General features: G+C 34.2%; 5 protein-coding genes and 1 non-coding gene across 9 annotated transcripts; 2 read left to right on the top strand and 4 right to left on the bottom strand.

The window, feature by feature from the left end:
- Nucleotides 1-9493: 9493 nt before the first annotated feature.
- LOC146932562 (branched-chain-amino-acid aminotransferase 6-like) lies at nt 9494-13179 on the bottom strand. 3 transcript variants are annotated; one of them, XM_085704262.1, is made up of 10 exons: nt 12839-13179; nt 12385-12453; nt 12084-12261; nt 11411-11587; nt 10983-11114; nt 10759-10857; nt 10416-10532; nt 10185-10280; nt 9955-10067; nt 9494-9810 (listed from the first exon to the last, which is right to left on the bottom strand). In XM_085704262.1, exons 1-10 carry the CDS (start codon nt 12952-12954, stop codon nt 9696-9698), a joined length of 1212 nt encoding a protein of 403 aa, XP_085560388.1. In that variant the 5' UTR covers nt 12955-13179; the 3' UTR covers nt 9494-9695. The 3 variants fall into 3 exon arrangements, with proteins under 3 accessions (XP_085560388.1, XP_085560390.1, XP_085560389.1); XM_085704264.1 differs by having other exon boundaries at nt 12385-12450; nt 12839-13151; XM_085704263.1 differs by having other exon boundaries at nt 12817-12887.
- Nucleotides 13180-17029: 3850 nt separating this feature from the next.
- LOC146932560 (uncharacterized) lies at nt 17030-20347 on the top strand. The gene is made up of 2 exons (XM_085707771.1): nt 17030-17651; nt 19983-20347. The coding sequence occupies exons 1-2, from the start codon at nt 17030-17032 to the stop codon at nt 20345-20347; spliced, it is 987 nt and encodes a 328-aa protein (XP_085563897.1).
- Nucleotides 19805-19911, bottom strand: LOC146932561 (small nucleolar RNA R71). The gene has a single exon (XR_015009150.1). It is a non-coding gene; the product is annotated as a small nucleolar RNA R71 (small nucleolar RNA).
- Nucleotides 20348-20446: 99 nt separating the features above from the next.
- LOC146932559 (uncharacterized) lies at nt 20447-20995 on the top strand. Its single transcript, XM_085707770.1, has one exon. It carries the CDS (start codon nt 20447-20449, stop codon nt 20993-20995), a length of 549 nt encoding a protein of 182 aa, XP_085563896.1.
- An 8009-nt stretch (nt 20996-29004) lies between these two features.
- Nucleotides 29005-32358, bottom strand: LOC146932558 (branched-chain-amino-acid aminotransferase 6-like). The gene is made up of 9 exons (XM_085704261.1): nt 32136-32358; nt 31616-31793; nt 30932-31108; nt 30504-30635; nt 30278-30376; nt 29929-30045; nt 29698-29793; nt 29467-29579; nt 29005-29321 (listed from the first exon to the last, which is right to left on the bottom strand). Exons 1-9 carry the CDS (start codon nt 32249-32251, stop codon nt 29207-29209), a joined length of 1143 nt encoding a protein of 380 aa, XP_085560387.1. The 5' UTR covers nt 32252-32358; the 3' UTR covers nt 29005-29206.
- Nucleotides 32359-41583: 9225 nt separating this feature from the next.
- On the bottom strand, nt 41584-53596 carry LOC146932557 (branched-chain-amino-acid aminotransferase 2, chloroplastic-like). 2 transcript variants are annotated; one of them, XM_085704253.1, is made up of 8 exons: nt 53400-53596; nt 53055-53186; nt 52854-52958; nt 52652-52768; nt 52469-52564; nt 52237-52349; nt 51909-52097; nt 41584-41802 (listed from the first exon to the last, which is right to left on the bottom strand). In XM_085704253.1, the coding sequence occupies exons 1-7, from the start codon at nt 53559-53561 to the stop codon at nt 51983-51985; spliced, it is 840 nt and encodes a 279-aa protein (XP_085560379.1). In that variant the 5' UTR covers nt 53562-53596; the 3' UTR covers nt 41584-41802; nt 51909-51982. The 2 variants fall into 2 exon arrangements, with proteins under 2 accessions (XP_085560379.1, XP_085560380.1); XM_085704254.1 differs by having other exon boundaries at nt 52854-52952.
- Between the last annotated feature and the right edge of the window lie 255 nt (nt 53597-53851).

Here is a 53851-nt window from a genome sequence, read left to right as displayed (position 1 = left end):
AACTATCCCATAAAATTATCAGTAACTCGATCTATTCCTAACACTTCAATGGACAAAACATGCACTACTATTTTCCCTTATCATTTCTAAAACTTTAAATTTCTTTTTTATATTTTTTCATTTTCTAATTTTCTTTCTCTTTTTAAGAAAGATAGGATCATAAACCTCCATCAATCAAACCACTATTTTACCATGTTGTGCCTCTGGTTGACCTTATTTGGCTATGTCATCAGACCTCATACGCAAGAGTCTCACATTAGATGCAAGTAAATTTTGAAAAACAAATATGTGAGATGACTAATATACATAATGCTTTAAGGTTTTGGGTGATGATGTGGTGTCATTCTTGTGTGCTTTGTGATGATCTAACTCATTATAGGCTCCCTTGAAACTCTAAATATTTTGATGAATTATTTTGTTAGTTTTTTCAACGTTGTTTGTATAATCTTTATATTAAATTAAAGTTTTTTATGTGTTTCGCTTTATGTAATATTTTATCATCAATCTCTATTATTTCAACTTCCTTCAGTTTTGGTCTTCGTTGGGATTTCACCATAAAAAACGTTGATGTGTTATGTTGAGTTGACAAAATACATGTTTATTGGATATTTTAAAATGTTGTGCCGTTTTTTAATTGAATTTAATTTTTTCGTAAATTAATTACCCAAATATCTCAAACTATTTCAACAAACCGATAACATTACCAGAAATTCACTCTATTCCTTATAACCTCAGAGACAAAACACACAATTCTTAGTTTTTTTACCACTATCATATCTCTTAATCTCAAATTTATTCTTCACGATCTGCTTTCTTTTTATAATTTTTCTATCTCTATTCTCATGAAAGATAAGAATAGAAACCTCAATCCATTAAATTACATCAATCCAACTTTTTGACCATGTTGTGCCTCCGTTTGACCTTATTTAACTATGTAGTATGTCACATAACTACGGACAGAGAGAGAGAGAGAGAGAGAGAGAGAGAGAGAGAGAGAGAGAGAGAGAGAGAGAGAGAGAGAGAGAGAGAGAGAGATGTTAATGTGTTTACTGAGTTAAAATTTTACAATAGATAGAAGAGTAGATGATGAATAACATATAAGTGAAATGACTCATATATATATTTTTTTAAGGAAGACTCATATACACGTATCTAAAGATTTTGGATAAAAATGTGGTGTCAATCTCATTTGTGTGGTTTCTCTTAGTCTAATGTTGAATACAATCCAATGTAAGCTTCATAGAAAGTCCCAACATTACGATGATTTGTTTTTGTTAATTTTTAGGTGGCATTTATGTTAATTTTTTTTTATCTTACATTTTAAATTGTTTATGTCATTCACTTTAATGGAATTATTTTTTTATCAAAGCAATATTTTAAATTCCTTCACTTTTGGTTTTTTGGAGGATTTGAAAAAGGAAAAATGTAGATGTGTTATGTTGAGTTGATAAAATACATGTTTATTAGACATTTTTAATTTATATGACATTTTTTTAATGATTCTAATATCAAGATTTAATTTTCAACACTGTCAATTTAATTTAAAATTATATTGAAAAACCATTCAAATCGTATAATACCTATATTGAAGCCAATATTCCTTGTTATCAGGTCAACTTAATAAAATTTTAGCTATTTTCAATAAAAAATAATTCAATCTTATTAAATATTTTGATTGTGGAGATATTCATTATCATTTCTCTCATGTTCAAATTCTTTTTTCTATCTTTTTTCAAAAAAAAAATTCTTTTTTTTATCTTCTTTCATTTCCTAATTTACTTTCTCTTTTCTCATGAAAGAAATGAACATAAACATTCATCCATTAAATCACACTAAAGAGAGCGATGTTAATCTGCCATATGAGTCGTCGTGAGCTTAGCTCAATTGATAAGGATAATGCATAATATATGCAAGGTTCAGGGTTCGAACCCCAGACACCACAAAAAAAATTGTCATATGAGTTAAAGTTCCATATTGAATGCATCAATAGATAAAGAGAAACATATAAGTGAGATGATCGATGAATCTAATGTTTTAAGGATTTGGATGAAGATGTAGTGTCAATCAGAATAATGTGGTTGTTCTTAACCTAATATGATCATACAATCTAGTTCATGCTAGCTTTTATCTTGGATTCGATTTATGTCGCTAATCTTGGAAGAGTAGATGAATAACATATAAGTGAAATGACTCATATACATGTATCTAAAGATTTTGGATAAAAATGTGGTGTCAATCTCATTTGTGTGATTTTTCTTAGTCTAATGTTGAATACAATCCAATGTAAGCTTCATAAGAAGTCCCAACATTACGATGATTTGTATTTGTTAATTTTTAGGTGTCATTTATGTTAAAAAAAAAATTATCTTACATTTTAAATTGTTTATGTCATTCACTTTAATGGAATTATTTTTTGGTCAAAGCAATATTTTCAATTCCTTCACTTTTGATCTTTGGAGGATTTGAAAAAGAAAAAATTTAGATGTGTTATGCATAGTTGATAAAACACATATTTATTAGACATTTTTAATTTATGTTACATTTTTTTAATGACTCTAATATTTAGATAGAAAAATTACCCAATAATTTTTAACTGCATCAACAAACCCATAAATTGAAAAAATGCATGTTTTTTTTAGAAATTTTAATGATTGCTAAATTAAGGTAATGATATGATGGGTGATGATTGATGAATGAGTTACATAGGTATACATAAAAAAATGGTTTATGGTAGATGATTTATTTTTTATTTTTTTTATTATCTAAATCATCAATTTTATCTAACTTATAGGCAATAAAAAAATAAATCATATGTGAAAGATCAATTTCAATAATGTTAATTAACCTCATATTTAATTATAAATTATCACGATTTAATTTTCGACACTGTCAATTTCAGCAATATCAAAACTTTCTTTGAAAAAATCCAATTTAATTTAAAATTATATTGAAAAACTATTCAAATCGTATAATACCTATACTGAAGTCAATATTCCTTGTTATCAGGTCAACTTAATAAAATTTTAGCTATTTTCAATAAAAATAATTAAATCTTATTAAATATTTTGATTATGGAGATATTCATTATCATTTCTCTCATGTACAAATTCTTTTTTTTATCTTCTTTCAGTTCCTAATTTACTTTCTCTTTTCTCATGAAAGAAATGAATATAAACCTTCTTCCATTAAATCACAACAAAGAGAGTGATGTTAATCTGTCATATGAGTTAAAGTTCCATATTGAATGTATCAATAGATGAAGAGAAGAATATAAGGGAGACGATCCATATATCTAATGTCTCAAGGATTTGGACGAAGATGTAGTGTCAATCAGAATAATGCGTTTGTTCTTAACCTAATATGATCATACAACTTAGTTCATGCTAGCTTTTATCTTGGATTCGATTTATGCCCCTAATTTTTTATCAGATTAGGTTTACGTCTCCTAGTTTTGTTGTTGTTTTTTCTCCATAATTTTTATGTTAAGAAAACTTGTTAGAAAAGATGCTTAAAATATCAATTATTTTCTGTTTTTAATTTAAAAAATGTCTAGAATACTATTTAAAATGAAAGACATAAGATTTTATTGGTCATCATATGTTAAAATTTATATATTTAATGTATTTAATTAAGAAAAAAGATATCCTATTAAACAAAAGTTTTTTTTAATGGCAAAATTTAGTAATTAGTTGTTAGATTAATTTTTCTTTCTTTCTCAGAACAAAATTAATTTTTTTCTTCTTCATCCGAGTTTGTACCAAAAACCTCTAACATTATGGAAAAACACAATCAAAGAAAACCAATAAATACATTGAATTAGACAATTGATATTACATTAATTGCTAACGTGATTTTGCATCTTTTGTAGAAAAATAAAATGAGACTATTCATAGCATTATAATTAAATTAATTATATAATCTGACATAGTTTTAGGATTCGGTTTATTTTATCAAAACAAATTGACCAGAAATAATTTGAATTAATTCTATTTTAGAAGCAATTCAAAGGTCCTTGCAATGACATATATTCATACTCATTATGGTCCTTGCATTTTAGAAGTAATCCAATGGTCCTTGCAATGACATCAATGGTACGTGTCCGATTTGAGAAACGAAAAAAAATGAAAAATAAAGCTCAAGGAAAAATGTCACGTCAACAACTCAACATGCTAGTTGAAAGTTGAGCGGAAAAACATTTAAAATTTTGCTTGTTAAGAAGTTATATTTGTTGTACAAAAAAAATATATATTTGACTTACTTGTCAATAAATAAGTGTATGATTGAAGCCTATGATGTTTTAGTTATTCTAATTGGTAGAAAATTAAGGCAAATAGTACATGACTCCATTTGATTGGTTGAGAAATCAAACAATGATGATAATTTGATGGTTGCCTTTGAAACATGATTAATAAGTGATAAAAAAATTCAATTAATTTTGTCATTATAAGACTTTTACAACTTTCCGCTTATAGATAAGGTAATTAATAAAAAATACTAATGCATGTTTACATAGACACATTTTCTTGTCAAAAAAATCACATGTGTAAACTTTTTATGAGGTGAATTAGACTTTAATGGTCTTTAGAATGTGAAGATGCAGGCTGTACTTTTGATTTTTAGGAACACATTTGTATATAATAAAGATGTCCTTATAGTACAAATAAATTGAGTTTGTACTCGTGATTTGTGGTCCGATAAGATCCAAGATTTGTAGCAACACCAAAGTTACTCATTGAGTAGACCTTTCTCTTCTGCAGGTCCTTCTCAAATTTGTAAATCAAAGTTCTTCTCACAGTGGCGTGAATCTTGTGTCCCTAAAAACGAAATTGTAACAAAGAGAAAAAAATGGAATTATAGAGAAAACTTTCAATAATATGAATTGTAGATCGAAAGTGTTTTGTGAAAAGTGTGAGAACTAAAACCAATATTTATAGTCAAAGACATCAAAAACAAAATAATCATTCCCTTGATTCATCATGATAAAGTGAAAAATAATATTGTACTTTAATGTTCATCAATTCATACATATGAATTAGAAACAAAACCACGAAATTTCTTTGTCAAAAAAAAAAAACACGAAATTTCAAACCCATGATTTTCTCTTTAATATAGTGCATTATCATGTTCACTAATTGCATAATAAATGGAATTAATGTCGCTTTAAAATTTGATTTGCTAAATGCAATATCTCATTTTGTAAAATAAAAAAATATCTCTTTGTTTTGTGGTGAAAGAATATATCTTTTTATTAGTTCATTGTATAAAATACTCATAAGAACATCCTTAAAAAATATCCATCAAACAAATTTTTTTGGCCTAATTTAAAAGTTCGGGTAAAAAGAGACATTCCTTTCTATGTGTGATCCATTAGAATTTTTTGTTAAAGGATGTATATATATTTTTATTGAAACCATCAAATGCAATATCAGAACAATGTCAAGCATGTCAGTGTATTTCATGATTGAATTTTAGATTGCCATAAGACCATTGTGAAAACTGAGAAAATTCAAGCGAAAATTGGTTCTTATTTAGATGCAAGAAAAAAAGAGTTGTATAATTTTTTTTCATTCTCTATTTAGATTATCTTTAATAACAACACAGTTCTTGGACATTAGAATATACACATGCTTCATCATTAAATATAAAAAATTTCTTCATAATATCTTGAATCATCAAACTCCTTGTCTAAATTTACGACCTCTTGAGATATGATCAAGGTAGGATATGTAGACATAGTATAACAACGGAAACAAAACACAAAAGGGAAAACAAAAACATTCTTTCATAATCTTTATACTTGAACTCACAAGAAAAAAAATGTGGATTTGCTGGTAATATTACATTAAGGCTATAAGGGGTAAAAAAAGAACAAAAGAAAACTACAAACAACACTTTAGAAGTTAGAGTGCTAAAAAATATAAAAGCATCGCTTCAAAGAAATTATCTTTCGATCAAAGTCCCAAAGGAGAAACCCAATTTGAAACAAAAAACTAAAATTTCAAGTTTTATGGACAACTATGCTCCAAGATTCCTTCACAACGTTGATCACAGGGATGTTATCAGATCTTGGTGTCATTATAACGTCTTTTTTATGTTGACAGAGAAGAGAAGTAGGCAGATGATTGAACATAAGAAAACATTGGGTATATATAGGCTAATTGCATAAATAGAATGTTATTGGAAGTAATGATAAAATAAAAAGTATGACACAATAAGATCAAATTGTTGTAATATGATTGGTTCAAAAAATGACATTGACACATGTTAATGTATTATTGGACGGATTTTTACAACTGACGTGAATTAAACATATCAATAAATTCTAATTTTTATTTTTATTTTTATTTTTTTCTGTCATTGCATCCCTACTATTCAGTTACGGGGATACCATTTTAGGCTTAGAATATTTTTAGCAGTTAAGGCAAATAAAACGTGAATTAAACATATTAATGAATTCTAATTAATTTTTTTATTTTTCTATCAATGCATCTCTACTCCGAATTTCCGCAAATAAAACTAATTTTATAGGTAAACTTTTGATTGAAATCATGGTGCATTAAATACTCCTATCAAATACCGATAACATTTTAGGTTAATTAACCAAATTATAATTGTTGTTTCTATTATAAACTTTTTCATATTTATTGCGTACATAAAAGAAAACATTGGTGCATTAAATACTCCTCTCAACTTCCGTTTTTTTTTTCTATTATAAACTCTTTCATATCTTGTGTGTACATGAGAGATAGCATTAAATGAGCCTTTCACTAATAGGTTGCCACGTGTACTTTTAAAAAAAAATAGTGCAAATATATATAATAGAGATATGTTTATTAAAATATCATTCGTGTTTTTTTTAACATAACTTATTAAAATGACTATTAGTAAAAACAAAAATTAACATAAATGACCATTCGTAAAAATACATAAATAACCAATTTTTTTACAAAATCCATGAGAAACAATAATTAAATACCAATGATTTTTGTCAAAAAAATAATAATTAAATACCAATGATAAGTGATTATAAAAAAGTGGCAATAGTAGGCGATACGGTCAAATCAATATTTCAAATTTGATATAGCAATAGCGACATTTCCATAAAAATATTTCTATTTTGTATTCGAAATAAAAAAATATTGTTTTTAAGAGACTGTATATTTTAACATAAAAGGAGATGAGAGTGAAATTCAAACATTTATGAGAAAATGAGAGTGTAATTTACTCTTCTTTTAATGAATTGATCGGCATTTCAACCCATCATATTTACTAGCAGTGGATCCTTGCTCTTGATTAAACCAACAAATTAGATAAGTTATTTGTATTTGAGTATTTTTTTAAGAGGAATATTAGCAACACACATTTTAACATGCATTTTTTAACACATTTTCTTGGATTGATTAAAATTCATGAGTCCCACCAAAAGAGTGTACAATTGTAAAATGTATATTATAATATATGTTGCTAGCATTTTTTCCCCGAAGAAAGCATTTTTTTTAATGTTGAATATGTTAGATTGGTAAGGTATGAATCTAATAGTTTTATAGTATTTAATCCACGCTGGTATTTATAAACACTCATCGTATATTTCACATAGAGCAATGATATTTGTACATTCATTTTATGACAACTTTAATGCTAACTTTGTTTTTCTCTCTTCTTATTGGTCAAAAACAATGGAGAGAGAAAAAAAAAAGAGGATAAGAACATACGTGAGTATAAGAGAGAAAATTGTACAAAAGTTGTCACAAAATAATTGTACAAGTATCATTTCTCTTTCACATACGGTGTATAAGCTGGTAGGGTCAAAATAGAGTTATTTGGTAACATTTTTGTCTCATTAGTTTATAATATTTTCTCTCATGAGGTGTTTGGTAATATTTTTCTCTCATGAGTCTATAATATTTTGAGATACTACTTTAAATGGTGTTTAAGCTTGTAATTTACATGTATCATATTTTCTCTCATATATTATAGCAGAGATATGCCACAAGACATGAAAGACAATATCTCAGCCACATTGAACGTGACGGAATGCATCAGGATGGGGAAGCATTTAGGTGTGTCGTCCATGATTGGAAGGAAGAAAAAAGCTCTCTTTGGCTACTTCAAAGATAAAACGTGGAAGAAGATCCAAGGGTGGACCTAGAAAGATTTATCAAAAAGCAGGTAGAGAAATGTTAGTGAAATGAGTAGCTTAAGAAATTTCAACCTACTACATGAGTTCAATAATGCTACCCCAAGTCTTTAGAGCAGGAGTTGGAGAGAATGACTAAATCATTTTGGTGGGGTTCAAATAAAATGATTGGAAAAGGAAAGGTCGGAAAAGCTTACTATGAGAAAGGAGCACAGTGGTATGAGAATTTGCTATTTTTACGGCTTCAATTTGGTAATGTTAGGGAACAAGGGAGGAGTAAAATGCAAAATCATAGATGAATATTGGTGTTTGGTGTCAACCATGGCTTCGTGACAACGCAAATGCGTTTTTGATGTCACCGCCAATCATAGGGTAAAAAAATATGAAGTAACAAATTTAATCGTTCATGATAATAATTGCCAATTTGGAGGCTTAGCAACAATGGTCATTATTCGGCTCGGTCGGTCTATTATCATGCAATATTTATAGCATTTGGTGGACCCAGTTCTGATGTGCACAGAAGGCTTTGCCGAAGCAGTTTTCAATCTTATGGAGCAGTTAAATAAGGCGTGTATGGAAAAGTTTGTCATGGTGTTGTGGATGGTATGGTGGAGAAGAAACAAGAAATGTAGGAATGATGAGTTACCGTTGGCTTTTGGAGTGAATGGGTGCGCGAAAGAGGCGATGGAGGACAGGATTTGGTTTAGAATTCGAACAGAGGTTACAACCTAGATTTTAGATCAGAACCCGGTCCTGAAATGGACCAAACAGCTTGTTTCGTAGAGTACAACATATACCGCATAGGATCTTGTATCCACGATGTAGAAGACAATTTCGTGCAGCATTTACAGCAAATTTCCAAGGTAAACCAGAGATCAAAGAAGCCGAAACTAGATGTCTGAGGGAGACAATTTGGTGGCTACATAATTTATCTCATGATCAAGTAGAGATAGAAATGGACTGTTTCCAAGTATTCCAGGATTTAAAGTCTATAGAATTACGAACAACAGAGTATGGTGAAATTATTGAGGCTTGTAAAGAGCTCCTTTCTCTGAATCAAAACTTTAGGGTAAGTTTTGTTAAGTGTCAAGCCAATAGAGTGGCCCATGAGTTATCTCGGGCATCTCGTTCTTAGCTAGTCACCAAGTTTTTTATTTATCTCCACCCTGTATTGAACCTATTATTATGAATGAAATGCACTAAGTTGGTTTCTGTCACAAAAAAAAAACATAGAAGTAAAGTGTAAATAACTTTTTTTGTTTTCTCATATAATGTTCTTCCAAGCTACTGGCTACAACGGAAAAACTAATCTCTCATAGTTACTTTACTACCACACAAAGCAGATTCACACACAAGTTGTAGAAATAACTTGCTTTAATAAGTTCAGTTTATTATAAATGGAAATTTGGACTTGGCATGTTCAGAGTTTTATTGTGCTAAACATATCTCTAGACTACCTCTACCTGTATGTTTGCAACTGAAATCCAAACATACTATTGATGATTAGGAATAAAAATGACAGACAAGTATTATCATTTAACAAGGTGATGCCAATTTCTCAATCTACTTGGACTGTCCATGACTTTTTGTCCTCAATACGCCCTGTTTGTATTCCAACCAGTATTCCTCGTAGTTTTTCAGACAACATTTCTGCGCCTGTTTTATATTCAGCTCTGCATTGCAAATATTTTCCTTGTGTTTAGCATTATCATTAGGTGCACAAGATATTTCCAACAAAAAAAATTGACTAAAATGAAAGGGAACACAAAACATGTAAGACAAGAGAACGTGATTAATTGAAAGTGCAGTTAAATTACCTTGTTTCCTTATATGTTACAGATGCAACAGAGGTAACAACCACTGCAGTTCCTGTGCAGAACACTTCATCAGCACTCATCATTTCCTCCACTGATATGGAACGTTCTATGACCTGAACATAGTTTTGTTACAAAAAATCTTTTGTAAGTTTAAAACCATAAATCATTAATCATCTATATTGTAAATTTGTAGAAAATAATGGCAAACATTGGGAGGGAAAAATAAATACCTTATAACCCAAATCAATGGCGATGTCTATGATGGATTTTCGTGTGACCCCAGGCAGAATAGATCCATCTATTGCCGGAGTGAAGATATCATTTTCCTTAACAAGATTAATGCAAAACACAAACATTAGACCAATTTTTGTTTCGGATATAGTAAAATATGGTTTGAACTTTGAACATCAAATTTGTTTATAGTAGTATATGTGCATATGAAATCAAGATCGCTGATGCACCTTCACAACAAATATATTGCACGCAGTAGCCTCCTCAATATTGTTTCCAGTTGCTGAATCCAAGAACAAGACATCAGAAAATCCATTGGCTTTTGCTTCAGTTACTGCAGTATATATCTACACAGCCAGAAATATGCATAATGAAGAGCGAAAGCTTATAATATGATTGTGATTTGATATAGCAGCCTAAGTAACAATATGCATCAGTCCTTTGATGTGATTTCTTCTCAAATCTCACAACTTTTCACAAGTCACAACCAAGGAAAATATATAATAATTTGGAGAAAAAAAACCATCAAACGGTGATGTAATAATATATTACTATCACTATTGCCATGCTTACCGGGGCATAATTAGTAACACTCTTGATTCCTCCTGTTCCACCACTGCCAGCTATTGATCGATGAAATTTATCCTCCACTTTTAAGTTTAGTCTTCCTCCCTGTTATTTTTTTTTTTTTTTTTAAAAAAAAAGAAGGAATCATGAATATGAAATTCAACAAGTTGTAAGATGAATCTTTTCCTTATTAACAAAACAATATAAGTAAATCCAAATCCATGGCTGACCTCGTGGTAATTTCCAACAGGGGAGCAATAAATGAGAAATGTGTACTCAGGTGATGGAGCCAAGCCTAATGCAGCTCCTGTTCCTATCAGCAAAGGCCTAAGATAAAGCGTCCCTTTCCCTGGAGGAGGTACCTGTTTCAATTTTGAAAGCTCAATTAGTTTCGTATCTATTGTGTACGCATATCGTCATATATATACCTGAAGTCATGATATTAAATTGCGGTTCAGAACCACTGTTAGGGCCACAACATAAGTTTTTGGCGATCTCCACAAGGTGAAAATCGCAACCGAAATTGAAGCTGCATCTGTCTGCAATTTTCCACGATATGAAATATCGCAATGCACGTGACTACAACCGCAACGTAAAACCATGCATGAAGCTGATTAGACTGAAAAGACCACAAAGAGAGATAAGAGGAAATACATACCCAACGTTTATTGGCAAGAACTGTTTGCTTAACAGCATCAACAAACTGCTCAACTGATGGTGATGGCATACACAACCTATCAGCCCCCATCTTCATGCGTAGAGCATTCTCCTCTGGTCGGAAAAGAAGGATTCGCCCATCTTCGGTTCTATATGCTTTTAGTCCCTCAAAGATTCCCTATAAATAAAGAAACCATTTTAGTGCATTTTTAGACATCTGGCCAGATTTGATATGTGAGCAAACAGAAGAAAGTCACTTGTGTGTGCGCGTGCGTACAAACACACCCTATATCCAGTGGCGGATCTACTTGGGGACCCATGGTATCCCCCAAGTTTACTTTATATATAGTATTATGCATAATTAGACAGCAAGTTCTCAGTTGTTGCAGTGGACAATAACTGATGTAACACAACTAACTTTCATGTTTTAACAGGAAACATATAAGTCTTAAGTGTAAAGTAGTACAAGGCATGATTTTAAATTGCAGTCACCAACCGTAATTGTGACTGTAATATAACGAATTTTGAGGTCTTTGTAACGGTATTACAACCGCAGTTTTGACTGCATCAGTCACATTTTCCAACAATATAAACCAGTGTAACAATAACCGCAACCTCAATTTAAAACCATCATACAAGGGTATTTCAACAAACATATATTGTGCACTTTTAACCTGTCCATAGTTTATGATACCAGCAGCCGGGCTTATCTCAATGTTTCCATAGCGAATGAGGGATCCTGGTGAAAACTTTTCTCCTTTTGTGCATTTCATGACATGCATGTAATCTGTTGGAGTCAGATTAAAACTAAGCCCTTCCCAATTGATGTCAGCATAATTTTCACCCATATCACTGTAATTTTTTCATACAAAAACGGTTGATCAAATAATTTAAAATATATACTCTTTACTAGTAAAAGCAAAAGTACAATATTATACAAGAATTTTGAATGGTAAATTTAATGGAATATTGTACCTTTCAGAACCATCTTCATTGTCCCTTAAAATAGAAGGAGGAGCCATGGTTGAGAGAAATGGGATCCTTCTGCATTGAAAACCCATGTCAGGCATATGGCTTACATAATCATGTATAATATTATAGAATTTTGAGGCATCATTATAGAAATTTGTGATGTGTATAATATTATAAGTAAATACTCAAAAGAATAGTAATGAAAGTCTTTATATTAATTCTTTCAAAAGAATAGTGTAATGAAATTGGTGCTATGTATGTACTTGTTTAATTTGACAGAATCACGATTAACCACTATGAGTTTCTAAAATCTAACGAAACAACGTTCATTTTAAAGTTTTGAACAAAACAAAATCACCACGTCACCATGATTTCGTAAAAAGACATTGACAACAAACATGTTAATACATGTGACAGATTTTAATGAAACATTACATCACTTATCAATGGTTGGTACCTTGTTATCGTGTGAAAGCTGCTACTAAGTTTGAATGGAGGTTGTTGTAGGAAAGAGAAGAGAAATAAAGATCTAGGAAAAGAGAAGGACAATGTGGATCTGAACGGAAAATGCATCTCCACAAGGCCTTTTTATAACGTAGTAAGTGTCAAATTTTGGAACCATTCAACTCAAGCAAGCACGTGACGCTGATTCTGGAGGAATCAACAGTTACAAAATAAAAACATATGCATGGATTCCATCTACTTTTGTTTTGTTGTATAAAGGGCTTATCTTTTCTTTGCCAAGTAAGGATACAAATATTTCTAGATTTGGAATGGTTTAGTGATTTTGCAAAAGTTCATATGGTGATTTCATTAAAAATACTATATATGTTTTTTAATTATAAGTATTATTACTACTTTTTTAGACCGTTTTTATTAAATGGTTTTTTTAAGTGAGTTTATATTTACAAAATTCTTTCTTTTTTTGTAGTGGCCATGGTTCGAATCCGGACCTTTGCATATTTTATGCACTGTCCATGCCAATTGAGCTAAGCTCATGAGAACATTACAAAATTCTTTCTACATAAACACCAACTTTGCTTTTCTCCTTACAAAAAAAAAAAAAAAACTTTACTTTTCAATAGCATTTGCTTCGGATTTTGTTTAGGTAAATTTTTTTTTTGACCAAAATTTTAAGTAAATGTTAATGATTCTTAAAAAAAAAAAAGTAAATGTTAATGATACTCGGACTCGGCACTTTTGACCAAAATTTTAAGAAAATGTTAATGAATGCACTCGACATTTTTGACTAAAATTTTAGGTAAATGTTAATGAATGCATCGGGCATTCTCTCAGGACTTGCATAAGCAAATATTAATTTTCTTTAACATAAGCAAATATTGGACAAATGCTTGTGAACATTTTGTTGCTTATATACAGGGCCGGATTTTGGGGTGTGCAAACCGCTCAATAGAATTGGGTCTCCCTAAGGTATGGACCTCAAAAAAAAAATAGCTCAATAGTACTACTAAGTGTTAGGTGGGTGTCTTTTTGGGAGGGTGGTTTGAGGTTCCTCGTGTATACGGTAGTGATTTTCACCTTTCGATGTACCGCATATATACGACACATTGTATTTATCTTTTAAAAATTTTAAATAGACATTATTCTTTAAAAAAAAAATTTATTTTATTACGAGTCTTTTTTCATTTACAGAACCGAGCCTCCAGATGCGTAGGAACGGCCCTGCTTATATGCATGTGGGGTTGTTGCTGGGATTGATTGAATTATGGGTCATCACAATTTTAACAAAAATTACACATAATATCTTTAATAAAGTCACGGTGCAACTACGATTTCAACAAACTTCACCAATCCAAACATGCATTATATTCAAAATCGGGATAGTATCTTTGTTTATAAAACGGAAAAGAGAATAATAACCAACACATACTTGGTTTTTCTAAAATAAAACATATACTTGTTTGAATGGCAAGGGACTCAAACTTAAATAAATAAGTAATATAGGTTTCGATCCTTAAAAGAATTTTTTTTTTTTTTTGAAGGACCCTTAAAGAGTTATTGATATCTTAAATTTTGAACTAATTGATGAATATTTTGAAAATAATACTATTAAATTAGTTAAATTTTAGTATTTACCAGTATCATGGAACATTAAATTTGAGTCTGTTTTTCTCTTATATTTTTTTTTGGTGAAATGTTTTTCTCGTATATTTTGATCAAAGAGAATACATTTTGTATATATAGCAATTCTAAAGAGAACTATTATTTTGAAGACTAAGTTTAGTTGTTGGATATATTATTTAATCTGAAAATTCTTGGGGAGACTATATTATTAAACGAAGACTATATTTAGTTGTTGGATATATTATTTAGATTATTAAGCAAAGACCACGTACACTACCAAAAAAAGAAACAAAGACCAAGTTCACCAAAAAAAGTAAAGACTACGTTTAGTCGATTGATATATTATTATTTTATCGAACAATTATACTTTAATGATTATAAAAAATTCAGAAAATTAAGACTTAATTCTCCACCCCATCTGTGCTAAAATGGGCATATAGCGGTCGTCGACTCGCCTCCTTAGGAAAGTCCAATGCTTTTCATTGTTTAAGTTATCTTTTTAAAGATTCAACAACCTTTAGGTTGCGCTTAATAATTTGCGTGTATGAGGTTATGTATTGACTATCGACAGTTGAACAAAGTAACTATAAAGAACAGGTATCCACTTCCAAGAATTGATGACTTGATGGATCAGTTAGTGGGTGCACGCGTGTTCAGCAAGATTGAGTTGAGGTCGGGTTATCACCAGATTAAAGTAAGAGATGAAGATATGCAGAAGACGGCTTTTAGGACGCGATATGGACATTATGAATATAAGGTGATACCTTTCGGTGTTAGTAATGCGCTTGGTGTATTTATGGAGTATATGAATCGCATTTTTCATGCATTTTTGGATCGCTTCGTGGTTGTGTTCATTGATGATATTCTGATTTATTCTAAGACGGAGGAAGAACATGCTGAGCATTTGAAGATTGTTTTGCAAGTGCTGAAAGAAAAGAAGTTGTATGCTAAATTGTCTAAGTGCGAGTTCTGGTTGAATGAAGTAAGTTTTCTTGGCCATGTTGTTTCTGGTTGTGGTATTGCAGTTGATCCATCTAAAGTTGAAGCAGTATCACAATGGGAGACTCCGAAGTCAGTTACAGAGATTAGAAGCTTTTTGGGTTTAGCGGGTTACTACCGAAGATTTATTGAAGGATTTTCTAAGTTAGCACTTCCGTTAACGCAATTGACGTGTAAGGGTAAAACCTTTGTGTGGGATATTCATTGCGAGAACAGTTTTAATGAGTTGAAGAAGCGTTTGACGACGGCTCCGATTTTGATCTTGCCGAAACCTGATGAACCTTTTGTAGTGTATTGTGATGCGTCCAAGTTGGGCTTCGGAGGTGTACTTATGCAAGATGGTAAGGTGGTTGCGTATGCATCAAGACAATTGAGAACTCATGAACGAAACTACCCTACTCATGATCTTGAATTAGCTGCAGTAGTATTTGCACTTAAGATTTGGAGACATTACTTGTATGGTTCGAGATTTGAGGTGTTCAGTGATCACAAGAGCTTGAAGTATTTGTTTGATCAGAAGGAGTTGAATATGAGACATCGAAGGTGGCTCGAATTGTTGAAAGATTATGACTTTAGTTTGAATTATCATCCGGGTAAAGCTAATGTTGTTGCAAATGCCTTAAGTAGGAAGACTTTACACTTGTCGGCAATGATGGTTAAGGAGATGGAGTTGCTTGAACAGTTCAGAGACTTGAGTTTGGTTTGCGAAATGTCGCCAAGGAGTGTGAAATTGGGGATGTTGAAGATCAACAATGAATTTCTGGATAGTATCAGAGAGGCGCAGAAAGTAGATGTGAAGTTGGTAGATTTAATGGTTGCAAGCGATCCTGCTGTAGACAGTGACTTTAAGGTTGATGACCAAGGAGTGTTGAGGTTTCGAGGAAGAATTTGTATTCCTGATAATGATGAGATGAAAAAGATGATCCTTGAAGAAGGCCATAGAAGCAGTTTGAGTATTCATCCAAGAGCTGCTAAAATGTATCAAGATTTGAAGAAAATGTTTTGGTGGTCAGGTTTGAAGCGCGACGTGGCACAATTTGTGTATGCATGTTTGACTTGTCAGAAGTCGAAAGTTGAGCATCAGAAACCTGCAGGGTTATTGACACCGCTAGAGATTCTGGAATGGAAATGGGATAGTATATCCATGGATTTTGTGACGAGTTTGCCAAATACCAACAAAGGGAATGATGCAATTTGGGTGATCGTAGATAGATTGACGAAGTCGGCTCATTTCATTCCGATTAATATTACTTTTCCTATGTCCCAGTTAGCAGAGATTTATGTCAGAGATGTTGTGAAGCTACATGGCGTTCCAACGAGTATTGTGTCGGATAGAGATCTGAGGTTTACATCGAGGTTCTGGACGAGTTTGCATGAGGCCTTGGGCACTAATTTGAAGTTAAGTTCAGCGTACCACCCGCAGACGGATGGACAATCGGAAAGGACAATTCAGTCACTGGAGGATTTATTGAGAGCTTGTGTGCTTGAGCAAGGTGGAACTTGGGATAGTTATCTACCTCTGATAGAGTTCACGTACAACAACAGTTACCATGCTAGTATTGGAATGGCACCCTTCGAAGCATTGTATGGTCGGAGATGCAGAACTCCGTTATGTTGGTTTGAATCCGGTGAGAGTGTGGTATTGGGACCAGAGATTGTCCAACAGACTACTGAGAAGGTGAAGTTAATTAGAGAAAAGATGAAAGAATCACAGGATAGACAGAAAAGTTATCATGATAAGCGCAGGAAGGATCTTGAGTTTCAAGAAGGAGACCATGTGTTTTTGAGAGTCACTCCGGTGACGGGTGTTGGACGTGCATTGAAGTCAAAGAAGTTGACTCCGAGGTTTATTGGTCCGTATCAGATTTCAGAAAGGGTCGGAACGGTTGCTTATAGGGTGGGTTTGCCACCACATCTTTCGAACTTGCATGATGTGTTTCATGTATCGCAACTTCGAAAGTATGTGCCGGATCCATCCCATGTGATTCCAAGAGATGATGTGCAGGTAAGGGATAACCTTACAATCGAGACCCTACCAGTGAGAATAGAGGATCGAGAAGTGAAGAGGCTTAGAGGCAAGGAGATACCTCTTGTGAAGGTCGTTTGGGAAGGAGCAGCTGGTGAAAGTTTGACTTGGGAATTGGAGAGTAAGATGCGGGAATCTTACCCAGAGTTGTTTGAACAAGGTACGTTTACGAGGACGTAAATATTCTAAGTGGGGGAGAGTTGTAACACCCACTTTTTCATAATTAATATTTAAGTGATTTATGGCTTTTTATTAGAATATTATGAGAATTATTATTATATATATATATATATATATATATATATATATATATATTGGTAGAGGATATGTTAATAATATAAGTATTTTCTTAAGTGGGGGAGAAATATTGTTATTAGTAGAAATAATTAATTATTAGGGGAAAGAGTAAGTTGTGGTGAGAAGAGTAATTAGGGAAAGAATAAAAGTCTGTAATTGGGAGAGAAAATTAGAACGCGTACAACAGAGAAAAGAAGAGAGAAAGAAGAGAAGTCAGAGAGAACCTGATAAGTAGATTTATTACGTATTTTAATTAAGTTATTTAGTTTAATTCTATTTAGATTTAATTAGATTCTATGTGTTTTTATTTATATTTAAGAGCTTTTTACTTCAAAGAATCCAATATTATATTTCAGGATCAAATATATGATTTGCAAGGCTTGGAGCTAAAGAAAAGGGATTTGGAGCACAAAAAATAGGAGATTTCCAAGATTTGGGACCGAAACATGCACTTGAAGAAATCAGAATTCGCTCCCCCAAGTCAGTGAAGGGCGCACGGCCCACGCCTGCAAGGCGCACGGCCGTGCGCGATTACCAGCATCCCTTTTAGCTGCTTTTTGCTCCGAACAGCGGTTTTCTACGCAGCCTGCTTTGACGATAAAGCCCATGGATCTTCAGAGAATATTCCTTCTGTTATTTCTTAGGGCTTAAGTCATTAGTAGGCTATAAATAGAGAGCTTGTTCTCCTTGTTTTATCATCTTTAATTCTGAATTGGTATTGTGACAGAATACTATTTTCTCAATAAAAGTTATCGTTTATATTCTATGTTCTTCTTCTAGTCTTAGGATTGTTGGGTGAGTCTTATGGCTTGATCCATCAATCCTAATCTCTAATCCTAGTTTATGTAACCCTAATTCTCTTATCTAAATTCACCGTTCTTCATAACGATATTAACAAGTACCAAACTTTGGATGCGAACGCGGAGGGTTAGTACTTGTTAATTCGTTACCCTAGTTATTAAGGTGATGAATCGAACGAAGAAGTCTTAATAACCGAACAAGTGAATTTAGACAAGGATTGCGAAGCATGAGAATAGCCTAGTGAACCTTGGGACTTATAGAATCTCGTACAATCAAGGATCTTAATATAGGAGTTAGCCATGAGAATAGGTCTAACACCTTGAGAGACACACTCCCCGGATATCGAACGAAGAAGGGGATAGGCTTTAGAGAGATTCATCCTTAGAAATTAGGTCTAGCATAAACCAAGGATTAGGATTAGGTTGTAGGGTTAGCCGTTCGACGAACCAACGATCCCAAGGTACGTTTTATATTATTACTATTGTTATTATTATTATTATTATTATCATTGTTATTATAAACCCTCTTTCAAACTCTAATCTTTTCAGCTAATCATTCATAGAAGTTAGTCAGAATTTAACCAACTCCCTGTGGATCGATACTCTTCTTATTACTTCGATAGAATCGTGCACTTGCGATTTAACCTATCAAGTTTTTGGCGCCGTTGCCGGGGAGTTAACCTAATTTTGATTAACTTTTTTTGTATTGATTAGCTTGAAAAAAAAAATATATCTTTATCTTTATTTTCCATAAAAAAAAAAATCTTTCTATTCTTTTCTGCTTCTTTCTAATTTCTTTTCATCTTTTTCGTAAACTTTTGGGTTTAAAGTTGAAAACGCACATAGTAATAACATGGCTAAGGAACGTGCTCTCAAAGAGTATACAATCCAATCTTCGGATGAGTCATACGATGCTATTGTGTACCCGTTAGTTGATGAAAATTTTGAAATAAAACCTGCACTTATCTACTTAGTGCAACAAAATCAATTTTTCGGATCACCCACTGAGGATCCGAATCTTCATGTGTCAAATTTTTTAAGACTCAGTGGAACCTTGAATGCAAACCAAGAGGCCGTAAGGCTGCACCTCTTTCCTTTTTCCTTAGGGGATAGAGCTAGTGCTTGGTTTAATTCATTGGAAGTTGGTTCTATAACATCGTGGAACCAAATGAGGCAAACTTTCCTCTCTCGATTCTTTCCCCATAGTAAAACTGTGCAATTAAGGAATCAAATCATAAGATTCACTCAAAAGGATGGGGAATCCCTTTATCATGCGTGGGAGCATTTCAAAGAAATGCTTAGGCTTTGCCCCCATCATGGTTTAGAGAAATGGTTTATCATCCACGCTTTTTATAATGGTCTCTTGTATTCCACTAGAATTTATGTTGATGCAGCTGCAGGTGGAGCTTTGATGAATAAAACTTTCACAGCCGCATATGCTTTGATCGAGGATATGGTTCAAAACTACTATCAGTGGACGAGTGAGAGAGTTATCTCTGCTGTCGCTCCTTCACCCTCCAAAAAGGGGGCACGTATGTACGAAGTTTCTTCCTCTGATCATCTAACTGCTAAGGTGGACGCACTTTTTCACAAAATAGATAAACTTAATGTAAGTGCTTACACACCCGCTCCTGTTATGCCTCCTTCTGAAATTCGTGGTATAATTGATCATACTGGTGCTGAGTGTCAATTAGGTAGTGCTGAAAGTCTTGAGCAGTTGAATTACGCTCAATATAACCAAGGGATGAGGCCCACTTAAATTTTTTTCAATAAAACTCCTCAAAATCCCTTGGGACAAGAAGCACAACCTGATTACACAAGCAATCAGAGAACTTTTCAGAAGTCTAATTTAGAGCTTATGCTGGAAAATTGCATTCTTACTCAAACCCAGCAAAACATAGATTTTAAAACACAAACTGAAGCTCTAAAAGACTCTCTTGATAAGCTCACTATAAAAGTGAATGGTATTGCTACTAATAACACTATGCTTGAACTTCGGGTAGCCCAGGTAGCCCAACAAATAGCTTCTTTCTCTAAGACCCCTGGAATTTTTCCTAGTCAACCTGAAACCAACCCCAAGACCCATATAAATGCTATTATTCCTAGGGATGGTAACCAGTTAGAGGCCCCCGTTGTGACCACCAAAGTTATTAAGAGCAAGAAGTTAAGTAGCAAACCACAAAGTGAGAATGCCATAGGAGAGAGAGATAAGCCAATTGTTTCATCGCCTCATAAGACAAAACTTCCTTACCCACAAAGGCTTCCTAAGCCTAACCTCATAGGTCCCTGTAGTTTTTCCATCCCTTGTATGATTGGAAATGAACCCATCAAGAAAGACATGTGTGACCTAGGGGATAGTGTTAGTTTGATGCCTTTGTCCCTTTTTGAGAGATTGGGTATAGGATAGAGAACCCACTTTATCGTCAAGCTAATGACACAAAAAGAGCGCTTCGTGGGAGGCAACCCACACATTTTTATCGCTTTGTTTTTGTTTTGTTTTGCTTTAAGTTGTTTTGTAGGTACATGTCCAAAGATGTGAAGAAAATTTCAAAAATTTTGACCCAAGAGAACCAGAAACAGGCGCACTGCCCACACCTCATTGCGCGTGGTCGTGCGCGAATTTTTTGAAAATATTGACCCATAGGACAGAAGTGTCCGCACGGCCCACGCCTGCAAGGCGCACGGCCGTGCGCGACACACATACTTCATATCACAAAAAAAAAAAATTTCTTCTTCTTCCCCATTTTAAACCACACAAACCTCTCTCATCCTACTTCTCTCTCTAAACCTCCATCTTCAACCAATCTCTAAACCTCCATTTTTCTTCAACCTTCAACCTCACATATCTCCATCAAAACTCAACCAATCCACTCCAATCTTTTACCCAAACCATTCCAAATCCAATTTCCAACATAAACATCCAAACAAAACCAAATTTCATCCACTCAATCCAAAACACCCAACTTTCGTATTCCTTCACTTCCCACACAAAACCTTCATCAAAAACCCACTTTTTCCCACAAACCTAAAATCCATAAAAGTCAATTTTTTTTCAAACTAAGTCAAAATGACTGGAAAAAGGAAGGGCAAGGAAATTGACACCACCGGAGGCGCGGGAGGAAGAAAGAAGCCATCAAAATACCACGGCATTAACCTCAAAGTCTCCGACCAAAAAGATAGGTATAATCTTCTCATCTCTAAACCTATTCATAATTGCAAATATGCTAATGATCATACGATGATTAGTTTAGGGATTAGAGAGAATGTGGTTAGGCTTTTTGAAACCATAGGATGGAGTGACTTAATGCGACCCCGATGGGGTTATGAGAATTTTACCTATGAGTTTCTTAGCTCACTTGTCTTTTCCAAAGACAAAACCAAGAAAAACATCCCCAAGCATACCGTAGCCTTTCGGCTTTTAGGACAAGACTATAACATGTCCTTAGAGAAGTTTAATGAAGACATGGGTTTTCCCTCCGAGGGATACATCCATGAGTGCACACAATTGAAACCGGAAGACTACAATGTCCAAACTTTTTGGAAAAATATCTTCGGGCTCGATGTGTGTAACTCACAAGCTAACAAGGCTAGTAGGATACACAACCCAGTGCTTAGGTACATTCAGAGGGTAATGGAGTTTACTATCTTTGGAAGGAGAGAGCCTAGTTCCGCTAGGACCGATGAGTTATTTTTGTTGTGGGCAATGTTGAACAACCGCCCCGTTAACACAGGTTATTACATGCTTGATCACTTGGCCTCTTTAACCACTAAAAGGTCCGGTGAGATCATAGTTGGAGGTATCATTACCTTCATAGCTGAAAAGTTAGGTGTGGGGGAGGATTTAGGGACCAATAGGATTGAGGGGAACCCTTTGTTGAACATTGAAAAACTAGCTTTAATGACCTTCTTTGTTGACCTCAAGAACGGTACCTATCAGTGGAAAATTGATGGAGCCACAACTGGTTTATTTTTGCCTAACCCGGCTAGAACTAACACATGGGAGGCAGAAAATTTGCTTTATGATGATTTGCAGGTACCCGAGGTGCAAGTTAATGATGGTGGTGATGAGGAGGAAGCTCAACATGAGCAAGAGGAACCGGTGCTGCATGCTGGCCCCCAATTTGAATATGACCGGTGGGCTTGGGTGCAAGCCGAATTCCAAAAAGTGCATACAAAGCAAAATCAAATGCACAATGAGATGATTGGAATGCGAGCTGACATCCAACCTGGAAATAGAGTGGCGGAAGAAAGCCAACGCCTTGTCACTCAAATGATGCAAAGGTTTGGCCTTAACAATTAAAAATGTGAGCTTTCCTCTTCCTTTCTCCTCTCTTCTCTTCCTCTCTTCCTTTTAATTTCTTGTTTTCTTTATGCATTGAGGACAATGCTTCTCCCAAGTGTGGGGGGGGGGGGGGGGGGGGGAGCCAATAAAGTGTCTAGGTAGTAAGAGTCGTAGTGTTCCCAAACTCCCTTGAACTTTATTCTTTTGTTTTGTTTTTATAGCAAGAGGCATGACTAAGTAGCTTGTTTTTAATGTAAAAATGGCATGAAATTTTTTTGTTTTGTCTCTTCTTTAGGTTGCTTCTTGTACATGAAAGTAGTTTCTTATGTTTCTTATGTTCTTGCTATACCCATATCTTGTTTTAATGTGAAAATTCTCCAATGAGAAAAGCACCCAGTTGCAATCTTTGAGTAAATGTATGAATAGGTATTTTAAGGAGCACGTTCTAGCTTTAGTGTTAACTTAGACCCTTTAAAGTCTTAAGAGTAAAAGTAGTATAAGTTTGTGTGGGAAAATTAATCAAATTGTTCTTAATTGTTATATTCTTTTTAATTTGTTAATGTTAAATGGGGCGGGAGAATGGCACCAACATGTGGGGGGAAGGACAATCCCTAACTTCCTAATTGTGGTGGTGACTCCTTAATTTGAACTTAAATGAAACTAATTCATCAATGCTAGGGGGAAAGGACAATTACATCCAAAAAGACTTCCTACGCGGAGATGAAACAAATATTAATTTTGCAGCACTGCTTAGGGTGATTTTGAATCTAGGGGGAAAGGACAATTACATCCGAGAAGACTCCCTACGAGGATAGATAGCCCCTAAGCATCTGCAGCCCCTTGTGCTTAATTGTTAAATCTAATTTAATTTTAACTCAAATTCCCATCACTCTTATATGAAATGAAGAAAGGACTTTTTTCGGTTACTTTAGCACTAAGGATAGAACCTATTCCTCATAATATCTGTCTTATACAGGAGCAAGAAAAGGGTTGGACTGCACACACACACTCACTTGAGACTTGAGGTTGGGTAGAATAGGTTCATGAGAAGTATTTGAAATTGTAATTAGTGTACTTGAGGCAAAGCCTTTCATTTGAGACATTTGTTCTTAATATTGCCATAATCAAATCTTTTGTTGCTGCTATGTTTGCTGGCTTTTGCTTGAGGACAAGCAAAGATTCAAGTGTGGGGGAGTTTGATAAGTAGATTTATTACGTATTTTAATTAAGTTATTTAGTTTAATTCTATTTAGATTTAATTAGATTCTATGTGTTTTTATTTATATTTAAGAGCTTTTTACTTCAAAGAATCCAATATTATATTTCAGGATCAAATATATGATTTGCAAGGCTTGGAGCTAAAGAAAAGGGATTTGGAGCACAAAAATAGGAGATTTCCAAGATTTGGGACCGAAACATGCACTTGAAGAAATCAGAATTCGCTCCCCCAAGTCAGTGAAGGGCGCACGGCCCATGCCTGCAAGGCGCACGGCCGTGCGCGATTACCAGCATCCCTTTTAGCTGCTTTTTGCTCCGAACAGCGGTTTTCTACGCAGCCTGCTTTGACGATAAAGCCCATGGATCTTCAGAGAATATTCCTTCTGTTATTTCTTAGGGCTTAAGTCATTAGTAGGCTATAAATAGAGAGCTTGTTCTCCTTGTTTTATCATCTTTAATTCTGAATTGGTATTGTGACAGAATACTATTTTCTCAATAAAAGTTATCGTTTATATTCTATGTTCTTCTTCTAGTCTTAGGATTGTTGGGTGAGTCTTATGGCTTGATCCATCAATCCTAATCTCTAATCCTAGTTTATGTAACCCTAATTCTCTTATCTAAATTCACCGTTCTTCATAACGATATTAACAAGTACCAAACTTTGGATGCGAACGCGGAGGGTTAGTACTTGTTAATTCGTTACCCTAGTTATTAAGGTGATGAATCGAACGAAGAAGTCTTAATAACCGAACAAGTGAATTTAGACAAGGATTGCGAAGCATGAGAATAGCCTAGTGAACCTTGGGACTTATAGAATCTCGTACAATCAAGGATCTTAATATAGGAGTTAGCCATGAGAATAGGTCTAACACCTTGAGAGACACACTCCCCGGATATCGAACGAAGAAGGGGATAGGCTTTAGAGAGATTCATCCTTAGAAATTAGGTCTAGCATAAACCAAGGATTAGGATTAGGTTGTAGGGTTAGCCGTTCGACGAACCAACGATCCCAAGGTACGTTTTATATTATTACTATTGTTACTATTATTATTATTATTATTATCATTGTTATTATAAACCCTCTTTCAAACTCTAATCTTTTCAGCTAATCATTCATAGAAGTTAGTCAGAATTTAACCAACTCCCTGTGGATCGATACTCTTCTTATTACTTCGATAGAATCGTGCACTTGCGATTTAACCTATCAGAACCCTAAAGAACGAAGAACACGGCTGTTGGATTTCAGAAACATAATCTAAGGTAAGGGTGAGACTAACTCTCATTATTAACAAGTTTTGATTCATAAAAGTGATCAATTGTTGTAGGTTTAAGGGATTGGGATTAGGTCAAAAATCATTAAAAGTGAAAGAATTAAGTGAATTTTTATGTAGGTTGATGTAGACAGATGTTAATTAGTCATAGAAAACATTTAGATGTTGATTAGTGATGAATTTGAGGCCTGGGGAGTGAGAATTCGAGTGCTGAGATGAGAGAAAGAGCTGCGACAGAACCCTATTCTGTCATCGCTTGCCATTGCGAGCGATATAGCTCGCCATTGCGAGTAAACCCCAACTCGCAATTGCGAGTAACCTTGCTCGCCGTTGCGAGCTTCCCCGTCTAGCTCGCCGTTGCGAGTTAGTCCTGTTCAGACCTGATGTTGTGCGAAATTGTGTCTTTTCGCCCGTTTCTTTGATGAATTAGTTTCTGATGTTTATATTAATGATGACGCTGCTAATTATGATGTTCCAGTGATGCTGTTTTGATGTAATGAGTTTTTGTGAATTAATTGTTAATTAATTTAACATTAAAAATGAAGATTGTTGCATTTAGAGTCAATTTGTTGCATGGTCGGTGATGGGGGCTTAATGCCTGACATGTTCTTATGACCTTAGCGATGGGGGCTTAATGCCCGACGGTCCAAATACGACCTTAGCGATGGGGGCTTAATGCCCTGGTGGTACCACATGCATGTTGAAGTTGTCTAAGTCGTTGTTGATGTTGTTGTTGCATTGTAGAGTCATCATAACTTAAAATAAATGATGAATGCTGTGATGATGTTGCTGCCTTGTTGATGTTGTTGCTGTCACAATAATTACAATGATGTAAATGAAGTGAATTAAGATGAATATGCTACCTTTGAATAACTATGAAGTTGTTGGTTACTTAACCTTGTCAAATGATGTTAAATGATGATATTAATGTTAGATATATGATGTTGGTTATCTTTATGAATTATTATTTGTTTTTAATGAATGTGAAATCTCACCCCTTCTGTGTATATGTTGCCTCGACCGTGGGTAATGTGCAGGTAATAAAGACTAGCTGTGTTCGTGAGTAGACTCCTCACATCGTGTCGTCTAGGATGCTCTGATACGTAACGGGATGAGGATTGTCTGATGCTTGTTTTCCTTGTTACGTATTTTATTTAATAAATGTTGAACATTTTATGAAGACTATTTGAGATGTTAAGTTGTGGCCTTTTATGCCAAAGATTTTATGTGACGTTGCAAACTAAATTTCCGCTGCTTTTGATTATTGAATTTTATAAAGACAGGTTGATTAAATAAATAGTATTTCCTATTATTATATTTGTTGTTAAATGATGTATTGATGTATCTGATGCTCCGTTATGTTGATAAACTCTGATAATTTTTATGAAATTTTTAAGTCGGGAAAACGGGGCGTTACATGTTCATAAAAGGAATTTGTTTACCGTTCACCGTAGTCATTGATGAAAATGTAAGCTTTCATCTTTCCCAAAATTGCAGCCATTAATCACAAGTAAATCATAAATCGAACCTAAAGATTGTTGGAACTTGTGTTGGGGGTCTGCTGCAATAACTTGACCAAGAAGATGATGAAGATGACTATGATGAAGTGTGCACATAAATTCCAAAGATTGTTTAATATCTAGGTTGTTGGGAAGATGCTGCTGCACTTGAAACCTGAAAAGTTTAATAGTTATGCATGTAAACTCAAAGCGTATGGGGTTGCCATACTAACCTTTAGGTTCGATTCGCCCCCACCAATAACTGTATATTGGATGCAATAAGGAATGACCGGTGAATCCCCTTCAGGATACTATGAGTTCCTTGACGTGTATTGCACAACCACACCAAGCATATCTCCTAACAGTATTTTACAGATTTATGGTTCCAGCAATTCACTCATGCATTAGAGAATTGATGGATGATTTAGAGTAAGAGAATGAGGGAGAATTATGTTGTTAATGCAACAAAATTCTGTCCAAAATTGTGTGTTGTTGTTCTTTGTGTGTGTCCAACTAATGCCCAAATGCCAAGCATTTATAGTGCATTATATGACTCTTCACATGAGAGAAGACACCCTTTTGACTTGAATCAATGCTATGATTCATTAAGCACCCCTTTGCCAAAGGTTATGATCATATACATTTGAATCAATGTTATGGTTCATTAAGCACCCTTTTGCCAAAGGTTATAACCATATACACTTGAATCAATGTCATGGTTCATTATCTATAATAAATAATAATGTTCCAATGTATATGAATGGTTCCCATGAAGAGTTACAACTTTTGGTTCTAAAGTGATTCTATTATTTTGGAAATCACCAACAAGTGAAATGAGTAGCTTAAGAAATTTCAACCTACTACATGAGTTCAATAATGCTACCCCGAGTCTTTAGAGCAGGAGTTGGAGAGAATGACTAAATCATTTTGGTGGGGTTCAAATAAAATGATTGGAAAAGGAATTAACTTGCTTAGGTCGGAAAAGCTTACTATGAGAAAGGAGCACAGTGGTATGAGAATTTGCCATTTTTACGGCTTCAATTTGGTAATGTTAGGGAACAAGCGAGGAGTAAAATGGAAAATCATAGTGAATATTGGTGTTTGGTGTCAACCATGGCTTCGTGACAACGCAAATGCGTTTTTGATGTCACCGCCAATCATAGGGTAAAAAAATATGAAGTAACAATCGTTCATGATAATAATTGCCAATTTGGAGGCTTAGCAACAATGGTCATTATTCGGCTCGGTCGGTCTATGATCATGCAATATTTATAGCATTTGGTGGACCCAGTTCTGATGTGCACAGAAGGCTTTGCCGAAGCAGTTTTCAATCTTATGGAGCAGTTAAATAAGGCGTGTATGGAAAAGTTTGTCATGGTGTTGTGGATGGTATGGTGGAGAAGAAACAAGAAATATGTAGGAATGATGAGTTACCATTGGCTTTTGGGGGTGAATGGGTGCGCGAAAGAGGCGTTGGAGGACATGATTTGGTTTAGAATTCGAACAGAGGTTACAACCTAGATTTTAGATCAGAACCCGGTCCTGAAATGGACCAAACAGCTTGTTTCGTAGAGTACAACATATACTGCATAGGATCTTGTATCCACGATGTAGAAGACAATTTCGTGCAGCATTTACAGCAAATTTCCAAGGTAAACCAGAGATCAAAGAAGCCGAAACTAGGTCTGAGGGAGACAATTTGGTGGCTACATAATTTATCTCAAGATCAAGTAGAGATAGAAATGGACTGTTTCCAAGTATTCCAGGATTTAAAGTCTATAGAATTATGAACAACAGATTATGGTGAAATTATTGAGGCTTGTAAAGAGCTCCTTTCTCTGAATCAAAACTTTAGGGTAAGTTTTGTTAAGTGTCAAACTCAAGCCAATAGAGTGGCCCATGAGTTATCTCGGGCATCTCGTTCATAGCTAGTCACCAAGTTTTTTATTTATCTCCAGCCTGTATTGAACCTATTATTATGAATGAAATGCACTAAGTTGGTTTCTGTCACAAAAAAAGACATAGAAGTAAAGTGTAAATAACTTTTTTTGTTTTCTCATAGTGTTCTTCCAAGCTACTGGCTACAGCGGAAAAACTAATCTCTCATAGTTACTTTACTACCACACAAAGCAGATTCACACACAAGTTGTAGAAATAACTTGCTTTAACAAGTTCAGTTTATTATAAATGGAAATTTGGATCCGGCATGTTCAGAGTTTTATTGTGCTAAACATATCTCTAGACTACCTCTACCTGTATGTTTGCAACAGAAATCCAAACATACTATTGATGATTAGGAATAAAAATGACAGACAAGTATTATCATTTAACAAGGTGATGCCAATTTCTCAATCTACTTGGACTGTCCATGACTTTTTGTCCTCAATACGCCCTGTTTGTATTCCATCCAGTATTCCTCGTAGTTTTTCAGACAACGTTTCTGCACCTGTTTTATATTCAGCTCTGCATTGCAAATATTTTCCTTGTGTTTAGCATTATCATTAGGTGCACAAGATATTTCCAACAAAAAAAATTGACTAAAATGAAAGGGAACACAAAATATGTAAGACAAAGAGAAAGTGATTAATTAAAAGTGCAGTTTAATTACCTTGTTTCCTTATATGTTACAGATGCAACAGAGGTAACAACCACTGCAGTTCCTGTGCAGAACACTTCATCAGCACTCATAATTTCCTCCACTGATATGGAACGTTCTATGACCTGAACATAGTTTTGTTACAAAAAATATTTTGTAAGTTTACAACCATAAATCATTAATCATCTATATTGTAAATTTTGTAGAAAATAATGACAAACATTGGGAGGGAAAAATAAATACCTTATAACCCAAATCAATGGCGATGTCTATGATGGATTTTCGTGTGACCCCAGGCAGAATAGATCCATCTATTGCCGGAGTGAAGATATCATTTTCCTTAACAAGATTAATATGAAACACAAACATTAGACCAATTTTTGCTTCGGATATAGTAAAATATGGTTTGAACTTTGAACATCAAATTTGTTTATAGTAGTACATGTGCATATGAAATTAAGATCGTTGATGCACCTTCACAACAAATATATTGCACGCAGTAGCCTCCTCAATATTTTTTCCAGTTGCTGAATCCAAGAACAAGACATCAGAAAATCCATTGGCTTTTGCTTCAGTTACTGCAGTATATATCTACACAGACAGAAATATGCATAATGAAGAGTGAAAGCTTATAATATGATTGTGATTTCACATAGCAGCCTAAGTAACAATATGCATCATTCCTTCGATGTGATTTCTTCTCAAATCCCACAACTTTTCACAAGTCACAACCAAGGAAAATATATAATATTCAATTTGGAGGAAAAAACACCATCAAACGGTGATGTATATGACATATTACTATCACTATTGCCATGCATACCGGGGCATAATTAGTAACACTCTTGATTCCTCCTGTTCCACCACTGCCAGCTATTGATCGATGAAATTTATCCTCCACTTTTAAGTTTAGTCTTCCGCCCTGTTAAATTTTTATTTTTTTTAAAATTAAAAAAGAAGGAATCATGAATATGAAATTCAACAAGTTGTAAGATGAATATTTTCCTTAGTAACAAAACAATATAAGTAAATTCAAATCCATGGCTGACCTCGTGGTACTTTCCAACAGGGGAGCAATAAATGAGAAATGTGTACTCAGGTGATGGAGCCGGGCCTAATGCAGCTCCTGTTCCCATCAGCAAAGGCCTAAGATAAAGCGTCCCTTTCCCTGGAGGAGGTACCTGTTTCAATTTTGAAAGCTCAATTAGTTTCGTATCTATTGTGTACGCATATCGTCATATATATACCTGAAGTCATGATATTAAATTGCGGTTCAGAACCACTGTTAGGGCCACAACATAAGTTTTTGGCGATCTCCAAAAGGTGAAAATCGCAACCGAAATTGAAGCTGCATCTGTCTGCAATTTTCCACGATATGAAATATCGCAATGCACGTGACTACAACCGCAACGTAAAACCATGCATGAAGCTGATTAGACTGAAAAGACCACAAAGAGAGATAAGAGGAAATACATACCCAACGTTTATTGGCAAGAACTGTTTGCTTAACAGCATCAACAAACTGCTCAACTGATGGTGATGGCATACACAACCTATCAGCCCCCATCTTCATGCGTAGAGCATTCTCCTCTGGTCGGAAAAGAAGGATTCGCCCATCTTCGGTTCTATATGCTTTTAGTCCCTCAAAGATTCCCTATAAATAAAGAAACCATTTTAGTGCATTTTTAGACATTTGGCTAGATTTGATATGTGAGCAAACAGAAGAAAGTCACTTGTGTGTGTGCGCGCGTACAAACACACCCTATATCCAGTGGCGGATCTACTTGGGGACCCATGGGAGCCATATGGTATCCCCCAAGTTTACTTTATATATAGTATTATGCATAATTAGACAGCAAGTTCTCAGTTGTTGCAGTGGACAATAACTGATGTAACACAACTAACTTTCATGTTTTAACAGGAAACATATAAGTCTTAAGTGTAAAGTAGTACAAGGCATGATTTTAAATTGCAGTCTCCAACCGTAATTGTGACTGTAATATAACGAATTTTGAGGTCTTTGTAACAGTATTACAACCGCAGTTTTGACTGCATCAGTCACATTTTCCAACAATATAAACCAGTGTAACAATAACCGCAACCTCAATTTAAAACCATCGTACAAGGGTATTTCAACAAACATATATTGTGCACTTTTAACCTGTCCATAGTTTATGATACCAGCAGCCGGGCTTATCTCAATGTTTCCATAGCGAATGAGGGATCCTTGTGCAAACTTTTCTCCTTTTGTGCATTTCATGACATGCATGTAATCTGTTGGAGTCAGATTAAAACTAAGTCCTTCCCAATTGATGTCAGCATAATTTTCACCCATATCACTGTAATTTTTTCATACAAAAACGGTTGATCAAATAATTTAAAATATATTATAGTAATGAAAGTCTTTATTTAATTCTTTTAAAAGTTTCATCATTATATTAATTCTTTCAAAAGAATAGTGTAATGAAATTGGTGCTATGTATGTACTTGTTTAATTTGACAGAATCACGATTAACCACTATGAGTTTCTAAAATCTAACGAAACAACGTTCATTTTAAAGTTTTGAACAAAACAAAATCACCACGTCACCATGATTTCGTAAAAAGACATTGACAACAAACATGTTAATACATGTGACAGATTTTAATGAAACATTACATCACTTATCAATGGTTGGTACCTTGTTATCGTGTGAAAGCTGCTACTAAGTTTGAATGGAGGTTGTTGTAGGAAAGAGAAGAGAAATAAAGATCTAGGAAAAGAGAAGGACAATGTGGATCTGAACGGAAAATGCATCTCCACAAGGCCTTTTTATAACGTAGTAAGTGTCAAATTTTGGAACCATTCAACTCAAGCAAGCACGTGACGCTGATTCTGGAGGAATCAACAGTTACAAAATAAAAACATATGCATGGATTCCATCTACTTTTGTTTTGTTGTATAAAGGGCTTATCTTTTCTTTGCCAAGTAAGGATACAAATATTTCTAGATTTGGAATGGTTTAGTGATTTTGCAAAAGTTCATATGGTGATTTCATTAAAAATACTATATATGTTTTTTAATTATAAGTATTATTACTACTTTTTTAGACCGTTTTTATTAAATGGTTTTTTTAAGTGAGTTTATATTACAAAATTCTTTCTTTTTTTGTAGTGGCCATGGTTCGAATCCGGACCTTTGCATATTTTATGCACTGTCCATACCAATTGAGCTAAGCTCACGAGAACATTACAAAATTCTTTCTACATAAACACCAACTTTGCTTTTCTCCTTACAAAAAAAAAAAAAAACTTTACTTTTCAATAGCATTTGCTTCGGATTTTGTTTAGGTAAATGTTAATGAATGCATCGGGCATTCTCTCAGGACTTGCATAAGCAAATATTAATTTTCTTTAATATAAGCAAATATTGGACAAATGCTTGTGAACATTTTGTTGCTTATATACATGGCCGGATTTTGGGGTGTGCAAACCGCTCAATAGAATTGGGTCTCCCTAAGGTATGGACCTCAAAAAAAAAATAGCCCAATAGTACTACTAAGTGTTAGGTGCAGTGGCGGAGCCAGAAAATTTGAATAGTGGGGGCATCATATATATAATTTGTAGTATTTAATATATATTACATTTCATTTTTTAAAGCCGAATATATACATAACAATTGTTCTTTACGATTTGCCATATTTTAAAAATATTGAATAAGTAACACATCTCTCTCTTTTTAGGAAATCTCTCTCTTTGTACCAAAAAAGCACTTCCCACTTTTTCTTCATCTTCTTCCATGAATTTCAATTTCTTATCATGCTTTCTAATTTGTAGTTCATTCAATACGGTTGCCTACTACCACCGTATACACAATTTATTGCAACAACAAATAAAACTCCATGAAAATTAAGAAGAAAAAAAAAACTCCATGAAAATTGAAAGGGTCCGCAACATCGATAAATTTTTTAAGCTCTAGCAATGTCTTCAACTGATGCACTTTCATATAGGAGATAAAATCAGTTGCATACAAAGAAATAATACTCATTTTTTAGGTCGATGATAATCCATCATTAGCATCTATTATAATTTTTTATTAGATTAAATCTATTAACATCTATCATAATTGTTTATTAGATTAAAACTATCAATAGTATTAAAAAAAATTGAAAATTTAGTGCAGGCAGGAGCCCACGCAACCTTGTGTGTGGCTCCGCCCCTGGTTAGGTGGGTGTCTTTTTGGGAGGGTGGTTTGAGGTTCCTCGTGTATACGGTAGTGATTTTCACCTTTCGATGTACCGCATATATACGACACATTGTATTTATCTTTTAAAAATTTTAAATAGACATTATTCTTTAAAAAAATATTTTTATTTTATTACGAGTCTTTTTTCATTTACAGAACCGAGCCTCCAGATGCGAAGGAACGGCCCTGCTTATATGCATGTGGGGTTGTTGCTGGGATTGATTGAATTATGGGTCATCACAATTTTAACAAAAACTACACATAATATCTTTAATAAAGTCACGGTGCAACTACGATTTCAACAAACTTCACCAATCCAAACATGCATTATATTCAAAATCGGGATATTATCTTTGTTTATAAAACGGAAAAGAGAATAATAACCAACACATACTTGGTTTTTCTAAAATAAAACATATACTTGTTTGAATGGCAAGGGACTCAAACTTAAATAAATAAGTAATATAGGTTTCGATCCTTAAAAGAGTTTTTTTTCTTTCTTGAAGGACCCTTAAAGAGTTATTGATATCTTAAATTTTGAACTAATTGATGAATATTTTGAAAATAATACTATTAAATTAGTTAAATTTTAGTATTTACCAGTATCATGGAACATTAAATTTGAGTCTGTTTTTCTCTTATATTTTTTTTTGGTGAAATGTTTTTCTAGTATATTTTGATCAAAGAGAATACATTTTGTATGGGAAATGTTAACTTGTGCCCTCAAGGCACAAGTTAATGATTCAAATATAGAAAAAACTTATTGGAATGTGTGCATTGCATTTAATATTTAACTTTTTAATCATTTAAATGCACAAAATTTTATAGGAAGTTTCTTCTTTTAGGTTTCTTAACATGTGCCCTAAGGGCACAAGTTAACACTACCCATTTTGTATATATAGCAATTCTAAAGAGAACTATTATTTTGAAGACTAAGTTTAGTTGTTGGATATATTATTTAATCTGAAAATTCTTGGCGAGACTATATTATTAAACGAAGACTATATTTAGTTGTTGGATATATTATTTAGATTATTAAGCAAAGACCACGTACACTACCAAAAAAAGAAACAAAGACCAAGTTCACCAAAAAAAGTAAAGACTACGTTTAGTCGATTGATATATTATTATTTTATCGAACAATTATACTTTAATGATTATAAAAAATTCAGAAAATTAAGACTTAATTCTCCACCCCATCTGTGCTAAAAATGGGCATATAGCGGTCGTCGACTCGCCGCCTCCTTTGGAAAGTCCAATGCTTTTCATTGTTTAAGTTATCTTTTTAAAGATTCAACAACCTTTAGGTTGCGCTTAATAATTTGCTAACAAGCATGAAATCAGGTTGATCAACTTTTTTTTACTCATTTTGTTTTAAAAATTCAACATGAGACAACCTTTGGTCTTGAGCACGGTCCATGAAAAATACAAAAATACTCTTCTTACTTTTAAACATAAAAAATATTATCCTTCAAATAAAAAAAAAATATTAGGTTTAAATGCACGTCCTATTTTCATATTTTGAACTTTTTTTAATACTTCATCCGTCTCACAATATTAGTCGTTTAAGGTTTGTGCACAATTATTAAGGAAATGATTAATTGTGTTGATTTCAATGGTAAAATTAGTAGTATTTACTAAAACACCCTTATTAATTGTAGTTAGTGGAGTAGTTAAGTTGAATGAAATTCAATAAATAAGAGTATAATACTGAAAAAAAATAATAAATGTGACATTGGTATTGTAAAGTGACAATTATTTTGAGAAAAAGAAAAAATGCTAAAGAGACAGTAATTATTGTGAGACATAGGGAGTATCTTTTTTCTTTCTTTCTTTCAAAAATCAGATTTTTGATCTTTTTTTAATTCCCAATTAGTTTTAATGATATGACACCTCATTATGAAGTGGCACTCAGTTGGAGTTGACAGTAATGATATGGAATAACTCTTTTTTATATCATTATATTAATTATTTCATTTTTTTAAACAATTCATATTTCATTTATTGCTCACAATAATTGAGGATATCATATTTTTAATTACAATTACAACTATGTCCTATCATGTTATGTCAAGTATTTGCTACTCCATCCGTTTTAAAATGAGTGTCGATTTAGCTAATTGCACACAGATTAAGAAATGGAATGAAATAATCATTAGACATAACACTTTTACTAAATTGCCCTTACTTTATAAGAAAAAGATAAACTTAAAGTTGCATTGAAAATTGTGCGAGAGAAAAGTTGGAGTATTTATTGAGGGTAAAGTTGGAAGAAAGAATTAAAGTTGTATTGGAAATGTATAGTGACGTTCATTTTGAAACAGTTTTTTTTTTTTGCTAAAGTGACACTCATTTTGAAACGGATGGAGTATTTTGTAACAAAAAAAAAGTATTTGCTATTTTGTGAATCAAACACATCCTTACTTTTTAGTTTATCAGGTTTTGTTTGTAAAATTAGAGAGAGAGGATGAGAGTATTTTGGGGCGAGGACGTATAAGAAAAAATTGAGAAATCATTCATATTTTTTAGAGAGTGTTTTTGTAAAGAATGATAATTTAATGTATATTATCAATATACTTTAAATTTTGAAAATATTATTACAACATAGATAGAATTTGAAGAATTTTTATAAACCTTTTAAAATGTTCTAATTAAAATTCTCACCCAATATAATTGTTGAGGTCTCCTTAAAGTAGATTAATTTTATATTACGAAGAAAAATAAATCCTCAAAGTTCTTTATTCCTTCCATTTGCTCCTTTTTTTCTTTCCCCAAAGTCTTCTCCCTCCCTCCTAAACTCTCAAACATACACTTAGGGAAATTTTTAATTTTGCTACTCTCAATTAAAGTCAAAATAGGCTAGATCGAGTAAGATTTTATAATACCTAATCAAAAAAAATCAAGGGGTGAGTCTAGTATATTGTCTACTTGAAACGTATTTTAAGCCTGAGTCTGGCATTTTTTTAGAGTATGATATGATCAGTTAGCGTACAAATGTTTTTTTAAACTTGGTATCCGGCTACAACTGAGTCTGACTAATCTGAAGGGTTTGATACTAACATCCACTTGCGGGGCCCATTTAAGGTAGATCATTGCTCTATATGAACGTATCTCAATGAAATTGACACAATGAGGTGAACATGAGACCTTAAGAGGAGCACACTCTAAGGTCTCAAACCAACATCACTAAACCAACTTAAATGAGCTAATCTTAAATAAATAATTTGACTTCCATATTAAAGATCATGCTAACTTGTGCCATGTGCCTTTAATGACACAAGTTAAGGAGCTAAAAATATTGAATGCATAATTTTTCAAGATTAAGTTTCTATATTTGACTTCTTAACTTGCTCAAGTTAACATTTTGCTACTCCCTCCTTCTCACAATAATAGTCTCTTTAGCATGTTTTTCTTTATCTCAAAATAATTGTCACTTTAGAATACCAATGCAGCATTTATTATTTTTTTTCCATTATTATACCCTTATTTTTTGAATTTCATCAAACTTAACTACTCCACTAACTACAATTAATAAGGGTATTTTAGTAAATGGTATTAATTTTACCATTGTAATCAACACAATCAATCATTTCCTTAATAACCGTGCACAAATCTTAAACGACAATAATTTAGAGACGGAGGGAGTATATCTTTTTTGAAGGAGTATTTTGCTGTATTTAAATAGACTAACAAGTTAATATATGTCATTGATTAAGTTCTATTTTAAGACTTATCATGATATTTGCAGTAAAATTTTATTTGAAAACCTACTTTAATTAAGATTTATCACGATGTTTTAAATGCTTGAATTAATAGTGGGGCATGCTTAAATGTGGTGGGCTGACCCACATTGCCATCACTAGTTTAAAGAATCAAAAAAAGTAATTTTTATAAAGAAATATATTTTTGACTTTGAAATGTTTGAAGATAAATTTTCTGTTTGAATATTTCTTAACCAAGATTTTGACCAGCCTAGTAAATCTAAAAGATTTTTTATGGCTTGATGTCCGATTTCTTTATTTAAATATGCCTCAATTTTTTTTTCTTCAAGTTACCCGACCTTGAACCAATAGGACCTAAAGGTTGAGGGAATAACCTCCCACCAAGAGACGACTTGGAAGTAGGTGCCTTTAATTTTTTTTATTTTATTTAACTCTGTATAGAAAAAATTCTGACTTGACCTAAAGATTGTTGTAGAGGAAAAATACTAGAGTGATATTGATCTTTGGTGACATTGATGGTTTTAATATATTGTTAATGAGATATGATGTATGAATGATTAAAATAAACTATTTTGATGAGAGAATAATTGATTAAGTGAGATTCCTTTTTGAAGTAACGTACATATACTATTTGGAACGGATGGAGTTATTAACAGTAATTAGTAGTAGTACTACCAACCACGGATGGGTAGGTTTGTTACTTGCCAAAATCAAAGCTAAATAAAATGAGACATTTCTTGCTCAAAAAAAAAAAAAAAAAAGAGACATTTCATTCTTCCCCACATTCTTTTATTATATATGCAAGCAACAACCTAACCTTCCGTCAGGAAAAAAAACATTCAAACCTAATCTAACCTACTCAAGCTTTGATTTAGTGCAAAGCCTTCATTTATTTCTAAAATCACGTAGGATATCTCTCATGTTGAAGTTCATTTGTTGTTTCTGAAAAAAAAAAAGTTCATTTATTGTTATTCATAAAATCATAACATATTATTTTCATTACGCCTAAAAAAACACAGCATTAAGACGACACTATTTTCATTAAGAATTCAGAATTAATAACAAGACAAGATGTGTTTTGCGATAATATCCACAATACATTATACACTTTGACTTGGTCTGATCTACTTTATTTATTCTTTAAATTGGATTTTTAGAAAAGAAAATATTTTCCATCATTTACAAAATTATACTAATACAAAGCATTATTTACTACAAGTGTTGCTAAATAATTTTTTTCTGAACTTTTATTACTCATAATGATAAATATTTTTTAAGATAAAATATAAAAATTTGTATAATATCGATAAACAATTAAATGACACTTTTTCTTATAAAATGATCTTTCCTAAAATATGAAATACGGAATTCATAAAAATCATCGTTAGTTTATTAGTTTAAAAAAAATTAAAAAGTGTATCAAAACGCTTTTTTTGTGAGAATACCTAGAAGCTCCCATGTTCTACTCCTTCCTTCTCCATCATTTGTCTAACTCCCAGTATAAGGATAGACCTTCTCTCAAATCTCGAGACATAAGTTTGTAATTTTGAAAATAATGCAAGTATTACCATTGACAATTATTTAGCATCTATTTTTTAGACAAACTTTCTTTCTATGGATTCTTTTGAAGCATTTCTTTCTAATGATTATTTAACCAATATCCCTCACATTAGCAAACACAATATTAGTATTTCTTGATGTTATTTCTACGTTTATTTTTGTTTTTGGACTGTAATGGCAAAGTAAGGGATGAGGGATTGGTTGGTGAAAGCGAAGGAATGGACCTAAATTGATGAAGACTATAAGGGGCAATGAGAATAAATAAGGATGGCTCATGCGCTACTCATGCCTATGAATGTGGTCTCCACTTGTTTTTGCCCCATTTAATCTATAAGCAATATTGATAGTTGGGATCTTTGGTGGCTGACTGGTTTGGTGGTTTTACCGTTTGTAGTAGTTGTGATTGACAGTTTTTTTAGTTTTTTAGTTTAATCCAAAAGCTCAAATTTGATTCTCTCATTCTCACATAAGAATCTTCTTTCTCACTTGATATGCTTCCATAGCATGTGTGTTTTATATATAAATACGCACCACACATTTTTTTTACATATAAAAAAGAGTATATATGATCCACTAAGATTGAATGTAGCAAAAGAGACTAAAATTCCACGATATAGAGAACTAAAGTTTGGATTTTGATTGAGAGATACCTAAATATTTGACATGAATGTGTAAAAGAAGATACTATATTTTAACAATTCCGTTTAAACTTTGATAATATTTTATAATGAATTTTTGAATATTTTAACTCTAAAATGCCTAACTTACTATGGTCACCAACGTCGTGCAACCCGTATGTACATTCATGCATATATCTTTTTTTTTTTTTAGGGATTCATGCATATATCTTAACTACCCAATAACAAATAGTTTTATTTTTTCTGGGAATGAATAATAACACTTTGACAAATAAATAAATAAAGAGGTGTTATCACATTAGTGATGTGATATGAAGAGAGATAGAGAGAAAATGAGATGTTAAATAAATGTTGAGAAATTGTGAGTGTATACATGTCATTACTCTTTGGGAATAGATTCTCTCTATTCTCAATTTTAATATTTCAATCATCAAAATTGATAAGTGGTAGTTTGTGATGTTTTTAGTCGTCAATTTCAATAAAAATGTGTGTTTTTATCTTATTCTAGAGCTAGTTTACTTCTAAGTGTTTGTTTTAATTTCAGAATAAAAATATTGAAGAACAATGCATTTGGGCCAAAGTTAAGGATTGAAAGCCAAGGAAGTCAACAAAAGTCAAGAAACATGCTATTTTCAAGTGGCACGGTCGTGCCCCATTTTTGCTTGATCGTGCGCCTATTTTGTGCTGATCGTGCGCAGGTGGTGCGAATGACTCGCACAGACTGTGCGCCTCAGCCGCACGACCGTGCGGCCCTTCAGCTGTTCAGTTTTGGTCGTTTTTGGATCAAGCACGGTTGTGTGCCTCACCAGCACGACCGTGCACGTTATGCAGTCAAATATTAATGATGAAAACTCTTGGAAACTGCCCATTATTGCCTTGTAATCCGAGTTTAATCCCCTGTCTGAGGTTATAGGCTATATATATGGCTCATATCACAATTGTCAACTACCGAGGAATATCTTGTGAACTTGTTTTAAGATTGAATCAAAAGTTAGCATTTTGTTCTAAGTTGTTTTGCTCTAATTTCTGCATTTTATCTTATTGTATTTTATTTTCTTGCCCTTTATAATTCTGTAATTTACATTCAACAATTTACTTTTATGTCTTATTATTCCATATCTTTTAATTATTGTCTTTTGTCTACAATGTCTAATGACTAAATCCTATTCAAACCAAGTTTAGAACCTTAGTCTGTTTAAATTTGTTTCTAATCTAATCTCATCATTTTTAAGTCATATTTCAAATATCAATCGAAGGATCGAAAGATGAAGATTGATATTAGAACAAATGATATTAGTCAAGGTGAGCAAAACATGAGAGTAGTTTTGTAAATCTTGAGACTATAAGATTGAACTTAAAGGATCTCAATAACAATAAACCATGAGAATAAGTTTTATTGCTATTGAGATACATTCATGTATTCTAAAGGGAAACAAGAAATACTTACGAAAATATTGTCTTAAGAAAATAAATTTAACATAGAATAAGGAAATAGACAAGGAATTGTTCAGTTTTTGTCATTAAGATTTGACCACAATTCTAAGGCCTTTTTATATTATACTCCCTCCGGTGCTATTTATAAGAGAAAGTTGGGTCAACGAAAGTTAATGTATCTAGTTAAAAATTTAGTCCAAATACATCAACTTTTGTTGACCTAACTTTCTCTTATAAATAGGACCGGAGCGAGTATGAATTTAAATCAAAAACTGTTGAACTTCGAATACTTAATCTTTTCGGCTAATCAACATTGAAAACGAAATAGGTAATTGCAATAATTCTCTATAGAACGATATTTTTACTACTCGATAGAACCATACGCTCGCGGATTTGTATCAAACATAAGGGATATTTATAAAGAAAATAAAATATCAAATTTGATGGTTAAAATGTTAGAATTGAGAAAATGAAAAGGGTTCCAATGAGAGAAACTATTTCCATTTCTCTTTCTTTTTAGTGTCAAATCTTTTAGAGAAATTCATTGTGATTTGACATTAAAACAAATATTATTTAGAGCATGTTTGATATTACATGAATTTGTTAATACATGTTGAACCATCGTAATTTTGCTATATAGTTTTTACAAAGTCACGATGATTCATTGTGATTTTGACAAACACACCATATACTTATATTATCTTATTTTTCTCTCCAAGACGAGCTTATATTTTTTGTGACATAAACAAGCTTATGTCATTATTATTATGTTGGAACAAAATGTGTTTAACAATGAACCTTAAAGAGTTTTGATGATAACAAGGTATTAAAAATTGTAAATTGGACTAGCTAATATTTGTTCAAGTGTACATGACCATAATTAAAAAGTTACATCATTTATTGGTTCTGAATGAGCAAATAAAGAGCAAAGGAAACAACAAAATTTGAAGCTTGGACGCTCCTGAAGGCAAAGTGCTCCTGAAGTAAAGTCGCTTCTGAAGGAAGCAAAGGGCTCCTGAAGTAAAGTCGCTTCTGAAGGAAGCAAAGTGCTCCTGAAGTAAAGTCGCTCCTGAAGGAAGAAGAGTGCTCCTGAACTAAAGCGCTTCTGAAGTACGAATAGTGCTCCTGAAGACAAGAGGTCCAGAAGTCATATCATCAGAAGCTGCAGAAGCTGCATCATCAGAAGCCATTTCACCAGAAGCTGAAGATCAACTGGATTTGCAAAGATTCAAGGATTGAAGAATCATCACTGCAAAAGCTGTCTATTGGATTCGAAAACACAACAAAAGATTAGTGGAATTTTGCAACGGTCATTTCAAAGGTGTTTGAAGGCATGTGCTTGCAATTTTGGATGAAAGCGTTGACATTGTACTTTGTACGAACTGTACAACCACCTTCTCCACTACTCTGTTTTGTGTCCACGCTACAAGACAAGAAAACAGCTCCAGAATACGGTTTCGCCTGCATATATGTTCCTTTGGATAAGGAATGGATTTCAAATTGGTTCTTCATAGGACAACAACCAAATCAGGCAAAAGATCAAAGGTGAAAGATCAAGCTTCAACAACGACTCTTTGATGTGCTGACAATTTCACAACGTCTCTTTCACACCTCTATATAAAGGAGTGAAGACCTAGAGATTTGGTAATGCTGAACAACAGACTCTCAACATTTTTACAAGTGCCAAACCTCTGCTGAAATTGTTCTGCATTCACTTAGAATTTCTGTGTCTCAAAGTCATATCCTAGAAATTCTTAAGTCATTGAGTCTGTATCTGATTTGTATTGTGAGCACCTCTGATTGTATATCAAGTGTTCAACCTTAAACAATTTTCTGTGTAATTTTGTTTAGAAGTCTCTTGCAGTTGTGCTTGAGCAAAGGAAGTCTCTTGCAGTTGTGCTTGAGCATAGAAGTCTCTTGATTGTGTTCTTGAGCATAGGAAGACTCTTGCAAAGTGTGCTTGAGCAAAGGAAGTCTCTTGCTTGTGTGCTTGAGCAATTGTAATCAGATATTACTCTTAGTGAAATCTCCTTGGAAGTGCAAGGGGGACTGGACTACTTCCGGATTGTGGAAGGAACCAGTATAATTGCTTTGTGTCGTTCTTCTTCTCTCTCTCTGTTTTATTCCGCTGCATTTAGATTCTGATTATCACTTCAGAAGCTGTCTCACTTAGCTTCTGACCAGTGTATTCAGTTTTTAGGAGAAACGAAGAATTTTCCAAAAACACAATTCAACCCCCCTTCTTGTGTTTTTTCTCACCTTCAATTGGTATCAGAGCCTGGTTTGTTGTGTAACACTTAACCGTGCAACAGTCAAAGATCTAAGAAAAACATGTCTACTCCTCCTCCTATTGGTGATACTAGCTATAAAAATGTCTCACATGATTATAGTGATAGTAAAAGATCCAGTGTTGGAAAAGTTCCAAAGTTCAATGGAGATGCTGAAGAATTTTCTTGGTGGAAAACCAACTTCTATAGTTATATCATGAGCTTAGACGAAGAACTATGGGATATACTAGAAGAAGGAGTTGGTGACTTGGTTCTTGATGAAGAAGGAGCTGCTGTGGATAGAAAGAAACATACTCCTGAGCTGAAGAAACTTTACAAGAAGCATCATATTATCAGAGGAGCTCTTGTCACTGCCATTCCTAAAGCAGAGTACATGAAGATGAGTGACAAATCCACTGCTAAAGCTATGTTTGCTTCTCTCTGTTCAAATTACGAAGGCAGCAAGAAGGTCAAAGAAGCAAAAGCTCTCATGCTTGTACATCAGTATGAGTTATTCAAGATGAAGGATGATGAAACTATCGAGGAGATGTACTCAAGGTTTCAAACCTTAGTCTCTGGGCTACAAATCCTGAAGAAGAGTTATGTTGCTTCTGACCATGTGAGCAAGATACTCAGAAGCTTGCCTGCTAGATGGAGACCAAAGGTGACTGCCATTGAGGAAGCTAAAGATTTAAACACTTTAAGTGTCGAGGATCTTGTTAGTTCTCTCAAAGTTCATGAGTTAAGTCTTAATGAACATGAGTCTACTAAGAAGAGTAAATCAATAGCTCTTCCATCCAAAGGCAAGTCCTCAAAAGCTCTCAAAGTGGTTGAATCTGAAGAGGAAGAACAATCAAGTTCAGATTCTGAACCAGATCCTGCTGAGATGGCTATGCTCTCAAGCAGACTTCAGTATCTGGCCAAGAAGAACAGAAAGTTTCAAGCCAGAAGAGGTAACTCCAGAAGCTGAAGGAAAGAAGATCAGAAGGGATGCTTCAACTGTAAGAAGCCTGGACACTTCATTGCTGAATGTCCTGATCTTCAGAAGGAGAAATCAAAGGACAAGTCAAAGAAATCAACTTTCAAACCAAGCAAATACAAGAAGCAGATTAAGCAGAGTTTAATGGCAACTTGGGATGATTTGGAAAGTGAATCTGGATCTGATAAAGAGGAAGCTGATGAAGATGCAAAGGTAGCTGTTGGGTTGGTAGCAACAGCAACTTCAGAAGCTGGATCAGATTCAGACTCAGAAGATGAAAACGAGGTATGTCTAAGAGCAGTGCCAAAGCAAAGATCATGGTACCTAGACAGCGGTTGCTCAAGACACATGACAGGAGAAAAGTCCATGTTCCTCAGCCTAACAATGAAAGAGGGAGGAAATGTGAAGTTTGGAGGCAACCAGTCAGGCAAGATCATAGCAAGGTGAAAGTTTTGCAGAGATACAGGTTCCTGAAGCTACTCCAAAACCTGATCAGATAGCTGAATTTGAAGAAAGTCCAGAAGCTGAACCCACATCAGAAGCGCAAGATGAAGCTGCTTCTGATGAAGCACAAGATGGCTCACATCAAGCAGATCCTCCCAGAAACACATTCAAGCACAAGGCTTCACATCCTGAGGAGCTAATCATTGGAAACAAAGATAGTCCAAGAAGAACAAGATCATACTTCAGACAAGAAGAATCAATGATTGGACTGATCTTAATGATTGAACCTACAACAGTTGATGAAGCACTTTCAGATGATGGATGGATCTTAGCTATGCAAGAAGAGTTGAATCAATTTCAAAGAAATGATGTGTGGGATCTGGTACCCAAACCTCAGCACAAGAACATTATTGGAACAAAATGGGTATTCAGAAACAAGTTGAATGAGCAAGGAGAAGTAACAAGAAACAAAGCCAGACTTATTGCACAAGGGTATAGTCAACAAGAAGGCATTGATTACACTGAAACATTTGCTCCAGTTGCAAGATTGGAAGCAATTAGGTTACTTCTGTCTTATGCAGTTAATCATGGCATAATATTATATCAGATGGATGTCAAGAGTACATTTCTCAATGGTGTCATAGAAGAAGAAGTGTATGTCAAGCAACCTCCTGGATTTGAGGATATTAAATATCCTGACCATGTTTTTAAACTGAAGAAATCACTATATGGCTTGAAACAAGCTCCCAGAGCTTGGTATGATAGACTAAGTAATTTCTTAATCAAAAATGATTTTAAAAGAGGACAGGTTGATACAACACTCTTCAGAAGGACCCTTGGGAAAGATATTATTGTTGTGCAAATATATGTTGATGATATAATATTTGGTTCTACTAATGCATCTCTTTGCAAGGAATTTTCTAAGTTGATGCAGGATGAATTTGAAATGAGCATGATGGGAGAGCTGAAGTTCTTCCTTGGCATTCAAATCAACCAATGCAAAGATGGAGTCTATGTTCATCAATCAAAGTATACAAAGGAGCTTCTGAAGAAGTTCAAGCTTGAAGATTGTAAAGTGATGAACACTCCAATGCACCCTACGTGCACCTTAAGCAAAGAAGATGAAAGAGCTAAAGTAGATCAGAAGCTGTACAGAGGTATGATTGGTTCTTTGTTATACCTCACTGCATCTACGCCAGATATTTTATTCAGTGTATGCTTGTGTGCAAGATTCCAATCAGATCCTAGAGAATCTCATATGACTGCTGTCAAGAGAATCTTCAGGTATTTGAAGGGAACAACTAATCTTAGACTCCTTTATAGGAAATCCTTAGATTATAAGCTAATTGGATTCTGTGATGCTGATTATGCTGGTGATAGGATTGAAAGAAGGTCAACCAGTGACAATTGTCAATTTCTGGGTGATAATCTTATATCTTGGGCTAGCAAAAGACAAATAACTATTGCTATGTCTACAGCAGAAGCAGAATACATTTCAGCTGCAAGTTGTTGTACACAACTACTTTGGATGAAACATCAGTTGGAAGACTATCAGATAATTGCTAAAAGTATTCCCATTTATTGTGATAATACTGCTGCTATTTGTTTGTCTAAAAATCCAATTTTGCATTCAAGAGCTAAGCACATTGAAATCAAACACCATTTTATCAGAGACTATGTTCAAAAAGGAATTTTAGATATACAATTCATTGATACTGAAAATCAATGGGCTGATATATTTACTAAGCCTTTAACTGTTGAAAGATTTGATTTTATAAAGAAAAATTTGAACATGCACTACGTGTCTGATTAAATGTTTGCTTGCTCCTGAATAGGATTTTAGGTTCTGAAGTTAGTTCAGAAGCAGTAGTCCATCAGAAGCTCTTTATTGAGGTTCTGAGGAAAACTCGCTTCTGATGATGACGTCAGCATCTGAAGTCCAAAAGCTGGATTTTATGCTTCTGAATAGTAGAGTTAGTGGAAACGGTGGGAGTTACTTTTTATGGTAACTTCTGGCCCACTAACTTGGTAGTTACTCTGAGAGTTTCTGACGTGGCCTGTATGTATTGGTGTATAACTTAAAAGGGCAATGATGATTCACTAGCTTTGAAAGTACTTTCACGCGCCCCCAATTAGTCATTAATGTTATGTTTGTTTGTCTCTTTTGAATTGCAATCGTTTTACTCTTAACACTTTGTCAATTCACACACTACTCACTCACAACAAACACATTTGCTCTCAAACCTGTTATTGCGAAGTAAGCGCATTCTCTCAACCCTAGAACCCTAAAATATTCATCTTCTTCAAATCTTCTTCAATCATCATCAATGGCATCATCAAGCTCAAAAGTTTTAGAATCTACTTCACGTATGGTCCCTGAATATGACTACAGAGGAAGAAGCATGAATTTGGAAGAATGGGATTTACAGGTTCAGATAGAGAATCCAGTCGATTTTGAATCACTGGCTTTTCATAAGTGTTGGATCAGAAGCTACTATGAAGAGCAAGGACTCATGCAATACTTCAAAATGTTGAATGGACCAACATACGAAGCATTGGTCAGGCACTTCTGGGTTAGAGCAAAAGTTTATAATAAAGCAGCGTCCATAGCTGAAGAAAGTCATATGGTTCTGCTCTATCCAGAATTGGAAGGAAAATCTAGAGAAGAAATGGGACTTGAGCCATTTACTGGAGATGAAATCAGGTCAAGTATCTGTGGTATTCTAGTGAGAATTACACAGTGGCATATAGAAGCTGTTCTTGGTCTAAAAGCTTCTGGAAATTACTCTGGAATTGATCTTTCCAGTACTGATGAAGAACGCATCTGGAAAGCAAGAGCAAACATGGTGATATACAATTCTCCAAAGGAAGGGAAGTATGCTGATTTGGGCATGGAAACTAAGCTGCTTCTGAAGATTCAGAATGAGAACTTACTGCCATGCGGTGGATGTGAAAAACCAAATTTGGCACAGAAAGTTTTTCTCCAGCACTTCATCAAGAAGGAAAAGGTGAACGTGCCCAAATACATGTTCAAGTACCTGATAGAGTGTCTGAAACAGAGTCAGCTACTGAATAAACGTTGGGTTCCTTATGGAAGACTCTTATCAGAGATATTCTATCAAGGTGGTATCTTGGACAGTCTAAGCAGTGTTCAAGCCTTCACTGATAAGATGATTGACGCTAAGACTGGAGCATTCATAAATGCTCAAACTCTCAAAAATATGAAGCTGATCACCAAGGTCATCGAGCGTGACACTGACCTTAGTGTATCTCATGTCTTGTCTGATCTTATGAGAGATTTCCCACCTATCTGCAAGCAGGATCCTCTTGATGTGCAGATGTACTACATCAAGGATTACTATGAGGCAACCAACAAGGTCATCAGATTGGAGGATGTACCTGAGGAAATGTATGGTGGTGCTCTGCCACGAGTCAGAGGAAGACAGTCAAAGAGGAAGATGACTAAGGAAGAATATTTGGAGGTTGAAAGATCTGCAAAGAAGGCTAAAGTCATTTCTGATAAGCTTAAAATTGGTGGGACATCAATTGAAAAAGCTGCTGAAGATATGGACTCAAGGTTGATATTGGATATTGGTATTGCTCTTGATCAACCTGCAATACCAAAGAAGAAAAGGAAGCAAGCTGTAAGGAGGACAAAGGATTTTCCTCATGTTACCAAGAAAGCAGAAGCTGCTTCTGATTTGGCTTTGAAGGATTTACAAGGGAAGAAGGCATAAGCTGAGAAAGTCTTGGAAATTGCATCTGAGCTACAAGAGTCTGTAGTTTCAGAAGCTAAGCAACTGATGCTGATGGCCATTGAGTCTGCTAAAGAGGATTCTGATCCTGAACCAGAAGAGGTAGTTAATATATCACCAGATTCCGCATCCCCATCATCATCAGATTCTGATGATGATAAACCCATAGCTCAACTTTTTCGAAAACCAGTAAAAAGCCATCCAACATCAACCAAGACCAACACAAAGCCCTCTCACCCAAGCTCGTATGAACCAGTTGGTCATATAATCAATCAGAAGCTGGCTAAAATAGCTGAGCAGAGAGAGAAAGTCATTGATACTATTCTTCGCCATCACCCTCAACCTCTTAACATTCAACCTCTCAACATGATCATACCAGAAGATGTTGAATCAACCTCAGAAAAAGCCTCTGAGACAACTCCAGAAGCAGCTGTTTCTGATAAAGTTGTTTTAGAAAGCCCCCATCATCAACCACCTGAACCACACAAACCCACATCACCCCCACAACCATCATCACCAGTAGCTAACATTGACCCCCAACCCAACACTCAGACATCAACTTCACCACAACAACCACCAACTGAAACTGACTATCAACAACCAGAACCAACTCCCATGGATATTGACATTTCTCAAGTCAATGTCCAAGACTCAACCACTACCGCAACTATTGCTTCTAATCAGCCATCCACCTCATACCCAACTCAACACATCACCATTCCAGTTTCTAGCCCTGTTCAAGAGCCTGAACTTAGTGATTCTGACCTAGAAACTCTTGAACAACCACCCTCAAACATCCTGGAATCTGTACATATTAACGCTGAGCTACTCTCAATCCTCTATAATATGCATAATCTGGTGGATCAAAGAAGGACAATTGATCTCACCAATGCATATGAAGACTCCTGGGCATCACTTCAGAACAGAGCTGCTGAGTTCATAGAAGATGTAAAGGCTAAGTGCATCAGAAGCAAGGAAGCTTCTGTCAGAAGGTTAATGGAGCATCTGAAGCAAAGTCTCAGAGTTAGAAGTTCTACACTGCTCCTGGCAAACAAGTCATTCTTCTCAGAGATGGACTACTTGACCAGATACTCAAGGATGTTCAAGCTTCTGAGGCAGCAGATGGCTCAACAGCAACAAGAAGCTAGAGAAAGGGAAATGGCTCTTCTCCAGAGGCAACAACAGCTTGAAGAACTGTTGCAGAAACAAATGGAAGAAATGGAGAAGATGAAGAAACAACAACAAACCAACCCTTAGTTGCACACCTTAGTGTTTTCTTTTGTTTGTTGTTTGTTTTAGCTCTTTAGTTTTTGCTTCTGAAATTGTCTTGTGTTATTTTTCAATGCTTCTGAATGCTTAATGGTTCTGATTGCTTAACTGATTCTGATTCTGATTGCCTGGATAGTCTAGTTATTTACTTATTATACTCTCTTCATGTTTGAGTTTTTCTCACATCTTTTTGTCTCTTATGATTATTTTATTTCAATTTTTTTTGATAATGACAAAAGGGGGAGTATATGTGACAAGTATTTAAAGGCTCTGAGCCCCATTAATGATATTTGAAACTTTTTGAAAAACTTCTATCATTTTTTTTACCTTAATGGTATAAGCTATGAACGAAAGAAGGAGTGTCAAAATTCAAGTAAAATTAATTGAACCATTCTTCTTATCTATAAGTTAATTCTTTCAATTTTTTTTAAGCTCTGATAATTTTATTGTGCGTAAAATGAATTTAATTAACCTGGATAGAACTTAGGGGGAGCTTACAAACCTCACCTTAAAGACTATCAGACTCAGGGGGAGTTTGAGCTTACAAACCTCAGATTCTGAGCTTACAAACCTCAGAACCCCAAAGTCAACTTGTTAATTAGATTAACAACAATTGATCAATTTTAAATACTTTTGTTTGTCATCATCAAAAAGGGGGAGATTGTTGGAACAAAATGTGTTTAACAATGAACCTTAAAGAGTTTTGATGATAACAAGGTATTAAAAATTGTAAATTGGACTAGCTAATATTTGTTCAAGTGTACAGGACCATAATTAAAAAGTTACATCATTTATTGGTTCTGAATGAGCAAATAAAGAGCAAAGGAAACAACAAAATTTGAAGCTTGGACGCTCCTGAAGGCAAAGTGCTCCTGAAGTAAAGTCGCTTCTGAAGGAAGCAAAGTGCTCCTGAAGTAAATTCGCTTTTGAAGGAAGCAAAGTGCTCCTGAAGTAAAGTCGCTCCTGAAGGAAGAAGAGTGCTCCTGAAGTAAAGCGCTTCTGAAGTACGAATAGTGCTCCTGAAGACAAGAGGTCCAGAAGCCATATCATCAGAAGCTGCAGAAGCTGTATCATCAGAAGCCATTTCACCAGAAGCTGAAGATCAACTGGATTTGCAAAGATTCAAGGATTGAAGAATCATCACTGCAAAAGATGTCTATTGGATTCGAAAACACAACAAAAGATTAGTGGAATTTTGCAACGGTCATTTCAAAGGTGTTTGAAGGCATGTGCTTGCAATTTTGGATGAAAGCGTTGACATTGTACTTTGTACGAACTGTACAACCACCTTCTCCACTACTCTGTTTTGTGTCCAAGCTACAAGACAAGAAAACAGCTCCAGAATACGGTTTCGCCTGCATATATGTTCCTTTGGATAAGGAATGGATTTCAAATTGGTTCTTCATAGGACAACAACCAAATCAGGCAAAAGATCAAAGGTGAAAGATCAAGCTTCAACAACGACTCTTTGATGTGCTGGCAATTTCACAACGTCTCTTTCACACCTTTATATAAAGGAGTGAAGACCTAGAGATTTGGTAATGCTGAACAACAGACTCTCAACATTTTTACAAGTGCCAAACCTCTGCTGAAATTGTTCTGCATTCACTTAGAATTTCTGTGTCTCAAAGTCATATCCTAGAAATTCTTAAGTCCTTGAGTCTGTATCTGATTTGTATTGTGAGCACCTCTGATTGTATATCAAGTGTTCAACCTTAAACAATTTTCTGTGTAATTTTGTTTAGAAGTCTCTTGCAGTTGTGCTTGAGCAAAGGAAGTCTCTTGCAGTTGTGCTTGAGCATAGAAGTCTCTTGATTGTGTTCTTGAGCATAGGAAGACTCTTGCAAAGTGTGCTTGAGCAAAGGAAGTCTCTTGCTTGTGTGCTTGAGCAATTGTAATCAGATATTACTCTTAGTGAAATATCCTTGGAAGTGCAAGGGGGACTGGACTACTTCCGGATTGTGGAAGGAACCAGTATAATTGCTTTGTGTCGTTCTTCTTCTCTCTCTCTGTTTTATTCCGCTGCATTTAGATTCTGATTATCACTTCAGAAGCTGTCTCACTTAGCTTCTGACCAGTGTATTCAGTTTTTAGGAGAAACGAAGAATTTTCCAAAAACACAATTCAACCCCCCTTCTTGTGTTTTTTCTCACCTTCATATTATACTCAATCCGGAGTATTTAGTAGTTTAGAATTATGTGGAGCTGGGACCAACAAACATTTAGAGAATGTAGCTCAATCAATCTTGACCACCCATCCTTTCTTATCTTCCAAGAGACCTGTCTGGATGCCCGTAATCAAATCATACAACTTCTTAGTCACATTATCTGCCCCTGTTTTGAAGTTAACACTGCAAAAAACAACATCAATTGTTAATATATTATATTTGTGAACTTAACGAGTGCTCCAAAACACTCTTTAAACATTCTATATATTAAGTAATTTTGTGAACACGGCAAAATACAACATCAATATATATATTGTATCACCTTTTATTCTTGTATGTTACACTGCCAACAGCAGAGATCCCAACAGCGGTTCCAGTGCAGAAAACCTCATCAGCTTCAAGCAGTTCTTCTACCGAGACCTTGCGTTCCATCACCTTGCAAAATTTATTATATAAAAAATTTATCAAATGGAGAGGATCTCAACTCATCTACCAGAATCCATGCAAAGTATTAGTAAGTATATTGAAAACGAGTATAATAATTAATTAATTACCTCGTAACCCAAATCACGTGCAAGTTCAATGACACTTTTCCTTGTGACTCCAGGAAGAATAGTTCCGAGTGTAGATGCAGTTGAAATAACCTTACCCTATATATATATGAAGTACAAATTATATTTAACATAAATATAAAACATGAAAAATTAACAAAAAAATTTGTTGTAATATAACATTACCTTCACAATGAAAGCATTACACGAAGATACCTCTTCAATGTATTTATGTTCCACTGCATCTAGAAAAAGCACATCGGAAAATCCTTTGGCTTTTGCTTCTTTTACAACTTGAAAAACCTATTTAGGAGATATAAATTTCAACCAAATGCTTATAGTCATAGATAACTTCTATTATTTTATTTTGCAGATTTAAATAACTTACAGGTGGATAATTACTAATACTTTTTACTCCACCAGTTCCACCAGGATATGCACGAGGAAAGTTTTCATTAATCAACAAATTCAAGGCTGATTTTTGTCCCTGTCCATGTTTACACTTTGCTTGTTAGTCCTTTAATAATATACATTGAAATAGATCAATTGTTTTGACTTATAAATTCTAGTTGAAAATTAGATACCGTACCTTGTAAATGTTGCTAATTGGATTAGTGAATATTAAGAGGGTGCATTGAGGTGCTGGTCCAATACCCAGAACAGGTCCACTTCCAAATAGTAAAGGCCTAATGTACAATGTTCCTTTTCCCCAAGGAGGCACCTACAATTAATCCAATTACAAATTTGAAATAATCAAACTTGAACTCATTAGTGCATACTCAAACTTGAACTTGGTGCATGTTTGGTGTCACAATGAACTTTGTCTGAACCAAAGCGACTCATTGTGATTATGACAAATACATCGTAATACCAGACATGCGCTAAAAACAAAACAAGGCAAAGAGATAAAAGAAAATTAGAGCAATAAGTCTACCCAACGTTTATTTGCATGAACAACTTGTTTTACAGCATCAATGTACTGCTCAACAGAAGGTGATGGCATCAGCAGCCTCTCTGCTCCCATCTGCATTCGCAGCGCATTCTCTTCCGGTCGGAATAGTTGCACATTGCCGTCTTTTGTTCTGTAAGCCTTCATGCCCTCAAATAATCCCTTTTATCATTTATATATCATACATGTAATCAGTTTTTTGAGAAGATTGTCCTTTATGGTACGTTATTTAATGTAATCAGTTCATGTGATTTATAGCTTTTTAATCAGGCTAACAAGCTATATCATGTTTTTCCAAATACTTAACTCAAACCTAAAAATTAAGAAATAAAGGATTATGCACGACAACTTCAGTTGTACTGTATTTGATTGTAAACTATTACAGAGATTGTAAACTATACGGTAGTGATTTTCACCTTTCGATATACCGCATATAT

The sequence above is a fragment of the Medicago sativa genome, chromosome 4 (assembly GCF_051527215.1).
Source record: "Medicago sativa cultivar Bolivia chromosome 4, Bolivia_mono, whole genome shotgun sequence".
NCBI classification, from domain to species: Eukaryota; Viridiplantae; Streptophyta; class Magnoliopsida; order Fabales; family Fabaceae; genus Medicago; species Medicago sativa.
The sequence above is the reverse complement of the archived record's forward strand: the minus strand, read 5'-3'. Positions and strand labels throughout refer to the sequence as shown.

Coding starts and splice junctions, on each gene's coding strand:
- LOC146932562 (XM_085704262.1), bottom strand. CDS start 12,954: ATGCATTTTCCGTTCAGATCCACATTGTCCTTCTCTTTTCCTAGATCT. Junction 11,115..11,410: donor TTCTTGCCAATAAACGTTGG/GTATGTATTTCC, acceptor AAATTGAAACAG/GTACCTCCTCCAGGGAAAGG. Junction 10,068..10,184: donor CCATTGATTTGGGTTATAAG/GTATTTATTTTT, acceptor AACTATGTTCAG/GTCATAGAACGTTCCATATC.
- LOC146932560 (XM_085707771.1), top strand. CDS start 17,030: ATGGCACCCTTCGAAGCATTGTATGGTCGGAGATGCAGAACTCCGTTA. Junction 17,652..19,982: donor CCCAGAGTTGTTTGAACAAG/GTACGTTTACGA, acceptor ATGTTGATGCAG/CTGCAGGTGGAGCTTTGATG.
- LOC146932559 (XM_085707770.1), top strand. CDS start 20,447: ATGCTGGAAAATTGCATTCTTACTCAAACCCAGCAAAACATAGATTTT.
- LOC146932558 (XM_085704261.1), bottom strand. CDS start 32,251: ATGCATTTTCCGTTCAGATCCACATTGTCCTTCTCTTTTCCTAGATCT. Junction 30,636..30,931: donor TTCTTGCCAATAAACGTTGG/GTATGTATTTCC, acceptor AAATTGAAACAG/GTACCTCCTCCAGGGAAAGG. Junction 30,046..30,277: donor GTGTTACTAATTATGCCCCG/GTATGCATGGCA, acceptor CTGTCTGTGTAG/ATATATACTGCAGTAACTGA.
- LOC146932557 (XM_085704253.1), bottom strand. CDS start 53,561: ATGAAGGCTTACAGAACAAAAGACGGCAATGTGCAACTATTCCGACCG. Junction 53,187..53,399: donor TTCATGCAAATAAACGTTGG/GTAGACTTATTG, acceptor GATTAATTGTAG/GTGCCTCCTTGGGGAAAAGG. Junction 52,565..52,651: donor GTAATGCTTTCATTGTGAAG/GTAATGTTATAT, acceptor ATATATATATAG/GGTAAGGTTATTTCAACTGC.